The 72089-nt window shown below is 41.7% G+C and overlaps 1 long non-coding RNA gene across 1 annotated transcript; it reads right to left on the reverse strand.

Annotated features, from left to right (window-relative positions):
* Positions 1-23584: 23584 nt before the first annotated feature.
* On the reverse strand, positions 23585-49099 carry LOC109285539 (uncharacterized). The gene is made up of 3 exons (XR_002093289.2): positions 48850-49099; positions 26405-26483; positions 23585-26304 (listed from the first exon to the last, which is right to left on the reverse strand). It is a non-coding gene; the product is annotated as an uncharacterized LOC109285539 (long non-coding RNA).
* Positions 49100-72089: the final 22990 nt, after the last annotated feature.

Consider the following 72089-nt stretch of genomic DNA (forward strand, 5'->3'; position numbering starts at 1 on the left):
CTCTTTCCTGCTGGAAGAATGCTACTGGATGGTGCTTGAAATAATCTTGTTGTATGTGTCATTTACAATATGGTGTTTTGTTGAATGAACATAATATGTATCTGTCTCCGTGGTCTGCATTTCTGCATCTTCTACCTAATGCACAGGGAAATCCTAACCTATGTACATGAACTCGAATGCATGTGTGTGTGTGTGTGTGTGTGTGTGTGTGTGTGTGTGTGTACACATCTATATACTTGTATAGCCCTGGGCTGGCTGTGTATATGTATATAGATGTATATAGGTCAGTACTCCTAGATATATGTATATGTATAGGAATATGTATATGTACAAGCTTTATATACTGGAGAGTGGAAAGCCTTTAATCTAATCTGAGGCATGGGGATTTCATAAATACTGGGGGAAAACAGGGCTGAATAACTATTTTATTGTGACATGGTGATTACTTGTGAAGTCTTATACACATGGAGCCCTCATGTAATATCTTGTGCTGTGTAGCCCACTCAGTCATTGGGTGGTTTCACAGTTCATGATGGTGCAGCATTTATAGTCTGCTTACTTGTCAGACAGGCTGGAACCCCAGTCCCTCTCCCAGCACCACCTGGTGAGATGTGGTTCTGTTCTACCACCAGTGCTGGTCTGTGGCTGAAAGGCAAAAATTGATGCTACACCTGAGTGTTTCCATCAAAGATTATTGGGGATAATAAAGGAAAACAAATGGTTATTAGAAAATAAAAAAATGGAATATTTGGTCCTGTACAAATCTTAGTTGTGCAATAAATGATATTTTGGAATGTGTAATCAGAAGTCTTGGGGTGGTGATATCTTTTATTAGACCAACTAGATAACTTCAAAAACAATCTTTATTTGCAAGTTTTTGAGCACATGAACCCTTCTTCAGGCATAGGAGAGTGCAAGGATTGTAAAATTTCTCCCAGGTGGAAATGAAAATTCATATTTCACAGAAATGCTGAAAGGTGGTATAAAATCTCCTGGTTGTAAATGAAAATGTCATAATTTTACAAGAAAGAAGAAAAATTCAGCAGCTTGAGACCAAGCCAAATTTGCATACTCACAGAGCAGTTTCAATGCAAGAGAAATTCCTTGCCCAGGAAAGCCTTCCATTACCCACCCTCCTGTGAGGTATACCTTAAAATACCTTAAAATACCTTAACAAGAAAGAAGCATAATTCAACATCTTGCTTGCCATCAGACAACTCTGATGTAATTAGGCTGCTCCAACTTTTTTCTGAGCCCATTTTACATAAAATGAACTTCTCCAACCAGGAGATCTTACACCACCTTTCAGCTCTCCTGTGAAATATGAATTTTCATTTCCACCTGGGGGAAATGTTTACAATCTTTGTACTCTCTTATGCCTGAGGAAGGGTGCATGTGCCTGAAAGCTTGCAAATAAAGATTTTTTTTTGCAACTATCTAGTTGGTCTTATAAAAGATATCACCTCCCCAAAATTCTGATTACCTTTGCCTGCAGACCAACATGGCTACAACCTGTATCCCTGACATTTTGGAACGATGAGTTCATCTACAACTAAGATCCTTACCTTGCTAAGATACTTATAACTTACTGCCTGCTGAGGCACTGATTCAGTATTTGATCATGCATTACAATATATATGGACACTCCTTTGATATCTTCAGGATCTGCTTCTTTATATATCACTTTGTTAGCAAGTATAAGTGCAGCAATGGCTGCTCCATGGATATATCATAGCTGATCAGGGATTGTGTGTGTCTGCTTCTCCATCTGTAGCACGTGAAAAGGACACTGTATTGGAAGTAGAGAGCATTTATATAGAAACCCTTTTACATGTGGTCCTGGTGCAGCACCAGGCTCTTTAATTAGCGAGCTGTGCTAACTAAAAGTATCCGTGTATCACATGTATCAGCATTGCTGTATGTCTCTGCACTGAAAAAATGGCAGTGTAGTGCTTTGAACTAATGCTCATTGGATGTGCTTTATTTCAAAGCTTATTGTTGCCTTTTTGTCAGTGTAGAGATGCACGGTGATGCTGGTACACGTGACACATGAGGCTGTCAGAGAGCATCACCTGCTGTGCTCCAGCAGACTTGATTAATTGAGTCTGCTCCCTGCATGTGTGTAGGAACCCTTAAAAAGAGATGCCCCTAACCAAGGGTGGGTACAGGGGGGGGTGCAGTTGAGCTCATTGTACATATGCAACAAACCAAAGGGGAGTGTAGCTGCATGTCCCTCATCCAACTTGTGGATCTATTTGTACCCCTTACTCCAATCCTGGTTGAGTAGGAGAGTTTACCATGGTTCAGCTTTAAGGGCTCCTTGATTAGAGAAGGTCTTGATATGGAAGCAGCGATAAGGTTCTAGATGTTTCTAAAATTGCAAACCTATCTTGTGGTTTTTGTCCTACTTCCCCTTTGGCCTTAAAAATAGTTATATTGGGGAACTTGAGGGAGATAGTGAAGTGTCCTGTGGCTACAGATTTGGTTGTTAAGCCCAGCTGGTTTTGTAATGCACATGTTGGTCTGAACAAAATATTCTTTGCATTGTAGCTAGCCTATCTATTTGGGGAAGTTTATTTCTAACAGTTGGGAGTAATTTTTACCAAATACTGTAGAGGAGTTAGACATTTACCTATACACCCAAGCTCATATACAGGGCATTAGTAACCAAATGTATCTCATCCGCCTTCACTGGCATCTTCCAGTTGCCAGGTGTGTATCAATCAAGTTTAGATTATGCTTTGTATGGGATGGTTTTGATAGGGATGATCAGGCAGGGGGCTGGACTAGATGGAGATCCCTCTGGAGGCCCCTTCCAGACCTATTTATCTATGACCCTATGACTATGACTTTTGTTCTTTGGAAGCTTACCACTATGCACTGAATTCTTTCTGCACATGTCACCCTTGGGCCCTCAGTTGCTAACTGTAAACTGGTAAAAGCCTTTATAATCTTTGCACACTGACTATTGTATTGGAAGCCAAATTCTCTCTTTGTCCAGTTATGGAAACTCAATTGGATTCAAGAGAATTTGGACCTGTGTGCTCTTTTAATCCATTTCTCTAACTTTATGCCTTCTTGTGTTGTCCTGTCAAACTCTTCCATGCTTTGCAGATTCTAGTACTGTGTGTATTGCTGCTAAGAGAGATAAACAATACAAATATTATTTTAAATTATTTTCTGAAAAAAGATAAGCAATAATCTTATTTTGCTGAGGATATCAGGAACTTCATTCTATTCACAGCACACTCAGATCTGAAAATTAAACAGATGTCAAATTAAATTACAGAAAAATTAACGCAGATTCTAATTTGAAAATTAGAATGCCACTTTCAATAAAAGATTAAACCCTGAGGGAGCTGAAAAAGTTTCTTATAATCTGAGTTTTGAGTAAGATAATAAGTACCAAGCACAACGGTCTCTTTTGTAATCCTGAACTACAGCTGCAAAAAAAACAAAAACAAAAATAAACTCCATGACTTTAAAGACTTCCATCTCTTCCTTCTCCCCCACTTTATTTTTCAGTCATAGATTGTAAAAAATGAAGAAAATTCAAGAATTGGAAAGGAGAATGGCCAGATGAAAAAACAAGAAACATAACTTCAACAGATGGATTCACATAGTTTATACTTTACTTCTCTCACTTAAAAAATGAATGGAATGTTCCCTTTGCAGAAAGATCTATACTGTATTTAGGTCAGATTAAGTGATAACAACTGTGTTCTGTACGCTTTGTACAAGTTTTGCAGAAGAATGTTAATATCCATTATTGGCAATGTGATGATGATGGACAGGACTGAATCTTAAGCAGAAAAATAAACAGTTCAGGACAAAAACATTATAAAGAAGTTCTGTATATTTATTACATATTTATTCATATACAACCTTAGGCCTCTGGGCATCTATCAGGTGAATGAAAATGCAGAGATGACAAGTTGTCCCTTCACTAAAGAATCTTGAGGATCCATGTAATGTTCCATCCCTGAGTCATGGGGGTAAGGGGAAGAAGGAAATTCATGGAAGGAGCCAGCCATACGGTCAAATAAACTAAAACCTGAGAAATCACGTATGAGAGCACTATTAACCAGAGGAACAGCACGGACTAAAGGACTGATAATGTTATATCAGAGTGTTGGCTCTTGGACATACTCCTTCCTGTGCTGATTGGCTACTTGCTCTATTTTCTTTGGTCCCCTCCTTGACTGTGTGTACACTCCTGCCTCACTCCATAACACTCCATACTCAGACCCTCTTTCTTTCCCTTTTCTACTTTTTCCTGGACACTTTCTCCCTAGTTTTTCTTCCTGAAATGGCCCCTCATTACTTGCATTTTGATGAACAACAGCCTTGATAAAGCAGGAGAACAACAGAAATGCCAGAAGGCAGGACAGCTAGATATGATACTCATTCTTTAAAAATCTATGTTGCTTTAAACTAATATCTTGTATTGCATTAAATAATAGATATTTAGGCAAAAATGCCCAAACATAGATGCTTAAGTAGGCACCTGGAGACACATTTAGGCCTGAATGAAAGCAATAGGAAAGGTAGATGTTTAGCCCCTTTGATAATCAAAATTTAGTTGCTTAAAGAGACATTTAGATGTCTACTCCTAAACATTCATAACTTCAAAGTTTTGGCTGTTATTTTTAGGTATTTTCTGTAAGTTTACAAATAAGTTTAGTAAAGAACATTTCAAAATTACAGATATCCTGGAAGCTACCACCCTTGAAATCCTCATCCTTTTAAGTTGTTCTTTTACAATCAACAGATCATAGCTGTTGATTTCTAGGAAATCAGTATTGTATGCCTTAATATGCAGCTCTTCTGTGATGTGTAGAAGAAATCACCTGCATCAGTGAATCTCGGGGTATCTTGCTGCATGGACTTCCAGTTACTATGGGTAAGAGGCTTTTGTTTTGCTATGCACAGCCTCCAGTCCCTTGAAAGGAATACTTGGAGTGATCTTTCCCAGAGACTTTTGTTTCACTCTTTGGCCGTTTTTTTAGGAGAATTTAATGTGGCTATAAGCATAGATCCAGGATCAGCAACCTTTTAGAATGGTGGGCTCATGCTTGTGACCTCCTTGCCATTATGGGCTGCCTATCCCTCTGCAGCACCTCAGCACTCCCTGCTCTGTGCCAAAGACTGGTTTCCTGTGCTTCTTTAATGCATTGCTGAGCATTACCAAAAGTCATGGCTAGTGTCAATGGAGAGTGGTTAATTCTGCAGCAAGGGTGATCAGAGCTGTAGGGGTGAAGCAGAAGAGAGGTCAGCCTTCAGCACAGAGCAGAGAGTGCTGGGCTGGCAGTAGACAACTTGTGAATATGGCTCCTTTAAAGAGCTGGTGCTCACACTGCTACATGTTGCCAATTCCCCTCCTCCTGGGCTGAATCAGAGTTTGCCAATTCTTGCTATATAGGGTCCAGTCCTACAGTCATTAGTCATGCAGTAATGCCCTTTTATAAGCACTATGGCTAAACAGCAGAACTACATATAGCAATAAAGACAAAATATAATATTTTTCTGGGTGGTTACAGGAGTGGGTTTCCTCCACACACATTGGTGTTGTGGTTAGATACCAAAACTATGTTCATAGTAATAATATGAATATTAGGGATATCCATATAGTCTTACTTTCAAAGAAAAACGATTGTTATAGCAAAGCAATTTTGGAGGTTTAAAACGGTGGTGTACCTGCTTAACAATCCTTATGTGATTCTTCATATTGACAGGGGTTATTAATTTGAATTGTAAGAAGGTGATGATGGCAATGTCTCCATGGAGGAAATTCTGCAGGGGAAAGTATAGGGAGTGGAGAATATTTGCCCATCTCTTAAATATGAACATATAAGAGAAATGAGGAAAAAGACATTTTTTTAATAATATAGCTTGTAAAAAAACAGTATGTAAGACATTATATGTAGAAAAAATCTATATATAGTATCAAAGGGGGATCCCCATTCAGCATCAACGAAACATTGTGACTATGAATCCCTATAGAAAACTAAAGCTCCCCATGCAAAAACAGACACAAACTTCTAGACCAAACCTGTTTTCAAGCATGTACCATCCAATGACCTCCCAATAAAAGATGATGGAGTAAAATAGAAATCTGCATTCAGCTACACAACTGAATATTGTATGTTAGTTTATTAATATATACTATTAAACATGATCCAAATAATTTAAGATATTCCCAAGTGTAATTGTTATTTTGAATGCTGTTTTTATTTTACTGCATGAGTTTATAGTAGGGTGTAGGGGTGCACTGATAGAGATTTTTTGGGCTGATACCGATGGTTGATTTTTAATGAGCCATATCGGCCAATACCAATCTGATTCAGATATACAGACCTGCAGCATCCAGCTGGTAAGTCAGTTGTGAGGGAAAGGGCAAGAGGGGAGGGAAGGGACATGAGGGCAGATTGAGGCCCCTGAAGTAAGGGGGGGGGTGGGCCTGGCAATGGGGCTGGGGCATGGGCACAGGCAGGGGCAGGTGCTGCCCAGCTGGGGCGGGATGGAGCCGTGGCTCCTCCGGAGTGGAGGGGAGGGACAAGAAGGGAGGGTTGACTCCCACTGCTATGCACATCCTGCGAGTCATGGGAAGCATGTGCTCCAGATCTGCATGTGGGGCAGGGCAGGCTGCTGTTTGCAGGCTGGGGCCAGGGGCAGTGCTGGGGTCTTCATGGTTGGGGGGCTGGGCCAGGCTATGTTTGGGGCTTACAGCAGCAGCACTGGAAATGGGGGCTACAGTGAATTTTGAGGTGACTGCAGCCCCCCCAATTCCTCCTCCCAGCACTGCCACCACTCACCCCAAGCACCGCCCAGCCCAGTCCTCCTCCAGGAAAAGCCTGGTGCAGAACTGGCCCCAGCCCACAGCAGCAGCCTGACCCACCCTGAAAAGAGCTGGGGGCCCACTCCCACATGCCATCCTGGGGGTGTGCAGTGGTGAGAGTTGCCCTCTCCCTTTCCCACACCCCCCAGACAAGCCACAGCTCTGTCCCACACCCTGCCCCACCCTGGCAGGGTAGCATTGGCCCCTGCCCTAGCCCCAGGCCCAGCCCCACTTCTACTCCCTCCCTCACCATGGGGGCCTCAATCTGCCCCCCCCTTCACAGCCCTTTCCTGCCCCCTCGCCCCTTCCACCACAGCCCACTTACCAGCCGGACCTGACTGTTCTCCATGCTGCCAGGTTGCGCTCCTGGCCAACTGAATGCTGTGCTGTGGCTGTGCACATGCACGCAGCATTTATCAGCCACATTATCAGCTGCATCAGACAAAAAAAGCCAATTCCCGATCCTCTCAATTTTCCTCATATATTAGATTGGCACTGATGGGACCAATGTATCAGTGCACCTCTATTAAGGTACACAGTTTAAGATGATTTATACAAAACTGGATTAGATAAATTATGAAAGAATATTTTGATGGGAACAATCCAAGAGACATAAAGCAGAAGGTGTATAGGGTGCTGTGGATGGACTAGATGAGCTAACAGCTGTGTGAGTTAATTATATAGGATTTGGCTTATATGGTATACTTGGACCCAACCCTGACAACTTGTTTGAAATTGAGAATGCCATCTCTTGACAATTTTCTTTGCAAATGGAACTCTCCACCTATTTTGCCTTACAATACTTTCCAGTGGTCCTTCTGTCAGCACCACATCTGGAAATTTCCATTATTCAGTGTCTTGATCCCTGTAACTATTTTGAGAGCCTCCCAAAACATCATTAGAGGTGCAGATTGGTTGCCACCACAACTTTTAAGTACTACTTGGCTGGAAGGACCATTCTCACCAACTCCAGGAAGTTCTTTGTGAGAAGGAAAGACAAGGGCCTGCAATCTTACCCAGCATCTAGGAACTGATCCCAAATCCATTGCAGTCATCAGAAAGATTCATTTTGACTTGAATAAGCTTAGATTAGTCATTTGGAGAACAAGAAAGACCTGTTCCTGCTTCAGTATAAGCCCAAAGATAGGGATAAATCAGGAGATAGCAATTCGCAAACCTTGTAGCTGTAGCCGGAATGCATTGGGCTTCCCTAGCATTTGCCCTCCCCTGGGTATAATCTGACCCTACAATCCCAAATTTACTACAGAATTTAAGGACATTCCCTAGCTATCAAGCTAATATTTATAGGGAACTTTTTCACTTAGCATCATGAAAAGATCTGGAAAAATTCCCTTTAATTATAAGATAAGTTAATGGAAGTTACAGTCCATTATGTAAATCTATTTATGCAGACCAATGATTCTCAACCAGGATGATGCTAGATCTTCAAAGGGTGCCAATAGGTGTGAGAGATAAGCTGAGAAATTAGGCAGATAAGCACAGGCTCAGGCTTGTCTTTGCCTGGATGGTTCCCTACCTCCATTACCCTGTCTCTTTGCAAGGAGGTAAGCACTGTAACATAAAAATTCATTTTTGAAATTTGGTGCCACTTAAGTCACAAAAGTTATGGAGGGGTGCCACAAGTCCAGAAAGGTTGAGAGCCACTGATGTAGACTAACATTTATCTCTGAGATGGAATTGTTCTCATCTGGATGATGATGGCAATGATGATAATGATGGTGATAAAGAATCCACAACTTAAATGACCTACACCTGTAAATTACAATGAAAGGGTACATTTCAATCAATGACCAAAGTGAGATTAGGATGTCCTGCTCCCACTAGTATGCTCAGTCTGTTACATAGATCATTTGGAAACACTACATCCTCATTATAGCCAGAATCCTGGAAGCTGTTAAGCATATGCATATTGTAGATATTGAGTATAGTCTGATTGACTTCAGTGGACAGCCAACTTGCTTAATGTTATGTGTATGTTTAAGGGATTACTTAGGCAAGACCTATTTTTGTTTTTAAAAGTGTAACTGCTTTTTCCTAAAATGGCATTTTAGGTTGTTATTAATTGTAAATAATTTCTAGCCCCTGGAAGTTTGATTATAAATTAAAATACTCAAAGATGCAAAGCTATATTTTTTCTCAAAGATATAAAATTACACAGAACAAGTTAAATGACAATAAAGCACTTAACTGCCTTAAAAGTCTGCATATATTTCTCTTTTCCTGTGCTATCTCATATTGAGAACTTCTAAGAAAACACATAGAAAAGTCCTTTAGAATTTGATAGAAAATGATAATGCTGATTCCTCAATGTGATGTAAATGGGGCTATACTACTTCTGGTGGCTGAAGTTATGTGAACAGGGCAGACAATATGTCTGGGTGCGCCACTCCCTGGAATGGTAAGTTTCCATTTTAGACATGTCTAAGGTCCTTCTTAATATGGTGATCCCAAGGTTGATCCTACAAGGTGACAAGTTTCTTAAAATCCCATAAAACCCCATAGAAGTTTAGAATACTTGGCACCTTGCACAATCAGGCCCACAAGAATCTTAATATTTCTATAAGGCATTGACCGATTACATAAACAGAGAGAACAATTTTGCAAGAATACAAATAAATTGTAAAATGCCAAATCTAGCCCTGCCATGAGGTTTAGTAAAAGCAGAAAATAATTCATCCCAAATGGAAGTGAGAGAGGCACTGCGGGATAAGTCAGATTATAAAAACACAATTCGAGACTTCAGTCAGGAATCCAAGAACAGAGGGTTAGCCACTCTCCTTGGCTTTTAAAAGAAAAAGCTCAAAGCACATAAATATGCAGGTCAGAGGAAATGATTACCATAAATGAAACTGGGCAAAGGTCCTGCATTTTGGAACACAGCGCAGTAAAGGTCTGAGCTCTGCTAAGCTACATAATTTTCTCCATATTGTTAAGTAAACACAAATTATAACTCCTTCAATTAGCACACTGGAAGAAAATACATTATATTTCTGGCACGTACAGTCCAATTTGTACCATTTCCTGCTTTTTTATTGGAGGGAGGAATGGGAAAGGAGGTGGCATAATCTTGTAAAAGGTTGGTAGATCTTAATATGCAACATCTGTGTAAAACCATTTAGCAGCAGAGAGCTGATTTTGAAAAAGTCTGACATCCTGAATAAGTTTGTGAGCCTGCTGTGTGACAGAGACTCACTGTTTTGTGACATCCCTTCTTCTCAGCCCCGTGTTGCAGCTGCAGTCCTCTCTGATCCCCTGCCACATCACAGCTTTAAGTGGCTGCTTTCCACACCAATGACATTAACACCTCACTGGCTGCACATCTATCCCAAACCTTGTTATTACAGTACCTGGCTTCAGTTCTTAATTTTTCCTACTTGGCTATTCTCCAGGAGCTTTAGCTGCTTTTCCTGGTTGGTATAGCTCTTCAAGAGATTGTCCTCACTAAGCAGTATTTCCAAACTAAATTTTCTTTGACTTGTACTTTTACTGCCTCCTGCTTTACCTTTGGACTAACTACACACAAGATGTTTTTCCTGAAAGAAAGAGCTATTTATTATAGACAGCAAAAAGTATGACATCAACAAGATTCTACAGACATTCTACCAAGGTCTACTGAAGTTACTTTAAAAGTGTGCCCGCCTCTGCTCGACTAGGTGCTCTCGAGCTGCCTTCGTTCGGGTGGCTGTTCTAGCTTGCCCCGAGCCTACGCGAGGGCCCCGGAAGGTACTTTGGATGGTGTCGGGAGGCCCCCTAACCTCGCCTGCCACGACTTCGGATGCAACCTTAGTGGTGGGGGTCTCCGTTAACACCGCCTCCAGGGTCGTCACGCCTTCGGCGGGCACTCACGGGGCTCCAACCTCCCCTACACCCCGGCCAATTGCCACCTACTGCTGTGGGTCTCCCTGTGGCTTTCCTTTGGTGATCCTGCCATGTTTTCGTTCCTGTGCCTCCCGGTGGTCCCCACTCCGGAGACCCAAGCTTCCCAGACTGGAATCCACCTTGAGGGTCTCACACCCCCTGATTCCCTGCTGCCCCTAGCCTACGCTGACCCGAGACCACCGCAACACAAAATGAGAGAGCCTAAAGGAAAGCGAACAACAAAACAGAAAGTCAAGCCCTTCCATCACACCTGGCCTGGGATCTGACCCAGGTGCCTAAGCCCCAATAGACGGGCTGCCCTGCCTCAAAGTCTGTCGGGTGGCTTAAGGCCACCGACTCCCCTGGGTGTCTACCCTCCAGGACCATGGCTCCCGCTCTCTGGGAGTCTCGTATCCGGCGTTCACTCCCTCGCCGGTTCCGCTGTCGGTTTCCTCACCGGCTATGCTGCCCGCTCCCTTACCAGAACCATAGCCGATTCCTTCTTTAGTCTTGCTGCCGACGTCATCTCCACCTTCTCCGTCGGCTCCCTTAAGAACGCAGCTCTCGCTGCTGTAGCTGCCGCTGCTGCTGCCGCTGCCGCTGCCGTTCTCCCCACCGCTGCTGATGCCGCTGCCGCTGCCACGGCTTCCCCCGTCGGGCTGGGTACACAGGCCCCGCAGGCGCGGGTCCTGCTCTCGGGGCTCCCTGTGGGCTTTCCCCACTTCTGGCCCTGCTCTGCTCCTGGGGCCGCCTTTTATTCCTGCTGGGTGGTGTCTCCTGCTGACGTCACCCGGCCCCAGCTGGATATAAGCGTGGCTTACAAATCGCGCCGGCGGTTTTCCCGCGCGCATGTCCCTGCTCCCTCTGGCTTCTGTGTGGGGTAAGTAAGTGCTTACTTCCCCCCTGGTTTTGCCCTGGGGTTTCCTTCTAACCCCGGCGTCCCTGGGACAAAAAGTTTACAGGATTTCATAGAGAAGAATAGAATTCCCACTTTTTCTAATCAGCCTAAAATCTTCCTACAGTGCCATGTGATTTGCCTCTATTGCTTCCAGTTCAGGAGGTTGTGTGTGAAGAGCTGTGCCATGCACTTTGTGGCATGGGAAGTTTGTGATGTAGATTGTCTCTGTTTGCATTTCGAATCATCATAGCACTGTATCTGGTGACAGGATAAGAACTGCACTAGCCATCAGAGCATGCCAAATATGCCCACAATGCTTGACACATGAAAAGATATAAAGTATTGAAAAGCATTTAATTAAAGAAGGGTGCTTTCCTGGGCCTTTCTTAGCTGTGCCAAGGCTCCACATAAGAAGTCTGAGAGAAGGGCCAGCTGAGATTGGGGACTTTGTAGCCCAGGGGTTCGGCCCTGTGGGTAGAAGACCAAAGGGCATGAGTGAATGACTGCTGGCATCCACTCTTTGCTGAGCAGCTCAGCCATCTTCCTTTATTTATTGGGGGGGGGGAGGGAGAGAGAGGAGTGAGGGGCAGCTGGGCCCCTGCAGGCTAAACCTCCTAAGATGTTGACAGCTCAGGGTCTTTGCCCTGGGGCTGGGAAGGGAAATGTCATGAAGTCAAAGTTGCCCACTTAGTAGGGGAGAGCAGTTCATTCTGTTCTTTGGCCTCCCTGCCTCCAGGACTGCCAACTGGTTTTTCATCCCCTGACCTGAGCATAGATCAGGTGGACTCCCAAGCCCAGCTGATCCATGCCACGGCTGCATGGTGCAAATGTGAAGGGCTTGGTCCTAAACCCTGTTCAAGGTTATGTTATATAAACTATTATATAAATCAGGGCTGTCCAACTTATAAGCAACCAGGAGCCAAATGTCCCATGGGCCACACCACAGGGCACTTCAGCTACATACCCTGAGAGCCACACTAGCAGAGGCCCTGGGGTGCACACATTTTGGCTGTCCCTGCCCCCCCCCAAAAGCTGTACCACATACCCATAGGGGTACCACTGCATCTCTACACTGCATGCCCACATGGTCCCAGGCTCAGTTTCAGTTCCTTGTGCCACACTGCTCCATATGGCACTGTCCCACTCCCTGGAGTAGGTTTGGAAAGTGGAAGCCAGAGGAGGAAGGGGGATCCCAAGAACTCTGACTGCTATTACAGCCGGAGCGGTGGGGGGGGGGGAGGGGGGAGTGGCAACTGGGCAGGAACCTGAGGGCCACAACTTAACCCCTTGTGGGTTACCAGTTGGACAGTTATGATGGAAAGAAGCAACATTTGTCTCTGCCTTCCTCCCTCCCCATGCACCCTCCGTCCATTTTTATAAAAAAGGCTATATTAGGCACTTAGAAGGGGTATTTCTCAGGGTCTTGGGGAGGTGCCTAAGTCTGGGAGAGAGACAGGATTTCAGACATATTCCTTCCTGCAGCATTTTCTATTGCCTCAGTTTAGGTATCCACCTGCTCAGTGTGCTGGTTATTGTGAATTGGAGCTTAGAGTAACCTCATTGGAAACCTTCTGTGTCTGGACTGTGCCATTGGGCATGGTGTATTTGGGCCCCTCAGTGTTTGACCTGTCACCACAGTAGTATCAACAAGCTCTCCATGTCACTACACCAGTCCCTCTGTGGAACTTGTCTCTAAGTACTTTAGCAAATGTCACTGTCCTAGCTTAATTAGATGCAGATACTGCACCAACATATTTACTTTTCTAAAAATAACTCCTGTCACATGAGTGGTTTAGGTTATATTTAAGGTTTGTGGAAACTGATTTTGCATATGTAAGTTGAAATATCTTATAGAAAAGAAGATAATATCATTCATCATCTGTCTGATGGTGTTCAAAGGATTTAAATTAAAGGTTGCATTTCCTAGTATACATATTTGGTCATTCTTATTTGATGTATTAATCTTTTCAGTTTTAGAAAAGGAAACTTATTTTATTAATTATATTATGGATTAAGTGACCTACATTGAAAAAGTTAAAAAAAATGATATTATGAGAATGAAAATTGTGAAAAGTAAATTTTATGAAAAAGTTATATTTTAAAGCATACATAAACTAGTTTCCCAAGGATTGTTTTAAATTGCAGGATATTTTTAATCTGAACAAGCTTAAATGAAGCACCAACTTTATTTTTAACGTATGTTTCACCATGCGGATTTCTTCAAACATTTTTTTAGGACAGTATTTGAACATAATGCCAGTATATATTGGATAGGTAGTAGCCAGTTATTCAATCACCTATAATCCTTGAAAATGTATCCAAAGGAACATCAATGAACATCGTGTGATAGCAGAATGCTGGAATGCTGTATTTGAATATTGGTCCATATATAAAAAATACTGAAGCATGGAAAAGGAGCTACAAAAATAATTCAAGTTGTGGAAAATACTGCCTTATACCAGGAGAGACATAAAACACTCAATATATGTAGTTTATCCAAGAAAAAGGTTAAGAGATTGATCACTGTCTATAAGGATTAATATTAGGGAAGAAATTACTGGTGGTAAATTTATCTTTAACAGTAAAAGGCATAGCAAGATGCTAAAGTTGAAGCTGGATAAATTCAGATAAGAAATAAAATACCAGGCTTTTAACATTGGGGATAATGGAACTATGGACTATGGAATCACATCACCAAAACATAATGACAAACAGAGCTGCTTATCATGATTCAAGTACCAGAAATTTCTTCATCTATGCTGTTTGAGGCTTTTACTTTGTAGTACAGGCATGTATACAAATTACATAATAGTAAGATTATTAAAGATAATAGGAAAAAACTGAAGAGAAGAAGCTTTTAAATTAAGAGATTGGAAGTTGGCTGCATTTAACAACAGCTGCAAAATGTACTATCATTACAGTCACCTAAAGTATGCACACATTACTGTTGCGGAACTAGGAAAGTAGTACTGTGTTGCCTAGGAAAGCAGAGTTCAATATGTCACATCCCACTTATTCACCACAATTGTTAATCATCAGATACTCCTTTATTCCACTATACAGTAGGTGCATATACATGTGCAATTAATGTGCCTGAATTTTCTACCCAGAAAATTCAGCAGCATTAAACTGTAGCCCGGCATGCAGCTGAACGTGTGCCCACCAGGAACAAATTTTCTCCTGACAGGAGCAGTTCAGTCCAGGGGTGCTCCTGAGCTGCTGTGCAGTAGCCAGGGGGAGCTGTAAGCTCCCCCCAGGTGCCAGCTAGGGGCTGACAGGGGGCTATGGGGGCTGGTCCCAATCTCTGCAGGCTGAGGGAGAGTTGTCCCAGCTCTGCTGGATGCTGCCTCCCAGCCACGTAGAGATCAGGACCTGTCATGATTTCCACATGGCTGAGAAGCAGTGTCCCACTTAGCCGGGACACCTCGCCCCACCCCCTGTGGCTCCCTGCTGCCTAGACTGATTGGGTGCAATTTGTTCCCAGCCAGCATCTACATGTACACCTTGGTGCATTAGTTGAATGTACTGATTTCTAGTACCTGTATCTAGTACTTGTATTTATGCTTCCTCAGCCTGATGAAGGGTGTTTGTTTCTGAAAGCTTGCAAAGAAGAATTTTTCCAATTATTTTAGTTGGTCTAATAAAAAATATCGGATTTAACCGAAGAATCTTGTTTGTCTATGTCCTTAGACTAACACGGCTAGAACCCATACCCTTTCCCAAAATGTGATATACTTGAACCAATGTACCAAGTGCCCTCATGGCAATTATGTGGGTGAAAGTAAATAGCAACTACAAAACATAATGAACTCTCAAAAATCTATAAAGGACAGAGACACACACACCCCATTAGGAGCACATTTCTTACAGAATTACTCTCTGTCTGACACCACTGTCCTCAAAATCAAGGGAACCTAACACCTATCTAAACACTTTTCAAAAGTGACTTGGGAATAAAAATTCATAAATTGGTTGGATGCTGAGCACCAAGGATTAAATATTGATATTGGTTTTATGGTACATTATATTTCACCTGACTCCCGAATTCTATCCACACATGAAAGGTGAGAACGATACTCCTATCTTTCGACAGGCCCTGATCTCCTAGTAATTAGTTTCTTTTCTTCTGCTACTTGAATGTCTTCCACCCCTGGGAATTTCTCTCACCCACTTCCACTGCTCTTCTTTACTATGCTGTGCCTAGCTCCTTGTGATTAGACCTGAGGAAGAATGTCTTGCATTCAAAAGCTTGTCAAACTCATTCCCAACTATATAGTTGGCCCAGTAAAAGATACAACCATGAGTAATCCTTGCTTCTCACATAATTTCTGGACCATTGCAGTTACATCACTCTTACATTACCCTTTACTTATCATTTATCAAGCTTCTCTCTAGTGAGTTTCTTGACCATGAGATATACTAGCTGGCTGGCATGCTCGGCTTAAACTTATTCCTGTAAGTTGGATATACCCCTAAGGAACCCTTAGCAAAGGAAAATATTGATTCTGAAGGTTTTTCCTACCTTTTTGCTGCCAGAAGATTGTAAGTGGGCTCCATACACTTTTTCCTGTATTTCCAACACTGGAGTTCAGAGCTAGTTACATGCTTGTTCACCTTGAGCCAATAAAAACAACTAAATCTGGGATATATTAAAATCTAAAGGCACAGGAACTACAACAATTATTCATGACACTGAAATACAGCAGGTTGAGCCTGTTGGCTTTGATCTTCAAGGCTGTTCTGTAAAATGTTATGTTTATCATACAGCGTATTATATTACTTACTACAATGATGCTAATTTGTCAAACAAAATGAGAAACTATCAATTGCCTGGGTAGGGGCTTTATGCTGCTTTTACCGCCTCAGGTATGAACCAACTGAGCCAGCATTTCCTTTATATTCGTGTAGTTTTTGTTAGAAAATTTATTGCTCTTCAAGCACTGGGGTTTTTGGAAATAACTATCCTATTTTACTTTCCATCTAAATCCAAAAAGGTTTTCTAATTTGATCTAGTATCTTTAATCTGATCTAAGGACTCTTATTTTGTTTTATTTTTCCCTGTTCTCCTTTAGGATAAAGCAAGAAAGTGACAGTACATGATCAGGATATAGGATGCAGATAGGAAACAGTAAATTATCTAAATAGTCCATTGTCTTTTCATCTTCCTTCACATCTGCTTTTGACATGAAACAAACCACTGGCATAGGTGCCATTTTTTATTTTCCCTGGAGGTGGGGAAGGGGCACTAAGATGGTGGTCATGTGGAAAGTTTTATGCATTTCATCTTCCTGAGGAGGACCATGGCCCTTGGTTCTCTAGACCCCATGTACTCAGCACCTCTGCCACTGAGCATTCAACATTCAGATAAAAAATAGGAGTCGGTTCAGTAGTCACAGAGACAAAATTTGTAGGTACTGAAACCTCCTATTTGTATAAGTCATTCTCACTCCTTGAGATCAATAGATCTGCTTGCAGGACTAAATATTTAATAATATCTCTTTTTTTAGAATCTGATTTGCTATAATTTAGGACTTAAAAATAATGATTTGGGAAGCTCTCTTTCTATTAAGAAAGATAAAATCCCTAATGATGCTTCTGGGACCTGCAAAGCTCCTAGAGAAAGACAGAGAATATAGCTACAAGGCAACATGCAGTGATATGTAGAGATAACCATGAACTGGTGTATCGATACAACACTAGCTTGTTTCCCGGATAAGTTTAACTGTCAGCCCAGTACTCCACATTGATGTAGCTCTCTTGCTTCCAGTAGCACAGCTAATTTGATTGGATATAGCTAAGATAGATTTACGCAGGGCTGAATGGTTTTGCGTATAAACACCTATAGCTCCCCTGACCTTGTATGACATCTAGGATGACATTCTATTCTTTCCTCATCATCTGTTCCCAGCGGAATTATGGTCCTGGATGTGTAGATCTGCACACGTGGATGAATATGCTTGACTGTCAGCATGGAGACTGAACACATGTCCACAGTTCATATGCATGCCTCCTGTGGGTCCATAGTGTCTTTAGACACTTGAAAATAGAGTCAGCTCAAATAAGTTACTACTTAGCCTCAGGAATGAGAAAGCAGTGGGTGGGTTTCCATCTCTCTTTTGCCCCCGTAGCTCAGAGGGAGACTATTGCCCAGGACCACCTGAAATGGAGGAAGTATCTGATGCAAGGATCTCAGTACTTTGAAACCTTACAGTGACAATAGCAGATGGAAAAGCAGGAGAAGGAGAAAAGTATGTTGAGGCCCAAATCAATAATCTGGAGCCACCCACCCTACATGAGCCCAAGTTGCAACATAGTCTGTTGATCCTGGATCAATGTCATCAGCCTTTGGAGCTACAGATAAAGCAACCATGGAAGACAATCATCCTCATCTGTGAGAGATTGCTAATGACAATAGTACTATACTAGTAATTGAGACAGACCCAGGTTTGAACTTCTTGTGGCCTAGAATCTATATCCCCTGGCTTCCAAGGTGAGTACCTTAGCCACTCAGTTACTTGAGGGGAAACAGTAGAAAGACTCCCACATGCATCTTTCAGAATCCAGTCTGGGTGTGTTTGTAGTCATCCACATGTTTAGGTCTATGTGTCCAGAATAGAATTCATCTGGATGCATAAGTACAAAAAATATCCTGTAGGTGACCAGGTAAACATATAATGTTGCAGATAGACAACCAGGAAAGTAATGGAATGCCACCCCTTGCATTTTATGAACATGGTCAGAATAGCATCTTCAGACTGAGAATAATCATATGTGTTGTACTGCCTCAGGTAGACAGTTCCAGCAAATAGTGACTAGGACAGGGTGAGAAGAGAAGAGGCACAGACACAAACCAACCTACCACAAGACCCATCTTATCTCTGGTGTAATTTTGTTGGAGTACATTAAATTACACCAGAAATGTCATTGACCCCTGCCCTTAATATCTGGCAGGGGTCAGGGAGTGCACAAAATTATGAAAAGGAAAGAAGAATCAGTCTATATGTAAGACAGGATTTTTGCTCCAATATGAAAACACTGTAAAATGTAATAACTAAGGCAAAAGAACCTACAATAATGAAATAATTTGAATGCTTGTAAAAGGGCATTAGAGGCCAATTGCTGTACAGAGAGATATGAAATAAGCCTTCACAGTCAAACAAGCTTTTTATATAGCAGAGACACAGATTCATTTTCCAATTTTCACTATTCTGGTCTAGGAGTTGTGGCCACTTTTTTGTTTTCCTTCTTAATGGTTGCGTCTACATGAGACACTATGTCGCCATAGCAATGTGTTATGGCAACGTAGCATTGGTTGGCACAAACCATGACGCCGCAGCTATGTCACTGTAGGGACGTGCTCCCTTACTGTAGTGTGTTGCTATGGTGACATAGCAGCCAAAAATAACCGCATGCTGTCAGCATCGTGCAGTAACAGCTGTTATTGTGCCTTCATTTAGCACTTCCTAAAGGAAATGCTAAATAAAGGCGCAGTAACAATGGCACTGTAGGTGCATGCGCAGACTCGCCCAATGTTTCCAATGTTGAGTAGTCCAGAGTACTGGACTTGTACAATTAGTTTTAAATAAATGTATTTTTTCCTTACTAAGGTTACAAACAAAAGTGCTATCAATGTTCACATCTTCATTTGAATTTTGCTTTACAGGAGCCACTGAGTAGAAGAAACATCATTATCTGAAGGTCAAACTCTCCACTCCCTATTGACAAAATAAAAGTAACTAGGTCTTTGGGCAATGTACTGGAAAACTAAACAAAAAATGTTGTAGAACACAGGCCAAATTTCTTATAGGATGCACTGGAATGAAACTAAGCACCAAGGACATTGATGAAAAATCAGACAGTTGAAGTATTTCAGCCTCTTGGATAGTATATTTCCAAAGTAGCAGGCTGATATTCTTTTTTGCTAGTTGTGGTCTTTATGCAACAGGAATTCCTCAATGCCTTCCTTCAGTTTTAGCCAAATTTACCATTAGAGTAGGCAACTGCTCTGAATAAGGCTGCTGCAGATCTTTAGTTGTGATAAAGGAGTTTTCAGAGATTTCTTGAGATTGTACAGCTCATAATTGACAGTTTAATGTGTATGCATACATATGAAGTATAAAGTGCAAAGAAACACAGTCTTAAAGGTTATTGTTACTTCTTTTTTCTGTAACCTACTTGCTTAGCTATTTACTTTTCAAAACCTCTTATAGTATCAGCACTTACTAAGAAATGCATTTCTTGTCTCTTAGGAAGATCAAATGTATTAAATTAAAAAGTATTCTATGAGCAAAATAATTTCTAGCACAAAAATATTATTCTTTATTTAGATAAGAATGTTTTCCATTCTTATCTTCATAATTTCTTAGCTTAAAAATGATAAATTATCTAACATTGCCAAACTGTATAAAGCTGTTTCCGGCTATCTACCATTTCAGTTTAATTGTTTTTTAGTAATTTTTGAGGAATGTAAGTCATTTACATTACTTCTTATACAGTCCAGGAAAAATATTTTGAGTTCATTTTGCCAACACAAAGATTCTGTTATCTAATGTTTCCCCCCGTTTCTAAAAATATTTTCTGTCTACTAAAAATATCTGCTCAGCTCATCAGTGAACTACATTTTATTTTAAAGTGTCTAATAAAAGCTGTTAAAATTAGTAAACACTAACTCAATAAAATACAAATAGGACTTTTAGGGCAGCAATTCATATAAAAGTTTTAAATTCCACTTGATTAGCAAAATGATACTTATTAAAGGTTATGTGTATTTTGTTTCTTCTTTTTTGTTTTGTTTCTCCCCTCTTCTCTGAACCATCTGATAAAATGTTAAAATGTTTCGTTTTATTTTGTTTTGTTTTACCCCTTCTCTCAAGGATTTAAATGTTATTTAGAATATCAGTATAACAAGGTGTGTGTAAAAAGAAACTGCATTCAATGTCATATTTAATTCAACATTATTTTAGTAAGTGAAGAGACAACTATACCATTGTAACTGTTTAAAGCAACCTTATTATGTTCTTTTCTTTCTTTTCCACCCCCCAAGGTTTTACTCTTTTAATTTATTTCAGCTATCTAAGTTTTGTTTTAACTTCAAACCAGCTGAAGATGACACACTTTCTTTCTATATAGCTGGGCCTTGGTGTTCAGTAACCCAGACAGTATAGTGACGTCACCCTTGTGTAAGGTTGATGTCGGGGGGGGGGGGAGGGGGATATGTAGCATAACCCCCAGTTTTTCTTTTTTTAAATTTTGAAATACATTTCCTCCCCTTCCCCAACCATATCTGACTTTCTGTCTGCTATCTCTATCACTTATAAGTGATTACAAGTAGTACTAAGTAAGCTAAGTTCTTGTATGCTATTATTGTAGTAAGCCCCCTTTTATATTGTAAATAGTGTTCTATTATGTTTGTATTGATTTTTACTGTTTTATATTGTAATACATTATGTTCCTATTATGTTTGTATTCATTGTTTACTGTTTTATATTGAATTTATACGATTTAGGCCTATGTCTGTAAAGTAATGTCAAGTAATGTCAAGTTTTCATTTTGTATGTCAAGCTTCCATCTTGTGTCCCCTGCCCTATACAATATGTTGCAACTGTGAATCATACCTACCCCTCTTATGTAAATTGGTTTCTGAATGAATGGGGATGGATGAGGGTGCTTGAGAGACAATGGCAGTAGGTCTAAAAATAGCTCCTTCTGAATGACCGAACCATCAACTCGACGACCCAACCATCACCCTGCATTGACCCTCCCCGGCTCAAGATCTGGAAGACAAAGACTGCTGCAGAAACCAGCCAACCCATCATGACAGACACCTGAAACTGCATGTCCTAGCCTGGAGTGCACATGCTCAGTACACCAAGGGCTAACTCTTGCCTGGGCATGCCCCTGCCACTAGGGTCATAGAAGGTCTGCTCCTATAAAAGGGGGCAGTGAAGACAGACCCAGTAGGATGCCCTCTCCATCTGGACCAGCACTATGCCACACCACCTATCCACCCAGAGGCCCTGCTGGCGACCCCCTCTGGACAACACCTTGCTGGAGAAGACCCCGACTGGCCATTGAGGATCAACTCACAGCCCAGGATAGGTAGCTATCACCCACCTTCCTTCCCCAAGTAAAGGACCTGGACTCTGTCCCTACACACCTTAACTCAATCCCTCCACGAAGCCTTTTTCTCTCCTGCTATCGTGTGGATGTGTATGTGAGCACTTGTGTGTGTGTAGGAACCAATAACTCCGAGACCTTTACAGTATACTGTTTGTTTAATAAAACTGTTAATTTAGAACCCAAGTTGGGTTTTGTCTTACTGACCTCCCAGCCCTACTCCAATCTCTGTTTCTGCCCCTCTTTTCTTCCTCCCGTGTCTGTCTGTCTAGCTCTCTCTGTCATCTCAGCTGCCTCTCTATGCCTCCCAGCTCTCCACTCACCAAACCCTGGACTTGCCTCCCAAGTAACCTCGGGGCACAGTGACCTTAAGTAACCCCAGCTCCCCTTCCTGTCTGCTGGTTCTAATTCTGGCCCTGGCAAGTTTCACTCGCTCATTTTTTCCTCTCATCTTAATCCCCATCCATCTTCCTCCTTCCCTTCCTTATGAATGAAATGAACACTAAAAGATTTAATTATTGTATAGTTCTGTAGTCTGGTGTAGGTGCAACAGGAATTCACTACAAAACTGGGAAAGCAAATACTGGTCAGATGCTAAATCTACATAATTATGTCTGAAAATCCTCCAGTAGGGAACATAAAATAAATACTGGTGATCTACAGTATTTTATTAAGAAACTTCATATAGGGCGCACCTACATGTGATCCTTTAATGCACATTAGCCTAAGTTGATGCACATTAAGGGTGCACGTGAACACGTACACACCCTTAATGCACATTAAAAATGGTGAATTTAGGCTATTTACACCTAAGTTTGATACCTGCAAATGCAGGTATCAGATTTAGGTAAGAACAATTAAAGAGCATTAACACATGTGTAGATGTGTTAAAGCACATGAACGCTATGTGTGTGGACTGACTTGGGACTAACTTTAGCCCTAAGTCAGTCCACACACAGTGTTAATGTGTTTTAATGCTTGCACATGTAGATGCCTTCCTAAACCCACTTAATGTGCATTAAGATAACGCGCATTAAATTTAGGCATGCTTAAATGCACGTGTAGACATGCTCATACAGTCCTATTCTATGAATTTACAGCAATTAAAATGTAATGTCTAATCCTGCAGCTCATTTAGTACCAATAGGCTGTGACTAGTAGATTTGATAATCGTTTTGTGGTTCAGTCTCATACACCTAACCTCATGCAGACCTCTTGGTCTTGATTGAGCACTTCAATATTTACTTACTGACCCAGTACAACTGGAAAAGTTTACAGATTCATGGGGCTTTAAAGATGTCAGCAAATGGACATTTAAAAAGTTTGGTTGATCTGTGTTTTGCAGAACCCATAAATGATTTCCTTGTACAAATACCAAAAACAAAAAAAGGTATGTGGGTGTGTGTATTGACTAACACAAATAATCCAAATTATTAAGTATCCAAATTAGGTAACAAATCATAACAAAAAGCTTGGCTTCCACTCCTCTTCCACTTTCTCACAGGTATTCATGAAAGCCTCACCTCTTGAACACTGTCTTAAATTCATGACTACCATAAATGCAAGCAGAAGGGTAAGTGATAGTATATGTGTAGATGTGTGTAGGGATCAGCCAGCAACAAAACTGCTATCCAATGAGTGTTATCTTACGAGCGTGTGGTCAGAAAAAGGAGGTGTGATTCCACAGATTCCTGATTCAGTTGCTTTCCTAGAGGTCCCACTTAGCAGATTTCTTACCATGAAACATGAAAACTAAAACTGCTCATTATCTTTCCACCAGTACTTTGCCCAGTGCACACAGGCAAAAGAAAGAATCCATTCAAAACAATGCTTACTCTCCACTGTGATGAATCTCTGCTGGTGTGCAATGGGACTGGAGTGCATGGGGAGTAGTGGAGTTTTCCGTTTATCCCTGTCCAGGCTGGCTTTTCCAAATTTAGTCCTGTAGGTGTATTTAATTAGATAGCTAATGAATTTAATAAAGTTTATGTCAAACCAATCTTACAAAGAAAAATAAACATTAGATGGTTGGCTTTGAATTATTACCTGATCTTTTAAGGGATTAAAACGTAATCCTCCAAACTTTTTGCATCTTCACATTTTAATATATTTCTTAGGATTTGTCAGCATGTATTTGGAGTTACTCCTTTCTGCTTTTGTGGAAGTTAACTTTCTGCATCAAACATATAGCAACCCCTTTTCTCTATCTATCTTGGAGGATCTGGACCTAAAGCTCTTTGATGTATGAGCTGCTGTGACTATCTTAGTTATACAGTCAAATTTAGGTACACATTTCCATAATATGAGCAATAAACAATAGGCACAAGCCTAGTGATCAGGACAGGGTTTCCAGGTTGACTTTGTTACATTTTTCATCATTACATATATTTCTAACTGTAACAGTCTTTATTGAATAATAGTTATCACTTTTTAGGGTTAAGTACTGAAAATACCTTGAATTAAAAAGAGATGCTTTTAACAATCGTATGTACTTTTAAAGAGGTAATAGTACACTCATACGTACAGCAGAGGTATTAGTACACTCAAAGATCTTCCTGACTAGCATGGTTAAGGCACTATTGTTACTTGCCCACAAGTCATTTGCCTTTGAAACTCTATTCAGAAAGACCAGGCACCTGCTTATAGTTGGTAAACTTTTAGCTGAAGTCCAGAGCTAAAGTTGGAACCTATGCTTCTAGATCCACAGGAACTGTAGCAGCCTTAGGAGAGGACCGCTCAGGGCCCCACACTGGCTATTAGCTTATGTCCTGTGAATTTGTGTTGTAGATGAGCCAAAATAGAAGATGCAATGAACCTAGAATATAGTGCAATGTTAAAAAACTCTGTTTTTTCAACTTATTAAAAATGTTGTTCTTTCTTCAACTTATGCCTCTAAGGGGCTCCAAATGACTCTCTTGCCTGGGGCCCCAACAACCCTAAGGCCACCACTGATAGGAAGACACATTAAGTGATCTACTATTGTTTCCCTCATAGTATAGTACCAAACTCTCAAATTTAGTTTTGCTGAGGACATTTTTAAAGGCCCAATATGATGCCCAATATATCTTTAAATTCAATCTCATCATAAGGTGTCTGTCCATGTAATTTCCTCATATTCAGCCAAAAGTATAATACATTCCATTTTGCACAAATGCTCAAAGATTTAGGAACTAAAAGAAAGGGGGTTTCTGCATAGAAGTATACTTTACTTATATTTTTAGTAGAATATCATAGAACATGTAATGGTGGCTATTAAATATGAATCCTTAGAGATGACCCTAAATTAGAACTATTCATTCTACCAAGTCAAATGTCAGGGGTAAATTACAATGGGATTCTGATGTTAAAGTTTTTCCATTTGGGATTTAGAGGAAAAAAGAGTCCACAAAGTTTTGCACGGATAAAATTACTGCCACTTTTGCCCAGCCTAAGAAATCAAAAATTTGTTTAAAAAAATTTAAAACATGGGGTAATGTTTCATTTTACCAGGTAAAAGAAAATTGTTGTTACTCATGAAGCATTGCAATGCTCAAGACTTAGACAGCCCAGGCCAAGAGGGCCCAGGAGCACAGTATGAATCAACAAGTCTGGTCATGTAGGATCCTCGTAGAATGAATGGAGAGAATTTCCAGGCTTCAAAGGGTGATGCAGGGCCCCCAGAGTTTCATTAGGAAGATGCCTACCTTTAGCCAGAAGGGAATGCTAGGCACACGGTTGTATCTGAGCCTTATCTTTTCTTCAGTTTTGAGGGGCTCTATCCAAAGCTACACAACATAATAGCCATCTCTGATAGTGGCCAAATGGGAGTTCACACTCAGAAGAGCATTCAGCTAAGTGTAACATGCATAGCAACTTTTACCACTGAGCACAGCCAGTGGTGGTATTCTGCATAAAGCCTGGTGGTTAGGCCCGGAAAAGGGATATTGGATATTAGACTCACCCCAGCTTGAAAAAATGCAAACTCACATCTCCTAGTTCTGAAGTGAGTACCCTAACCACTAGACTATAGAAAAGTTAAAACAGGGGTTCTCTCCTGCCTCCTGTTGAAGCTGGTTCATTGGGTAGCCAAGTGTGCTTACACCTCCTTTGCTTATGTTTTGGACTTATGGAGCAGGGTTCATCTGAATTGCCTTTTGTGACTGGGTGCCTAAAATCCTGTCTAAGCCTGCTTTTCAACTTCGAGAATTATTTGGATGTGGCCCTAAGTGTAAACAAACCATGTAACCAAACTGTGATAGGGAAGATCTCAGGAGACCCAGGGAAAGTATAATCCCTGGTTATTGATGCCCTGGTAGAACTGCAGCCATCCCTGCAGCTACTGTGAATCATGTCTGTGTTTGTGTGCTTATGTCAGAGAGGATTGCTGACCTTCAAGGCCAGCTTACTCTCGCTTCTAACTCTGCTCCTCCTGGCACAATAGAAGAGGTGTAAACACTTCTGGGTACAGCTCCATGGTGAAATGAGAGGCTTTGAGAGCTGATCATCCATGTGGTGTCTCCATGCTGACTCCAGTGGAATAACATCATTTCAGTTGCATTCAGAGCTTTCAGTAGTTAATCAAAGCAGTACTTTTCTGAAAACAAGAAAGTAAACAAAAAAGGCATAAAGAGCTCATAGAAACGTGGAAAAATGTAGCATTCTAAAAACTGTTGCTCATAGTGAATAAAATATACCTTTCCTGTGCATCTGACAGACCACAACCTCTCCTTTGGGAAGCCTTGCTACTGGAAAATAAATTCTTCAGAAAAAATGCTGGAAGAAAAGCAAGGACATTTTTAAGTTTCTAATTGTATGTCAAACTCTATGATATCTTAATAAGTATAATATAATGTCAAATAGGTAGATGTCTTTTAGCAGTAATAAGTACCTCCAACCACACATATCTTGCAGTTTCTGCATTTATCTGATAGATTCTAGTCAAATTCATCAAAATGTTAGAACTGTACCCATATTAATTGTCACCTGGAGAATACAAATCATTACAAGAAAGAAGATAAATATCAAGAAAAAGTACATCACATTTTGAGCATCCTGTAACCATGATTAATTAGCACCATGGACTATAAAGAACAGACCCTGCAAAGTAATATGCATTATTTGTTTGTTTTTGATACAGTTAAAAGCAATGGCTTTTTTAATGTTTGGAAACCTAGCACATCAGGGCTCTATGATAAATAAATAATAATCTACCAGGCACTAGCACTAATGATTTCACAGTCTAAGGACAAACGCATAAACAGAAAGAGTTATGGGGAAAGAGATCCACACACAAGGACATGTTTCATCCAATTAACTAGTTTTTCTGTAGGCAGAATCTTCTCTTTAAGAGGGAAAATATTCCAAATATTTTCACCCTTTGGGTTGAAAAGTTCTGAGCCTGGTCTTTTTTACAAAGCTACTTATTTTTAGAAAGATTGAGCTAAAATGTTTCAGCAATGTTTAAAAAATAGTAGAATTACCACTGTTAATTAATAAATAAATGTTGATGCTTTTTGAACAGTTCTAGCTATCATTTCATTTGGGAGGGAGATAGTCTTTATAGAAGTGATTTTGGATCTTCAGTGAAAAATGAGTCTGTTTAAATTAGGAATCTTTAAAAAAGCAGCATTTTAAATCAATATTCTGTCAGTGTTCAAAAGGAACTTTGGCTGGCTGTTCACTGGATTCATGTACAGCTAAATGTGTGGCTTGGCAAAAGATGCTGTGGACATTCATGTTAAATGGTGTGGCCTCTGCTTTGGAGCTTATCTGAATCCCTCTTTGGCTTGGGCCTCAAATCACAATTTTATTTGTTGACTTTCATTCAGAGGCAGCTAAAATGCTGGTCCAAGATTGTACCAGTCTTGCAAGAGCTAATGTGAGTTCTGCTCTTTAGGGTCTAAGTGTTGCAAGAAAAGCCTGTCAAAATCCAGTGTCATTGAATCTGAATCCCAGGTCTGATTCAGTCGTAAGTCCAAACACAGTATGTATTGAATTCTAACATCCTTTGTTCTTATGGAACAAGGGTCTGGCATACTAATAAGGATCCATGATTTAGTGTTCTGAGTCTTCTAGTTAAAATAGCACAATAGAATTAAAAATGTCAAGATCAGTGAAAAATTCATAAAAAACTTATTGTTATTATTCCTTCAGTCAGATTTCACCATTCATGGTGTATTATGAGTATTTATGTTGTTTCTAGCCTAGTTACTTGTATTGATAAATTCCAGGGGGGAAATTTTAGCTGAAGTCCAACAGCTAAATCAATGTAAATCACTGAAATTGTAATTACTATATCAACACAAAAACATTTGTTGGATGATAGTAGGTGTTAATGAACATCCAGGCAATTTCTTGGTGTCTTTTTGAGAATTTGGGAACTAGCACTCCAGTGTACATGTAAGATAAAAGAAAGAAATCTCTGCTAATGCACAGAGTCAATATGCAGCATATGCTGACAACAATCAGGTGTACAAATCAACTTAACAACTGTGGCAGGTAGACCCTTATTTCCCTACTACAAATTATACAAAACTACATCTTGAAATTGTTAGACACCAACTCCAAGTGATGCCCAGTGACTAGGGAGACAACGGATTGATGCTATCATGCATCACCTGCACACATTGGTCGTCAACAGCTTTATTCAAAATGGGCCAGCTTCGGGCCAGCTCCAGCAAATGGGGGGGCTGCCCCAAACATTAATTTTTTTCCATATTTATACACCTTGGTTTAGACTCATTAACGTGTACTCCACCCTTAGTCCCTCCTTTGTTCCACTGTTAGTCCTTCCCATTTTAAGCTCCACCTCTGTTTACTGTTTGTTTCATTAGCATAGAATTACCTAAGTATTTCACTTTTTTAAATGTCTTTTTGCTATGAGTGCATGTCTAAGACCTTGATCCCACTTCTTTCGGTTACTTGGGCAGGTTTCGACCAAAGCCTGGGAGCTTCTGGAGGCTTCTTTACTAATCACCATTTACCTTTCCACATGTTTATCTTGGATTCTGTTACCAGTTACATGCTGTCTTTCACATTCCTGTCTGCTTTTTAGTCCCATGTTGTACCAACTTCACATTCCTAAGACTTCACCTCATTCACAGCGCACAGACTTACAAAGACTCACTTGAAAATGGTTGACATAGTTAGGAAGGCTACTTAGCATAAGCGAATGGCTGGTTTAGCATAAGCATTCATAAGCAAAATCTGCTTTATCTTCCAATGATAGCCAGTTGTTTGCATCCTGTTTCTTTTACACAATGAGCTATATATCTTACAACACTACTATATTGTTAAGAAAATGCTTGCCTAAACATTTTGCAATGTTACTTTTAACATACCATTTTGCCTTGTGGTTAGCAGCTTTGCCAGGCCACAGGTTATAGCCTTTTATTCAGCTGCAAATCCAATGCTCCTCAAGATCCAAATACTGTCACCCTAACAGAAATAGATTCATAGATTCATAGATGTTAGGGTCGGAAGGGACCTCAATAGATCATCGAGTCCGACCCCCTGCATAAGCAGGAAAGAGTGCTGGGTCTAGATGACCCCAGCTAGATACTCATCTAACCTCCTCTTGAAGACCCCCAGGGTAGGGGAGAGCACCACCTCCCTTGGGAGCCCGTTCCAGACCTTGGCCACTCGAACTGTGAAGAAGTTCTTCCTAATGTCCAATCTAAATCTGCTCTCTGCTAGCTTGTGGCCATTGTTTCTTGTAACCCCCGGGGGCGCCTTGGTGAATAAATCCTCACCAATTCCCTTCTGTGCCCCCGTGATGAACTTAAAGGCAGCCACAAGGTCGCCTCTCAACCTTCTCTTGCGGAGGCTGAAAAGGTCCAGTTTCTCTAGTCTTTCCTCGTAGGGCTTGGTCTGCAGGCCCTTGACCATACGAGTTGCCCTTCTCTGGATCCTTTCCAGGTTATCCGCATCCTTCTTGAAGTGTGGCGCCCAGAATTGCACGCAGTACTCCAACTGCGGTCTGACCAGCGCCCGATAGAGGGGAAGTATCACCTCCCTGGCCCTATTCGTCATGCATCTGCTGATGCACGATAAAGTGCCATTGGCTTTTCTGATGGCTTCGTCACACTGCCGGCTCATGTTCATCTTGGAGTCCACTAGGACTCCAAGATCCCTTTCCACCTCTGTGCCACCCAGCAGGTCATTCCCTAGGCTGTAGGTGTGCTGGACATTTTTCCTCCCTAGGTGCAGCACTTTGCATTTCTCCTTGTTGAACTGCATCCTGTTGTTTTCTGCCCACTTGTCCAACCTATCCAGGTCTGCCTGCAGCTGTTCCCTGCCCTCCAGCGTGTCCACTTCTCCCCCTAGCTTTGTGTCATCTGCAAACTTGGACAGAGTACATTTGACTCCCTCGTCCAAGTCACTGATGAAGACATGATGAAGACATGAATGTTTGCACTTTCACAATTTCTTGATGCAGCAGCTACAGTAGTATATGCTGATAGCTCTACCTCACTGAATGATACTTTGTACTACAGATTTTGGTGAAATGGGAAGTACTGAAACAACAATGGTTCATTTTTAGTACTTACTTCCTAGAGCCTAATATCAAACCATTGTGTGATTGGTAATTTGGAATATCTTTTACCTTTCCTATTACTTTTTAACCTTTAATTAATTATCAGTGTAATGAGTCAAAGGGTTACTTAGGAAATTAGAAATGTGGTTTTATGTTTTACTTCTCAGAATGCAATAATGCCTTTTAATGATCAGAAATGGTTTGTGTCATTGTGGCACCAAGAAAGTGGGAAGAGCCAAAAATCATAGACAAATACAATTGTGTAATAACTAGAAAAATATTTGGGAACATCATAAGCATTAACTTAATGTTATCTTTCATCCAAATGTAAAATTAGTCTGATCCAAAACATATGAATGAGGAAAACAGCTACTGTTTAAAGAGTTCATTTGTACATTTTCCAGACAAGAGAAAAGCTAGCCGTAAATCACAGCTGGTCAGTTCAACGTGGCTTTCAGAATCCCATCAGAGAGAAAGTGAAATCTGGAATCTTTAAAACGTAACATTTTCCATAAACTTGAAGTTAACACAGCCAAAAGGACAGACAAGCATACACATTATATACTGGGTTCTAAATATCATTATAGTTGATTTCCATGTTTATCAAATTGCGAACTATCTATTTTCTTCTAAAATGGTGGTATTACTTCATGTGCAAAAGTGACTTGAGGAGACAGTATATGTCAATTTATGATGCAGAATATTATAATTCTGCATTATATCCAAGAAAGATGGTTATTTTGCTTACGTATATGTACAACCCCCTACCTCCTAAAACAAACCCTCAGCTGATCTATGCTCAGCAAATTGTTTTAGCTACAATGAGTTAGCATTAAGTGAAGGATTTTCACAAAAAAATATTTTTTACCTTTTTGTATAACTAGAATAAATAATTTATCCAGTGACCACAGATCATGCTGACTGCATAAGGATAACTGCTGCCTCACCTTCAAGCAATCTAGAACTTTACAATAAATGCATTGACCTAGACACTGCAATGAGTGATACAGTACACTGAGGTTGCATTCCAAAGTCAGGTGGAAAAGTACGTGCTTTCTCTCTCAAGCTTGGCCCAAGGCCCCATACTCAGTGACCAAAATATATGAAGGGCCTCTCTATGTCACCACAGGGTAGGACCCCAGGGTCAGCATTATTTGGCAGTTTTTTCCTGCAGATGCAGTCAAATCTTCCCCCCTAGCAAAAAGGGAAAGGGATAGGAGGGCCGTGTTTCCAGAGAATTTGATGATCATTTTATTGGATGACTGATTTATACATTCTTTGGTCAGCAGGGATCACAGTACTTTGACAAAGACTTTCCTGTTGTATGGGTAATTTTGTAGACTCTGATTAAGTCACCTCTCAACATTCTCTTGGATAAAATAAAATAATTGAGTTCTTTAGTCTTTCAGTGTCAGGCAGATTTTCCAGAGCTCAAAGAGGTTTTGTAACTCTTTCTGAATCCTTTCCCATTTCAGGTATTTGAGCATACATCACTAAAAACATCTCTGAATTACCATATACTATAACTGCAGATTTATCTATCCTTGAATTGTTCATGTCCCTTCCATCATTATTGTTAGGAAGTAATTCATAGCTGTTGTTTGTGTTGTATGTCTAGTTCTAAATTACAGACATGGAAATTTGTAAGTGCAATGATCTTACTTTCTGCTCTATTGCATTAATAGCAAACAGTGCCAAAATCTACTTTCTATTCCTGCAGTCTGAATCTGGAGAGCCTCTACTGAATTCAGCATTCTAATTCCTGCCAATTCTATGTTCCCTATGAATGTGATGTAATTACAAGTGCCACCTCTTAGGAGTTAGCTTCTTACTCAACAGTTCAATAATCCTGGGAATCCATGCCAGTAATGGACTTAATGCGGATTTACAGCAATTTAATTAAGAGTATTAAGCATTGGCTCAGGTGCTTTATTAGCTTCTTAACTCAATGATGTCTCCTGGACTAAACTTCAGGGGTGACTAAATGGTTTGGCAAATTAATTCAAGCTATATTTTCTAAACTAAAATGATCATCCCTACTATATAGTCCAAAGTCAAATTCAGCCACTCTACTACTAGCCTATGCTAGCTATATGCATTAGTCTAGGTATATAACAGCAATATTTAGAATTTCTAGAATTTCTATCATTTGCAGAACATTTTACAACTGAGGAACTTTCATGCTGAGTCTGACCATAGATTGTGGTATTGTCGGAGTGATGTTGTAGCTATGATGGTCCAGGAATTATGTAAAAGGCAAGGATTTTTGTGTGTGCTGGCTTTTATTGGATCAACTGTACAGTTGGGATAGATAGACAAACTTTCAAATACAAGGTATTCTTCATCAGCCTTGCTGACAATAAAGCTTGTCCAACTTTATTCCAACTGTGCAGTTGGTCTAATAGAAAATATCACCCACAGATCATCTAATTTACCTCAGACCATCTCATTAGTTCTCCCCTCTGAATTATCAGTTCTATATGATTTTTAGGAAGGTGCAGAAATCCTCATGGTCAACATTCATGCAATCACCTTTCCACAGAAAATGTTTCTACTTAACTGCCAACAGTTATCTTATCCCCTGAAACATAAGCATATTAATAATTTATAAAAACACTCTAATATAAATTTGAGTGTTTTTATACTGGTCCAGATCAGATACCTTAAGCAGCAGAGGCTCATGCTTTTAAATCAAGAGTCTTTGAGTTCAATCATTTCACAACAACAACATTGGGGTACTGCTAAAAGTGGAGGGGTTAAAAAAACACTGAAGACAAACTTCCATGGCCAAAGTAAATGCAAGCACCACATTAACACTGGGTGATTCTTTATACCTTTCTAGTGGCAACATCACAGATAAGGGTTTGAAGTCTATTGTTGCTTCTGAACCAACAAAGTTAATCCTCATCTTGAAATGTTAAAGGCTCATCAAGAGGACCTAGAGATCCTAGGTGCAAGATGACTCCACATGTAACCCTGAAAGGAGCCCTGTTATAAAAGCAATAAGTTTCATGGGTTAACTCTATAAAATATTTGTCTTATTTTTAATATACCTTCTTTAGACCACTCATTAATGTGTCCACTTTTATTGTCTCTATTTTTATGTATAAGACCTGCCATCATACTAGGTCAGATCAGTGGTCCATCTAATCTAGTGTCCTGCCTCTGACCCTGGGAAGTGATAGATGCTTTAGAGACAGAGCATCTGAACAAGGCACATCTAGAGCAATCTATCCCCAGTCATACCTTTCTGGATTAAGCATCATTGTTAACAGGTACATCCCTGACCTATTTAATAGTTTTCTATGAAGCAGTCCTTTTTGAATGTGTCTAATCTGTTTTTGAACCTGTTTACGCTATTTGACTATCAAGCAGACTTTTTCTTATAAGCTTCACAAGTTAACTACACATTGTAAAATAGTACTTCTTTCAGTCACTTGTAAACCCTTCTCCTCTTACTGCATTTACTCATATCTAAGATGCCCCCCTTCTCCAATAGATTCTATGAATGGAAAATTTATAGACTTGTTACAATTTCCCATGTATAGAATCTAATTATTGGAAGGTCATCTTTAATTCATCCTCCCCATGGCTGCAGGTGGGCAGGCAGTGCACAGCAGGTGATGTGGGGAGGTCAAGCAGCTTGTCCCCTGCCTGCCTGCCCGCCCCATGCCTGCTTGCCCCCTGCCTGCCCCCCCGCAATCTTTGCTCCCCACCTCCCCAGCCCCTGCTATCCCTTCACTTCCCTTCCCTTCCCCTCCTCAGCCCCTGCTTCCCCCTTACACTCCCCAGCCTCTGTTCTCTCCTCCCACTCTACCCCAGTCTCTGCTCTCTCTGCACTGCATTGTCTGTCCCTGTTCCAGCCTGAGGCAGTGAGTGCGGCACTAGTCCAGCCCCTGTAGCAGCTGTACAGACTATGAACCGCTGCTATGGGGCCAGGCTAGGCCATGCCTAGTGCTCCAGGCTGCAGCTTGAATGTAACTTGCCAGAATGGAGCAACAGTTAGAGAGGCAGGGAGAGGACAGTCAGCGAAGCGGAGGCTGTATGTATGGTGGGGAGTGGGGGGAAATGGGAAGAAGGGGCTGCAGCAGATAGATGGCATGCTGAAGAGGCAGTGGGGGGACAGGCAGCAGTTGCAGCTTCAGCCCCAAGCCTGCCTTACTCACCATTCTTGTACTTGATTCAAAGATGCGGGGCTTTTCTGCCCATGTCAAAAGGGGGGAGAAACACATCTTATAATCTAGTAAATATGGTAATTTCAGTGGGCATTTCTGAGTTCTTGTATTCTGGAATTTGGTAAATAACAGCTCTATATTCACTTTATTGATGCTTGTCATGATTTTATAGGCCTCTATCGTATCTCTCCTTAGCCTTCTCTTTTTCAAACTAAAGGGTCCTAGCCTTTTTAGTCAATCCTAGTATGACAGCTGCTCCATATCCCTTTATTGCCCTTTTCTGTATCTTTTCTAATTCTGTTACATCCTTTTAGAGATGTAGAGACCAGAACTGCATGCAGTATTCAGGATGTGGGTACACCACAGATTTATACAGTGGCAAAACAAAACAATGCCCTTCATAATGATGCCCAGCATTTTTATTGGGTTTTTTGTCACCACTGTTCATTAAGCTGATATTTTTAGAGTACTATCTACACTGACCCTGAGTCTCTTTCACAAGTAAGAACGGATACTTCAGAGCCAGCATTGTGTATGAGATTACTTTTCCAGGTATGCATTACTTTATATTTATCAACATTAAATTTTATATGCCACTTTTGCACCCACTCAGTTTTGTGAGTTCTTTCTTCAAGTCCTCACCATCAGCTTGGGAATTTGACTTCATGGAATAATTTAATGTCATCTGTGAACTTTGCGATTTCATTATGTACTTCCTTTTCAAGGTCATTTATAACAATGTTGACCAAAACTAGTCCCAGCTCAGATCTTCAGGGGACCCCACTATTGTCCTTCCTCCATCCTGAAAAATGACCTTTTAAGCCCTATTCTTTGTTTCCTGTCTTTTAACCAACTTTTGTTTCATGAAAAGACCTTCCTTCTGATCCTGTGGAAAATGTTTTTTTTAGGAGACTTTGGTAAGGGACTCTGTATTTCAAATGTATTATGCTAACTGAATGTGACTGCTCATTTTATTCTGTATTATAGATTATACCAATTTTCAATGGGTAGAAGTGAGACTCATTCATCTGTAGTTTCTGAAACAGGACATACCCTAGAGTGGCCGTGACACCCCCTGGGGTCCACCTTAGTCTTGTCTGGCTCTCATTCTGACCTCTCATGGTCTCAGCCTAGTACCTCACCAGCCATGCCTTCATGGTATTAGTAAAGAGGGGAGGCTGCCCTTAGAGGGGGGTGAGCCCTGGGTGCTCTTCCTAGTCCTCTGCAGGCTTGACTTGGGGCTCAGACCCTGACATACACAGTCTCTCTCTCCACGGTTGACTCCCACCTCAGCTGACAATTGGCCGCTGGTGCCCCGCCAGAGTCAGGAGGCACCAGTCACCCATGCTCTGAGTGCTCCGATTGAAGCACAATCCTAAATCTGGGCCTCATGCCAGACCCCTGCCACACTGAGGCCTGCACCTTTCCACCTTGGAGCCCTGCCACTTGTCTGAATGGTTTTGGGGCCCGTAGCAGCTTCCATGTGTCATGGTGAAAAAAAATAGTTTGTTTCATGCCCCTGTTAGGGTGGCCATTTGTCCAGTTTTATAGAGAACAGTCCAGTTTTCTGGTCCTCTGTCCTCTGCCAATATGAAAATGGACACCATTATGTCCTCTTTTTTTCACTGCTCAGCATGTCCCCCCCCCGCCACTGATACCGCTGCAGCTGCCTGCAGGAGCTCCCTGCCCTGGCTGCCCCCACCACAGACACCACTGCAGCAGCTCTCCATTCATCCCACTTCTGCTGCCAAAAGAGCCACTGCTGCCTGCTGTGCCTGCCCAGGCCTCAGGAGGCATGTGACATTCTTGATGGCAGGGACAGTTGCACTAAACACAACTGTCCTCTATTCTTAAGGTACCTCAATGGCCACCCTAGCCCCTGTATCAGGGGGAGGGGGAGTGCTCTGGGCCCACACCCAGGCTTGAACTTACAAAGGTTGGGCTCTGTACCTAGAAGGCAAAGCCTGAAGCCAGACAGCAAGAACAGCCACAGAAACTTTCCACAGTCCCTGCCTACACAGAGACCACTCACATGCAGACATTTGCCCAACACCACCCCACGCACACACAAAAAAATAATTCAAACCCTTAAGGAGCAGCCCTGTGCCCTGAAAGAAGAGGCCAGAGGCAGCCACAAACATCCCCATTTTCCCAGCCCGCATCATGCACTGGCCTAGATACCCAACAAAAACCTCCAGGGATGCTGGCTTCCTCATGCTCAAGCCTCAACTGTCTTGGCTGCCCCAAAATTCAAAAAGAATAAAAAAGCCATTTTGGCCCCACCATCTTCCCCTTTGACAGTCCAAGTACTCTGATTGAAGCATGGGCCTAAATCTGGGCCTTGGCATGCCACGTCAAGGCCTGCACTTTTCTACTGTGGAGCCCTGCCACTTGACTGATTGGTTCTGGGGCCCATGGCAGCTTCCACATGTTTTGGTGGGAATAAAAATATTCTTGTTTGCCTGTGCCAAAGGGGCACCAGGCCCACATGGAGGCTTGAACTTATAACCCTCTGATTTTAAGTTTGGGCCCAGGAGGCAAACCCCAAAACCAGAGAGCCTGAGCAGCTACTGAAAGCTTCCTTGGTCCCTGCCTATACCAGGACCATACTCACCTGCAGACATTTGCCCAACACCACCCAAGAAAAAAAAATTCAAACCCTTGATGGATGGCCCTGTGCCATGCAAAAAGAGGCCAGAGGCAGCTACAAATATCAACCCTGGCCCTGGCCCTGGTTCCGGCCAGCACACACAGCTTCCTAGTGGGGCTGCTTTCCATCCACTTGGCCACCCACAGGTGGCTGCTCATCACACTGGGTGAGCGGAAGGCATGGGTGGAAGGTGGCTTGGAGCTGAAGCCCCATGTGGTGGTGCAGGAGCCAATTGCAGATTCCACCCCCACCCCCGAAATGGAACAGCAGGGGTAGGAGGAGGAAGAAGAACTACTAGAGGTGGGGAGAGCTGAGCAGTACCTGAATGGCTGCAGAAGTAGCAACAGTAACCCTGCTGGAAAGCTAAGCATGCTGTCTGGGGCCAAGGCCAGGTATGGCCAGAAGTGTGGTGCAGGCTGCCCTAAGTGGGAGTGGGCAGGGCCTGAATCCATGTGGACCACTACAGGGGCAGTTGTGGGCTGGATACAATCAATTGGAGGGCTGGATCTAGCCTGCAGCCCATATTTTTCCTACCGCTGCTTTAAGGATGTTGAACGTAGCAATTTCATGTTCCAAGAAAGGTCTCTGTCATCACTGGTAATCTATTCTTTCCTTACTTATGTTACCTTTAATATAATTTTTTTTATTTGCATTGTTTCATTCACTATTTATGCACAGTTACCTTTGGGTAGATTTGCAGGAGTTATGGTAAATTGGACAAACAGAAGTTTTTCCAGAAGGGAAATAATGAGTATTTATAAGAACAACTAGACAGATAAAAGGTAATTATCTGACTTGGTATTTGGCCAGAAGACTGGTGTAAATATTTCTACTTCAGCCTCACTTCTTGGAAAATTCCAAGTTCTTTAAATGGTCAGGATTGCAACCTCAGTCACGTTTTTCTCTTGAAAGGTGGATTCATCAAGATTATAAGGCTGGGACAAGGCTTCAATAGTGGCTGAGAAGGTAATAGTATCATGTACTACAGACAAAATTCACAGGAAAGGATTTAAGTCCAAAAATTGTGATCCACAAATCCCTGAGTAGCTGCTGTCTAAACTCACTAGGGGTCTCTGTTTTGATCTGAAAGTTTCTTCCACCCCTACAGCCATGTCCATGCCTCACAGATGTCACCCTGTCACAATTTGCCTTTCTGAAGTTATGCATATTCCTAGGACTCCCTCGGCCTGGAGAGATGGGTACCTAATGCAGCACAAACCACACTAGATATGGCAGCTTCCATTCAATAACACTAGAGAAGGAGGTTAAATAGTGCAGTCTAACTTTTATATACTAGCCTAGTGGTTAGAACATTCACTCAGGAAGTAGGTGAGTTGCTTCTAGGTCTCCCACTTCTGTTATTGAAGCTGAGCCACTGAAAAGCCAAAATTGAAAGATTGAGATGGCAGGAGAGAAAGCAAGAGTGCTTCTGCAGGGAGAGGGAGCTGGAGAAAGAAGCCTGGGCTCCAGACCTTTCTTTAAGGAATGTTTATGCATTTGACATTAAAGAATCCCTATATAAAAAATAGAGACCATTGTGAAGGCAGAGACATGAACCTAGGACTTCCCCTTCAAGCGGAATTCCAGTTACTAGGATACATATTCACGCTCTTTCTTGCTTGGTCTCTTGCTGGTCCCATGATTCTTGTATTTTTGGTGTTCTGTTTCCTGCTACAAGACATATGGTTAGCTGTGCTAGTCTGAAGTCAGGCAGTAGGTAGGAAAGTGTGGTACCTTAGGCCACTTCCACAGAAGCAGGGGTGTACCTTTGCAGCAGAACAAATAGTGGCACAAATTTGTGCCCCTACTTTATGCTGCAGTGCATGCCACTGCTCATGCGGTTTGCAGCAGGACTCATTGTCCTGCTGCTGTATGTGCTACAGGAAGGGCTGGCTGGGGCACCCTACAGGGGGGCAAACACAGGGCTGCTTGCCCCCCCCCCCCCCAGCTGGAAAGTGGCTGGCTGGGGCACAGGGTGCCTCACTGCAGGGGCTCCACCTCCACATCTCATGGAGACAGGGCTGCCTGCTTCCCCATCTCTGCATTTGTTTCAGCATATGGTACTCTGGTATGATTTGTGCTGGGTTTTTTTATTTTATTTTATTTTATTTTATTCAGGGTGTACAGGCTATGGAATAAGCTCCCTCCCAAAGTGGTGCAAACATCTATCCTGGAAATCTTCAAGAGGAGACTAGACAGTCACCTTGCTGGGGTCATCTGACCCCCAGTTATCTTTCCTGCTTGATGCAGGGGGCTGGACCGGATGATCTTCTGAGGTCCCTTCCGGCTTTACAATCTATGAATCTATTTGCTACTGGGAAATCCCATGTGGCTTGTGGTGCTGCAAAGAGGTTTGTGGCTCCACAAACTGCACATGCCTGCACTTCTGCATCTGGTCTTGAGGCTAACTGGTCCAAAGAGGCATGAGCTTTTGCAGGTGACAGCCAACTTCATCAGATGCTGTGCTAGTTTCAACAGGAAGGGTAGTGTGTATGAGGCTCTCTCCTGGAGCTTTGGGCATGCTTTTTGGAGGTGGGAGCTGCAGATTTGAATCCCTTCAAAGCTGTGGGAAGCTGGGCAATTATATAAAAGGTGGGCAGCATTTCCTTCCCTTTAAAAGGAAAATAGTGATCTCAGCTCAGTTCGTTAAAAAAGGAAATGATAAGTACCCACCCAAAGCAGAGGACTTCAGACTCTGGATCCTGAGTGGACAGAAAAATCTCCCTTTTGGCTTTGACATAGGCACCAAAGCTCTGGAGAGGAAGCAGAGGAACACCTCTGTGATTATTATTTCCTTTTGTATAGGTCTTATCATCTTCCTGCTCAGTGTGCAGGAGTTTTAGATTGCTCTTCTGCCTTATGCTCTGGATGGGGAGCCTCTGTCCATGAGTCTTCATTTTGGATTCCAGTCTGGGGGCCAGAACCTTTAAATTTAGTTGCTGCAGAAACTAGATTTTCACTGAAGATCTCCTATCCTACTGAAGAGACATTACTTGGGTTAGCTGGTGAAATCACAGTCCGAAGTGATTTCAGCCTAGATATTTGTCTATCTCCTGTCAGGAGATAAACAGTTGAAAGAGCTATTGAACATATGGATGTCAAGACAGTGTAGCTTTAGTAGTGCAACTGAGCTTACAATATGGCTTATAGTATAGTTGAAGAAAGGTTACAGTTAATGTTAGACTTAAGTATCAGTATAATGCCACTTTTTGAAAGGGACTCAGTGTCTGTTCTATTTATTGTAAGTGACTAGGCCAAAAAATAACTGCTTGCAGTAATGGAAATGGCTGTCTGTGGCTTTAGTTGAAAACAGAGATTTTTGTATGTGCACAGGATATGGTTATTACTGAAGAAATAGAATTTGTTTGTAAACAGGAATAGGACTTTATTATTGAGGGCTTTCCTCTTCTTTTTACTTCAAAATTTGCAGAGATAACCACAATACATTGCAAAAAATTGGTTAACCTAAAAAACAAGAATTAAGAAGCTTGTGACTTGGGCAAAAAAATAATTTTGACTCTGGATGAAGCATAATTAAAACTGGAATGGTCTTGCTACACTTGGACTGCTACAGAATCCTGAAGATGAGACTGTTCCACCATAACGGTTTGTATCAGTATCTGTTGATAGTAGGATTGGCGTGTTCTTGTAGCTATGATGGTCCAAGAAATGTACAAGGGGCAAGGTACTTTGTGATACTTTTATTGGACGAACTGTATAGCTGAGAGAGATTTTTCATGAACTCTTGGAGTGAACAAGGGAGCTTTGTGCCTGAAAACTTGTCAAACATCTATCCCAACTTTATGCTTGGTCCAATAAAAGGTATCACAACCTCATCCACCTTGCATTTTGGTTGATAGCAATCATTGATGCTGTCCTTATCAAACATTAAGGCAAAGTATTCATCCAATTTTGAAGTCACATCTAAACTACTTCTAAATTCTACCCCACCTTCTTTGGAAACAGCCCTATTTCTTTTTCTGATCTGTACTTATTTGAACTTTCTTATGCATCCTGACCTATGTTATTTGGCCTATGATATTTATATATGTCTGATCTATTTATTTATGGGCCAGATTTTTTTATACCCTGTGATTGGAAAATAGCAATTATAGTCCCTATATTTCAGAAATAGTGAAAAAAACTATCCAGAAAACAACAGGTATCAGTGGTATGAAAGACTTTAGACCAATAATTAAAAACACTGAGAAATAAAAAAAAAAAATGGAATGAAAAGCAACAAAGGTTTATCAAAGTTAGATTGTACCCATCTAACCTGATACCTTTCTTTGACAAGATAACTGATTGTCTACATAAATTAAATATAGTAGATCTTATCTATCTGCAATCATTTAATATAGTGCCACACTAAATCAGGGCTCTCCAACTGGCGGCCGACATGCTACATGCAGTTTATGCAGGGATAGCATGTGGCCCACAAGAGGCTAGCCAACAACCTGTGAGCCCCTGCAGCCACTTCTCCCACTGCCACATAATGGGGAAGAGCTTGAAAAGGGAAGGGCCGCAGGCATTGTGCAGGGAAGTGGGAGACTGTATGCCACCTGTGCAGATCACACAATAGTAGGCTGAAACCGGGAACCCCAACCCTGTTAGCTGCAATCTGAGGGGGGACAGGACTTGTGTAGCCCACAAGGGCCAGTGGTGACAGCAACCAGCCCCAAGAAGGAAACAAATCCTGAGTCTGGGGCCTGTTAGGACTCTGGGAGGGTGCAGGGCAGCAATAAGTCAAAGTTCATTAGGCCAAGTAGAGGCTGCTAAGCTGCATCAGTGTGTGTAGCTAGAGAGCCAGTTGACAGGAAAGGGTGGAGCTCTGGGGCACATAGAACCAGGGCCTGGGAGCTAGCAGGACACTCTGACCCTGCAGGCAGCAGGGAGTGAATCTCCTGAAGGAGAGGGCTTCAGGGGACAGACTAGCTGATGCCTAAGCAGTCCTCTAGGGCTGCAAGGGGAAAGCCAAGGGGAGCTTAGGGAGTGTGTACTTAGATTCTATACATGGAAAATCATAACAAACTCATGCAGTTCATGAGGGGGACAGCATGTGGCTCACAAAAGGCTAGCCAACAGCCTGTGGGCCCCCAAGTTAAATGGGTAAGAAACCCTCATATTAGAACTGAGTAAATACAATAAGTAGAGAGGTAGATCCAGTTGTATCCTACCAAATTTTAGTTACCCTGTATTTTACTTCCTCAGATGGGTGTTTATTTGGCTACAATGGGGCAAATTAATTTGTAATGTAGCTCTGTAAAAGTCAGCGGTATTAAACCAGGTCTGAAGTTAGCTGATAAATGTTGGGCAGTAATAAATAATTTAAGAATTATTTCCAAAGATAGGCAGTTAGTATGATTTTAGTCTCTAGTTTTCAAAATGTATTTCTCAGTGAACAAAAGAGTATTTAACATTCAAGGTTTCCCAGAAATTACAATCGGAAAATTATTAAATCAATTCACTATTCAAAGATATTCAAGTGAAGCAACTCTTTTAAAACACAAATGTTGAATATTTTCAATAACTGAGCATATAAAACCTTTATACATATTTTAACTGGAGGAATATGGTAAGTTTATTAAATGAAAACTCATATCACATCAACTGGATTGTCTTTATTTTGCCTGCAATGTTGACCTGAATATGACCTATTAAGAGAATCTTCTAAAAGATTTTTGTTCTCAATATAAAGGATTTTCTTTAATCTTTCTACAGGATGATGGGTTTGTTTCTACTTGGGCACATCTGTAAGAAATCACCCACACAACAGTAAAATGAAAAAAAAATCCAGGAGTTATTAACAATGCAGAAAATTGAACTGAAACAAAAGAGATGGTTTGCTTATCATCTTTTGGTTTGCACTTCTCAGAAGATAAACAAGATAGATAGCTTTTATATTAAAAACTAGAAAGGAGACTAGCTTCCATCTGTTGAAAACAAGTCCCTCTGTGACTTCTCTGAACAGGCTGATAGACTCTCTTGCTGCATGAGCATTGCTGTCTAGAGTTCTTCCTCCCTGATATTCTAGGACCTGATTCTCAAGACTCTGTGTTGGGGTTATCTTGCAAGTCCTTATGTACCTTCCCTGATCCAGGGTTCCTACCTTTCCTCCATTTTTCAAGCTATTTTTTTTTCCAATTTTACACATGATTAAATTTGTTGACTTCCTTATTTACTGTATTTACATGAATCCAAGACAAGGCTTTTCCCCACAGTCACCATGGTAGAAAAAAAAGCCTTGTCTTAGATCTGAGTGCCAGCTATGGGGCAGGTGATGGTTCTGCTCCAGCTTTAGCTCCAGGTTAATTGGTCCCTGATTTGATTTGGATTTGGAGATTTGGCCACTGAATCAGGCCGAATCCCTTCCGAATTGAATCAACACCCGAAGCTTTGCACAGTTCTATATATTATATGCAGTTATGTAAATATTCATCCACATCCCCCACAAGTCAGTGTGTAATTTTTTTAAAATGGTAAAAATGCTAGTGACATTGAAAATATCCTTTAGCCCCCCTCCCTTCCCCTCATGGTGATGGGTGGAACACTGTGGGACATTGAAGGACTCAGGAACCCTCTGTAGAACGTCCATATATAATAAGTGCTTCATTTTGAAGTGCTTTTAAAAGGGTCACTTTTGGAGCACTGGAGCCTTTTTTTTTCAGTATTTCAAAGGTCACATGTCTTGTCCCCACCCTGGCTCCAAGATTGGAGCCAGCCCCAGCAGCAGGAAGCTGCCCAGGGCAGGGGACACCTGGGAAGCAGGCCGCTGCCCGGGGGAGGGGAGAGAGCCCACCCTCTGCTGCCTGGGCTGACCAGGAGAAATATATTCCCGGTCAGCTATGTAACCATGCATTGCTGTGCAGTAGCTATTGTGCAGTAAATCTACTACCTCTATTTACAGTTGGTAGAAGACTGCGCAGTAGACAAATCTACTGTGCAGTAGTCCATGCGCACGATTACATAGTAACACTTTGCTGCGTAGTAGATCAGTCTACTGTGCAGCAAAGCATCTCATGTAGACACGCCTAGGGAGATGCAGACTCAAACCTCCTCTACTTGTGGTTGGGGAAGGTATAAATCCTGGACAAGTGTCCTATCTGCTCAACTATAATGGCTAAAATATGGGAGGGCTTTCCTCCCCCCTGTTTAGTATCTAACAGGTGTTAATCAGTGGTTTTTGTCCAGCTATGTTTTCCTGTCTTTAAGAGGGTGTGCATGTGTAGTCACACAGCCCGTGCATGAACAGATCGAGCATACTCAGTCTGTGTTCTTATACTTATGCATTCATATTGTAGGGGGGGCAGAATCATTAGCAGCACTAAAAAAACCCCATTTAGGCAGCTACAGAACTGCCAGACACACAAAGCACAGCAGAATTCCACCCAAAGCTTTCCCAAAGTTTAACAAGAAATGGATTTTTACAAGGGTGAGAAAGTACTGAAAATGATAGATTAAAAATTAATTTTATTTAATGGGCTGAGGCCTTCCCAATTCCCCTGCCAAATATCACTTCAGTATACTAATTCCAGATGCCATCTTCTATGTCCCATAAAAAATTGCAAAAAATAAAAGGGTATATTAACTTCAGTCTACTTATTTCTACTTAAATCTGTGGGAAATAGTTACTAAGGAGTTTATTTGAAATTAATGTGGACAGTCATTCACCATTCACAAAAACTCATTCCTTTTCAAAAGTTGGAGATGGAAAAATCCTGTAAAAAACCCAGATAATAAAACAATTTTTAAATTTCTTATAAATTCCTTTTCTCCTAAAAGGAAAAAATGGAAATGGTATATTGTTGAAATACAAAATCTCATAAAATAGCAGGCCAAAATTTCATCTGGAGCAAATACACCCAGATTAATTTAAGCAATACCTATTTATGTCAGCTCTGAATCAATCTCTTTCACAAAGTTTTCATTTTTAAAATATAAAACTTTTTTCCTTCTGAGAAACCTCATTCTCTTTAGAAAAGTAATCTCAAAAACAGTGCCACCCAAAATTTTGTTTTTCCCCAAATGTACATGTACCATAGTATTTACAGTGCTTTGAAAAAATTGAAAATATTCTTATAATCACAATCAGCAACATAATGCTCTTTTCTTTTTTGGGAATAAAAGCAACATAAATTATTTCAGAATATATGTTTTTGGTTAGAATAACAGGACTTGACCATTGATGTTTAAATATTTTGCAAAATAAAAGTATGCAATGGTTTGTATGACAGTATATAAAAATGCTTGTATAACCCTACTTACAGATTGATAATCTCAATTTTAATTTTAATATATTATAATTGGTTTCACCAGTGCCTCTGAAGATATACTGTAACTTTTTTCCCAGAAATAATGTATATTGTCCTGGGACCTTGTTACAGAACAGCTGTGGATGTCTACAGTTCAGCAGTCACAGACCCTGGGTTGGAAAAGACCATTAGTTAGTCATCTAGTTAATCCTCTTGCATCATGGCAGAAGTGATTTCATTATCCCTTAGCCATCTCTAATAGATAGGTGTCATATTTAGTCTCATATATCTCCACTGACGGCAATTCTGAAACCTCCCCTGGCTCCATTTCTTAACCTCTTACAAAGTATTCCCTTATGCATAACCTGTATTTTCCCTGCTATAACTTAAGCCAACGAGTTCTTGTTCTTTCCATTTAAGGGACAAAATACTGCCTCTTTCCTAGCTACAGTTTTCTTACTTTCAAGTTTGGTTACAGTCTCCTCACTGCTGAGGCATGGCATATGAAAATATACTTCCTTTAATCAGAGGGGACAGCGTGACATAAGTACATATGGAAGGCGTATTAGTAAGTCTGGCTGAATATACAACAACAAATAGATGTGGTCAAGAGCAAATCCAGCAGCAGTCATTTCCATTCCTTTCTAGACCCACTGAAGGTTATCTTAACTAGTCAAATTGCTACAATCCATGAATGGGTTTGGAGACAGAAAAGTAAGTATACTTTATGACAAGCTGGTCTAAATTATATGGAATAAATCCCAAGGACAATTTCTATACTTTGCTAAAGCATCCCTCCTTTAAACTGTTTTTAAAACAGTTTTGGGGGCTTTTTTAATTCCAGTGGAAATTTTATTTTAGAACTCATGCCAATAGGTAGCACTCATCTTTACCTTAACAGAATAACAAGAGATTCACCCATGAATTGGATTTATAACTTTAGAACTCATTGGGAATTATATGATGGATACTTGTGAGAATATACAAGTGGGCTAAAACCCAAAAAGGTTGGATTCAATGGATTTTCACCAAAACAACCCTATCTCTTTTTCTTCCAGCATGCCTGGCAGGCTTCTAAGGATCCCAAGTTTCCAGGGTCCGTGTTTCCAGGTTGCAGCTCTGCTCTCCAAACTCTGCTAGCAGCATTGACACTAGGGCTTTAAGGATATGTTTCTGTAGGGACCTCCACTTACGGTGACCTCCACTCTGACTGCCCTGAATTCCTACTGCAGTTTCCAGACTCTGCCACGAAGCACTTGCTTGAGCTGGAGTATTCAGGGCTTCTAAGCATCCCAGTCTTTTGTGGGGAGCCTGCCAGTCCTAAAAACTCTAAGCTGTGGCCTGAGAAGGGCTCTTGGGGTTTCCAGGCTTCTTACTATGAGATGGGATCCCACAAGCCCTGGAGACTTTTAAAGCTTCAGCTTCACAGAAGGCTTTCAAGGGCATATAGGTTCTATTCCCCCTTAGCAGGTGACTCTTTTGACTTCTCTAATTTCAGGCAGGGTATAGGGTTACTTTGACTTTGGGATACTCCCTTGACTCTCTAGCTGCCATCCAAAGTCTCAAGGATCTTGAAGGGTTCTCTGGGAGGCCCCCAATTTTGCAGAGCCAACCAGGGAAGTTCCCTGGTAATGAGGACAGCCATTTTGTTCAGAAAGAAATCTAATGGAAATGTTGTGCCTGTTTCTGAAATTAGATTTTTTCAGAATCTCTTGTATGAGACATTTTAGATTTTTATTTACATTTATATTAGACAATTTTGTTGAAATATTGGATATTCTAGCAGAATGGAAATTCAATTTTTCAGTCCTTTGGATACTGCCGTAGCCCTCTTAGCATGGGAGATAGAAATGACATGTCTTCTTGAGTAGAGGGAGAAATTGTGTTTTACTTTTTAGCCCTGCTGATACTGATCAAAGAAAAGGAAATTTGATTTTGCATGTGGTTTATGTACTCACGTATGCATATGCAAAGAGTCTGGAAGATCGTACCAAATCAGGTGTCTGGGATCAGTAGTATAACTAAGGTGATGTGCCCTGGGCACCAACTTAGGGTGCAGAAAAATAACAGCTGCTGTTACAGCCACACAGGCTGTACCAGGAACTGGAAGTTGTTGCTGATGTAGTGCATCACTACAGTTCAGGCAGCCAGCTGTCCTGTTTTCTTCTATTGAGGATTCACCCTTTCAGCTCATATCTGTCAAAATATGGAATCTAAAAAGCCTTGATCAAGTTGGAGGAGAATTTCCATGGATCAAGAACTGCTTCCCTATGCAGTATTAGAAAATGAGAAGAACACAAAAGATAGTTAAAACCATCATTGATTGACTTCCCTTTGTGTTGCAGGTTCTTTGTTTAGAGAAAATTTAAGTTCAGCAGACACTCACAACAAGAGAGTCGATATTTCTTAACCACATTGCATTCACTTTGCACAGAAGTGATGACAAATTGTATGGAAACTGACAATTCATCTGAGTAGTGATTTACTGGATCTATTATTTTTCTAAGGTATTTGCTTGAAGGAATCAAATAGGAGCACAATTCTGTTAACTGTTGGGAAGTCTGTTTCATTTAATCCCAATGGCTAAAATGTCCCAATGTTAAAATGTTGATGCATAAGTGAAATGTCTATTCTGTACGAAATTCCAATACTTAAAGAAAAAATGTTCCCAATCAGAATGAAAATTTAATTTCCTTTCAATTAAGTTGAAAAGATTCAGCAGGATTTAAATGATTTGTTTAGATTTTTTAACATGAAATTTTGTCAAAGCTGACATTTTCCCATGGGGTATTTTGCTTTTCAAGGGTTGAAATTTTCCACTGGAAAAATGTTCAACTATATCTACTTATATGAAGAGCTGCAGTTTCTAAGGAATTTGCCTGACAATGGGCGTTACTACCCAAGACTTTAACTGTGCAGTAGCCTAATAATACTGCTCAGTAGCACATCACAGCACAAACAGTGCTGATGTGTTACTGCACAGTATTATTAGGCTGCTGTGCTCTGGCATCACTAAAAAGGTGTTTGCTGGCACTACAATGCAGTAATTCTGGTTACTGCACATTTATTTAGTACTTGATTATACAAGTACTAAATTAAATGTGCAGCAACCACTGCACATTAATGAACATGTAGATGTGCCTGTTGTATAACTCTGATAATAATATGCTCAACTTTGCCTAAACCAAAACATGGATTTCCTTTTCTGAGGCAGAAGTGTAATAAACTCCAGATCAGAGGCAGTATTGTTTAAGTAGTTGCATTCTCTGCTATCTGAAGTTTCTGATTGGATTCAAAGATCATATTTAAAGATTATCTATAAAGTGTTTATGAGACTAATCTATTGTGCAGGTAAAGATGCATGAGAACTGCAATAAGTTTAAATCTGAGAGGAAAGATGTTAATTTTTTGATAGAGGCAGATGGAAATGCCTGGTAATTAGGAATTACAGACTGTAAACAATTCCTCAATTTTAAGAAAAGGTAAAAATGAAGACAATATTTTCAGAGGAGTTAACAATACTTACTTTTTGCAGGTTTGGGTCCCCATTTGAGATACCTTGCAAGGTAATTTTTTGATGATGGAAATTTATGAAAAAAAGATGTTAAAAAAATAACCGCTCGCTTTTACAAAATCTTAGCTAATGCAGTTATGTAGATTAATAAAAATCTGTTCCCCATACTGTTCAATTAAATAATAATATGAAAGATCAATTGAGCAGGATGTCTTTCATGTGTAATAAGGAATAAAGAAACAAAAACTGCTGTCAGAGTCAAATTGCTCTGTTTTATTTTTGGAAGAGGCTGTCTGAAATGAGGTCTTTCTTTACCAGCCTTTGCTCAGCTTGCTCATGTTGCACATTTTAGAGCAGTGTAAATTTACAAATCGTAAGCTAGACAAAATGGATGGTGTGGCCAGGTGTGCACCTGTGATGACAACATCTGCTGAATGGTGAAAAATGTAATGAATAGTGAGTAACAATTACAGAAGTGGAGACTGAAGAAAGCAAAACAATTATTTACAATGTTACAAAAGAATAACTTACAAGAGACATTTAAATTCTGTGCAAGTAGCTAAACTCAAACAAGACTATATTTCAACATCTGCAAGACAATAAACTGATTTCAAGCAGCTGGGTTTAATTTAAAAATATTAGACAATATACAGTATATGTTCAATCCCACAATGAAAAAATCCTCAGATGGAAGATCATAAAATAAAATCCAATAAAGAAAATTAAACCAACAATGTATGCATACTTTTTATACTTTTTCATTAGAATCTAGTTCTGAAATTAAAACAGAAAAAGATTTTTATTCAGACACATATGCTTTACATGCATTTAGGACTCCAGAAGTTTTGAGTCACAAATATGTATCTAACAAATTTTTTAACTTCAACCTACAGAAATGTCAAAAACACAAAAAAATATTCTGTTGAGATGTTCACATTTAATTCAGCTATGCTTCAGCAAATCATAAGCATTTCCTTTTTCAGTAACATTTTCTTTTTTTCCTTTCTATACTATTCAGTGTAGAATTTCTAACTGTTGTTCTTTCTACTGTAATGATGTGCATCTTTTAGTTAATTTTCTCTTTCTGTTAAATCATTCAACTTTTAGTGTTCCTGTAGAAATATGTGTGTTCAAATCTTCTGCTTGCAGTTTGTGGAAATGTGTAATAAAGTAATTCTATCCTTCCAAACAGATCATGTTTTCCCCATATGTGCCCTTGCATCCTGCTACTTTTAGACCTTTGTAAAGCTGTAACTTTGTTCAAAGTTTTTTTTTTTTTTCCAGTCTGGCTTTATTTTTAGGTATAAAAATGATTTAGAGACATGCTTTGGCTATTTTTGACATATGTATATGCATCTTCTGCTGATCATCTTTGGGTCAGTCACAGTGCCTTGGCTGCCTGTTCTGCTGCCCAAACAACATCCAACATATATTATTAGATACTAGCTCTTGGGAATGTTTATGACAGAATTCTTAGCAGGCCCCCTTCCCCCTCCACTCCCCCAATTGCTCCTGAAGGCTCTACAATACTGTACAACAATGAATGCAAGTTCTATGCCCTTGCTCAAGTATCAGTGAAGGCATTTTCTGAGAGCAAGGTTTAACTATTAGCTGTCAGCTTGCATACTGAAGCTGGGTCTACACTACTAACAGTTGCTGGCTTAAGTACCTCAGCTGGTGGGGAAGGGGGGGTATGATTTTGAAAATACCTCCTCTGGCAAAAACCCTGGTACAGAACAGCCAACAGAAGATGTTTTCTATTTTCTAGTTCACACCCCTCAGTGAAACAGTGTAACTATGCTGTTTTATTGAGGGAAAAGTCACTTTTGTCAGCACAAGTATGTCTTCACCAAAGGGCTCTGTTGATATAACTATGCTGGCACAGCTACAGCAGCAGTATCTCTGGGTGAAGTTCCACGTTATATTTAGATTACATGGCATGTCCAGATGAGCGTGCATGTACCTCTTGTAGCGTCTCAAATCCCTTTGAGATGCTGCAAGACACATGTGCGAGACCAAAAAACCTTCCCCGCACTTCGGGGGCAAAATTTGGTATCTGGATATCCAGGTACCAAAATAAAACCTGGATGAAAAAAGCCGGACAGGGCACAGTCCTGGATTGTGCCCTGAGGCAACTGGAGGCTTGGGTCCCCCACAGAGTCGCTCTGGTAGCCAGCCAGAGCATCTCTATGGCTGGCCCTTACCCTGGTGCTGAAGCATGCTGCCTGCCTGTACGGGGCAAGCAGCGTGCAGGCTGCAGGGACCTGGACCCAGGCTCTGTGTCAGGTAAGTAGGGGGGTGGGGGGGCTAGAGGATGGGGGGAGGGGACCATGGGAGGGGCTTCATGCAGCCCTAGACCCTAATCACTCCTCCAATAGCCTTCCTACCTGACCCCTGGCTCACTCCTCTGATAGCCCCCCCCACCTGGTCTTAGTCCCAGCTCACTCCCTCAGACCCCCCGATCATTCCCCCACCTGGTCCCAGCCCACGATTGCTGCCCCACCTGGCCCCAGCATCCCCGCACTCACTGGCTGTAGCAGTGGCCATTGGGGTCGCTGGGGCCTCATGGCACAACCTTTCTTCATGGCGTGGGGTGCAAGTGCAGACTGACTCTGCAGGGTACTACTTGGCACTGTGCACTGTCAGGCAGCTCAGGGTCACTGAGGCTGTCACCTGGAGCCCAGTGCCACTCAGCCCAAGGGGCCCTGAGCTGCCAGACAGCCCTCGATGCCTCATGGTGCCCTGCAGAGCTGGGCTATACCTGCACAATGTGGCAGTGGCAGCATGGGTGACAGGCAGCTGGGGCCAATCCCTGCTGCCCTCCACTGCCCTGTGCCATGTGGGGTGGGGGGGGCTCTACCATGAAGTCCCAGTGGCCCTGACGGCTGCTGCTACAGCTGGTAAGTGTGGAGATACACCCACAGTTCCCCCACAATCCTCCCACAAACCCCACACCCCCAAGCCACCCCCACAAACCCGTCACCCACATACCTGTTCCTGTGGCTCAGGAGTGAGGGGACTGGGGTGGGGGCCAGGCTGTGGGTTGAGAGTGAAGGGCAAGGGCAGAGGCAGAGCACTGGCATATCAGTGCTGCTCAGCACTGCACATCCTGGTGAGTGAAGCAGGTAGAAACAACTCTGATTTTTTTATGACAAAAAAGCCAAAAGTCAATTCCAAACTGTATAGATATTTAGAATTTATTTTATTATAATGATAGAGGCATTGGTAGGCTTCCAAATTGCTTGAAAATTGTAAATATACCAATAAAATGTTGCCCAACTGATTCGATCTCTCTCTTTCTCTCTCTCTCTCTCTAGAATGTCAAGTGGTCTTTTGTTTTATTTGTGGAAGAACATGGATTTGGGGGTATTTTAAAGAACGACTTTGTGATTTTTTTATCAGGGATTTTGCAGTTTTTAAATAGGGAACACCAGAATTCCTGCTAGGGAGGCAGGTGGCAGGACCCAAGCAGAGGAGCCTGCTCAGAGCTGGCACCTGGGACCTAGCTGCAGGTGGCTAACCTCCTGGCCATTTGGGGCCAGGAGGACCTGCTTTGACAGTTCAAAGCAGGCCACCACACTGCAAACAGCTTCCAGGCGATAGCTGCCCAGATGGCCAGGCAGTGAGACACATGGCAGTAGTGCCACACAAGGGCCAACTGTGCAACCACAGCCCACTGGCAGCTGGCCCAGAGGTGCAGATGCCTATAATGTCCATTAAGTCCCCATCCAGGTCTGGCAGGTGTACAGCCTTGGAGCCACGTGTTATCACAGGTGGCAGCAGGTCATAGCCAAGCACCCATGGGGAACGGCGGATAACAAAATATGTTGGATAACTGAGCAGCCCCAACAGACATCTTCGTCTGTTCAGGCCACCTCCTGTCCTGCCACATCTGGAGTGTCGCCTCCCCTCCCACCGCATTGCCACCCCTACTGCCGCATTGCCACTCCTGGACCCGCACAGCCTGTTATGCCCTGGGCCGTGGGGGCTTGGCAGTGCAGGCTGCTTTCCACTGGGCCATGGGGGCTCCGCAAAACCAGAAGTGCTACTTCTGGTGGGCACTTCCGATTTCACTTAGCCCTTACAAGTCAGCTTGCCAGTTAACAGAGCATGCTGGCTTGTAAGGTGCCAGTTAACACAGCTTTTGCTGTATTTGCTGTATTGCTGTGTTGGTTTGAGACAAAACATTTTTGGATTTAAATTTCATTGCTATAGAAAAATTTCTACACCTCCCTGCCTCCTTGCCATCTGACGCCACCAGGGAAAGAATCCTGCCTTATCTGCACATCAAAGAGCAACTCAAAAAGACACTCTCATGGACCCAGAGGGACAGCCTTCTGTCTTCAGCTCCCTCTGTGCAAAAATGAAGTTAATTTCTACCTATGGAGGTTTTTTACCATCTTTAATTTTCCCTAAGCCTGAGGATGAGCATATGTGCCTGAAAGCATGCAGAAAAAGATAACTTTTTTGTGATTTCTTAGCTGGTCTAATAAAAGGTATCATCTCTGAACCAAGGGTTCTAGAGTTTTGCATTTCTTTAATGTTTATTCTTATCATTTCCATACTCCTGTGAGGTAAAGTAAAAAATATTGTGCCTGCACTAGAGAAGAGGAAACATCTGCCTACAAAAAAATTAAATGACTTGCTAAGGCTCACACACAAGAAGTTTTATTAGAGCTTGAAATTAAAAAGAGCCTCACGGATCTTGGTTCTTTCCCTAATCACAGTAACATCCTTTCTTTCAGGGAAAAAGCCTGAAAATGTAAATCAACAAACAAGCCTTTAAAGACAACCTAAACTTTTTACATACTCTGTTTTCTGCTGGCAGGTCAATGAAACAAGGCTGAAATTAAAAAATGGGTGCATATTGTATTTACTACAATCTATTCCCCACCTCCTCTGCCCCACCACCAATGCACATGGGGGAAAACACTCTTGCCTTGGGTTTGAGTACAAGGGAAAGGTAGGCAGCTTCTGCAGCTCTGACTGACTGACTTGGCTGCCCCTCCATCACGTGCACCCCTGCAGCTTCTACATCCCAACCTGCTTCCCTCTCTGCTTGCCCTTCATCCCCTTCCATGGCTGCCTACCCTCCACAGCTCCAACTCAGGCTCTGGCCCTGCCTTGGACTGGGGCATAGAGCATGTGGTTGTTCTGGCTGCTGTAATCTGTGTTCCTTGGCCAGGCTGAGACCAGAGCAATCACATGACATGCCCCAGTCCACAGTGGAGCTTAAGCCCAAGCCTGAGCCACAGCCACAGGGGATAACTGGCAGAAGCAGGGTGAGAGGTAGCAGAGATGGATCAGAAGTGGTAGGGATGGAACAGAGGCAATGAAGAGGGGTAGGCAGCAGGGAAGACTAGGTAGAAGTATAGGCACAGGGCAGTCATGGGCAGGATGGAGGAGAGGAAAGTGGGTGGGCAGGCAGGAGTGAGCAAATGATGGGGGGAGCAGGTACTGGTGGGCAGGCATTGAGGGGGGTAGGGGCAGGGGCTAGGGTGCACAGGCACCAATGTGGGGCAGACAGTAGGGGGGGAAATGGTTGGGGAGGACAGGCAGCAAGGGGCCAGGTTCAGGCCATTTGAGTATCTGCCTTGCTACTGCTGCTTGCCCCACTGCAGCGGGTTTGGAGGTGGTAAATTTCATACAATCTCCCAGTAATTACATTCTATACATGGAAAATTATAACAAATTTTCAAGGTATGGAATCTAGTTATTGTGTGTGTGTGTGGGGTCATCTTAATTTCAAAATCATCTTGTATTCGGGTAAATACCCCACATTACAATTTCTCTAAAGTAAAATATTACTGAACAGAAACTTAGAAAGGACCTGGACTTCTCTTCTTGCAAATTACCTGCAAAGTTCATTCAAAATGACAATTCATTAACACAAACCAGTTGCTTGGCAATAAAGTGAAAGCAGGGATTGGAATATATACATGCAAATCAGGAATTGGAAAAAAATGTTCTTATGAGAGCCTAGAAAAAATAATGTTTTAAGACCTGAACAGTACTTTCCCCTGAGTAATTTCTGGTCTGTTAGTGAAGAAAGTGTCTCATAACTTTTCAAGCATAAGATATTATTAATTAGTTGTGATGTAAAATCCCAGCAATTTTGGCTAGAAACAATTGTTCTGAGCTTATTCATAGGCAAAGAGAACTATAATAGGTTACAGACAGTATCTGAACTTGTGATGAGACTGAGATGTCTGAAAAATATTTGGCTTATAAAGAGGCACCTAGAAAAGTTCTATAATTCCATCTATTTAGCACTTCCAAAACCTGGCCTCTTTAATCAGAAAAATTGAAGATACTGAAAATATGGCAACTTAATTAAAGGATATTAAAGAATCATGCGCATTTCATTGGAGAAAATCTGAAATTACATGAATCACTGAAAAATTATAATATTTTGGTGACTGTACCTCCACAAACAGCATGCCACATTGTATCAAACTAACATCTTGATTTCTCTTGGACTAGGCCCCCTCTCACTTTGAGAATATTTTAAAATTCTTGACCTGTTTTGTAAGATTTTTTACTATGATCTTTGATAGCTCTGTGCTATGTTCTGACTACTTATAAAAGATTTAACAGTTTTTGCCATTCTTAAAATCAAGTATCTAGCTTCTCAACTGGGGTAAACAATGGGTTGCTTTGGTATCCAAGGGATACTGGTGCAGTAGAGGTCAGAATAGAAAAATTAATATGCTAATTCAGTCTAACAGCATAACCAGATAAAAAGAAAAGAAAGGAGGGTGCTATGTAAAACCTACAACCTAGGTTAAGAGCTCCAACTAATTTTGTTCATCAAAGTACTAGAAATTAATGGTGCAGAGAAAAAATAGTAATGATTGACAGCTATATCCCTTAAAGCCACTCAATAATGCGGCTCCCACATTAATTTCTAGCAGTAAATTCTCTGAAATTCTCTGAGAGAGAGCAGACCTCTGTGGGACATTGTCTGTGTCCTGACAGAAGTATATAGGAGTTCTTGTTAGATTGCAAGGAGGCTGATGTTTCTGATAGGTATCCAAAGCCAGTTTTCTTTTGCAAGAAATTCTATGAAATTCTTCCTGCTAGAAAAATAGTCCAGGAACTGGACCATACATGCATTCAAGTCCTCTGGCTGGAGAACTACACAGACAAGAAGTCCCTTGGCCACCCCTGCCCTTAAAGAGCTCATTAATTGACATCCCACCCCCTCCTTTGCCTGGGATGGGGGTGGGCTGTAAATAGGCAGTTTTATAGCCAAAGGTGCAGGGAAATGGGGCTAACAGGGCCAGCCAACAATTTTTTGGGGCCTCCTGCAAAATATAGTTTTGGGGACCCCAACGCAAATAAGCCAGCATCGTGGGGGGAGGGGGTTGGCAAGCAGCCAAAGAAGCTGGCAGCGGTGGCATCAGCAGTGGAGGGGGGTGAGTGGCTGGATGTAAAGCCAGCAGTGTTGGTGGCGGGGGTGGTAAGGGTGCCAAGCAGCTGGATGCAGGGGCCCTGTAGACAAGGGGCCCCCTGCAGCCACAGGTTTTCCAGGATAGGACAGGCCAGCTCTGGGGGCTAGGGAGAGCCTCCCTGATTTTGGTTCCTGGCCACCTGGCTCTTACACCACCTCATGTGCAGCCCGGCTGGGTGGCAGAAGCAACGCTATGACGCTGGAGGTACAAGGAAGCAGGATGGGCCTAGTTTCCACATCCCCAAGTCTTGTTCCCACCCATATTGTCTTTTACATCACTGCCTGTGCCACCCAGCAGCACTTTGCCAGCTTAAACAGGAAGAAGGGGAGGCATTCTCTCTGGCAGCAAGCCTCTTGGGGCTCTGGGATGGTTCCCACTACAGATGAATGGCCTTCCCTATGCCAATCAGCTAATTGGCAAGGGGAAAATTTCCCAAGGCAGAGTTCTCATAAGTCTACTTGACAGTCTTCTTCTGGACAGTCCTTTCCTTTGGAGGGAGGGAGGGAGAGAAAAGGACTGGCTGTCTCTGTGGATACTGTTGGATACTGGCTGTCTCTGTGTCCTGAGAGAAGTTTCCAGGTGTTCATGTTAGATAGGGAGGAAGGTGATATTCCTGTTAGGTATCCACAGCCAGTTTTACTTTTGCAAGAAATTCTTTTTTTGTTCTGGGAGAAAGGCTTTTCCCTTGGCACAAATGGACTGGCACAAATGTAACACTTTCCTGTGGCATTAATAACATAAGCTTATTTTTGTGGTTTAGAGGTCTCTATAATTAAAAATAAGGAAATGAATGATTGCTAACTTTGATTATTTTATCATTAGTGAAAAGGAAAAATGAAAAATAAAAGGAAGAAAAATATAAACAATAAACTATGGCTAATTCAGTTACAATGTCTTCTGTAGATGTTTCTGGCTTGAAGATTCTCTTTTAAATAAACTGAAACCAAAGAACGTTATTTCCAAAGATTGCAGTGAATTATGGCTCAGTGAACCATAGAAAATTAAAATAGTTTATAGATGGGTCAGACAGTTTTGTTCAAGTGTTCGTGATTATTGTTTCTTTTATTGTGGCTATCCTAAACAGAATGAATGGACAAAAGGCAGTGATCTTTACTAAATGTTATATAACCAAAGAAAGTTTAAAGTAATTTTTAGGAAACCTTTCACAGAAGATTTCTGAGGCAAGTAAACTAAAGAAAATTAAGAATCTCAAGTCATATTGAATCTCACTATTTCTTTTTGTTTACCAACATCATCTTATTTTTCATTATCAAGACAATAAAATGGTAATGATACCTCCTTTGGCTCATGAATACATAATCAGCTATATGTATATACAGCAGAATTGTACTTGCTTTTGCTTTTGTGAAGGAAATTCTTTAAAGTCAGAATCTTAGCTTTCTTTTATTTTGTAAATTTAGACAGAAAAATAGCAACTGGAAATAAGGTTATAGAGGCTGAAAAATGTAAGGATAGATAGAAATTAAAATAAACGATCAGTTTTTAATTACACAAAAAATCCCTAATAAAGGAAGCTAAAGATATCAGGTAAAAATCCAAGGCTAAGGACAAGTCAAAAGATTTTATATTAGTATTAATATATATTATAAGTAAACAAAAGTCCCAACAATGATATAAATACACTTCTAAATGAAGATGGTAAAATATTAATATAAATGTGTTCATTAAATATTTCTGTTCTGTTTTAGAAAAGAAGTTGGACACTGTATTAATATCACATGCTAATAATATAAAGTCCTTTCCAGTTCATTGGGATCATACAATCAAAGGTTTGGAAGTGACCTCAATAGATATCTAGTCCAACACCCTGCAGAGAGGCAGGATGTTTTATTCCTAAACCATTCCAGTCATACACTTACCCAGTATCTTCTTGAAAATCTCCAAGGAAGGAGATTCCAAAGCTACCATAGACAGCTAGTGCCATTGTACTATTGTTCTTACAGTTAGGTTTATTTTTCGCTGAGATTTAATCTAAATCTGCTGTGCTGCAGTTGAAACCCATTGTTTTCCCTTCTTTTTGTGGCAACCTTTCAAATATTTGAAAATTATCAAATCCTCCTCTACTCTCTTTGTCCAAACTAAACATACTCTTTCCTATCAACCTTTCTCATACAATTTACATTCCAATTCCTTTATCATTCTTGTGTTTACCTTTAGAACCTCTAAATTTTCTTGACACGGTTCGTAAAATATGGTACCTAGGGCTGGACATCATTTCCATTGCCCATAGCATACAATAATTCTGCTAAATGCAACCTAAAATTGCATTTTCTTAATTTGCAACAGCATCACATTTTTAATTATGTGGAATTATGACCTGTTATAAGGTTTGTATCTTTGGAAGTGCCACTGCTTAACCAGTTAATATCATTAGAAACTAAAGAGAATGTTAAATATCTACTAAGGGTTAGCACTTGAATCAGCAGGCTGCCCAGACAACTTTCAGCTAAGAGTCATAAAAAAGCTAGTTGAGATGATGTCAGGCCCACTGATATTAAATATTAATAACTATTGGGAAAATTCCAAAAGGCTAAAATATTGACAAAGGGAAAATTGTTTTATTATCACCTGTATGAGACTTCTAGCATATGAGGCCCTCATTGAAGCTTTACGTGGTACCAAAACATTTTGTTCTGCGAATTATGAATATCTTCTTTAAGGAGTAGCACATTATGCTCTTTGTGTGTGTGTTAAAAGGATAGTAGTATGAAGAGTCTATTTCGTCTTAATTTAAAACACCTTTTATTTTTTTCTGATGTTTAGGCACTCTTATGTACCTGAATGGTAGGGTAAGATGACTGACATTTTTGACCACATTCATGGTTGACAAAGGTAAGGTAAGTAAATCTTATATTTAAGTTTCAGAAAAGAAGGGATATGTTCATTAAAATTATTTGTTTGTATGGAATACAGCAAGCAAATGACAGAATAAGCTATAAACAACCTATAGACAACCTATAAACAACAGTACTGAGGGAGGAGGCTACAGCAACAGTTTTAGATTTGATATCCATTGCAAAGCATCAGTAGCTTGGTGCAGCCTTCAGTGCAACCATTAAAATGATAAATAGGACACTCCTTCATGAAGTGAACTATAGTTTGGATTTCACCAGACTCACACTTAGGGTATTTAACAAAATTCCATTTATGTAGTGGGTAGTTACATCTACCTTGTCCAATACAGGTTTCCCTCACTTTATGCAGGTTCTGTATGTGTGAATTCACTCTTACGCAGTGACCCTTTTTATACCAAAATTTGGTTATATGTGAGGCAAATTCACTCTTATTCAATTGGTATGATGCAAGCCTGCAGTGCTGCTTTGTGCGGTGCGTTGTGGGAGTGACACACCAAAATATAGTCTCCTGTGTGGATCTGTGCTCCTCACTCATTGTCTGCAATATGAGTTTCTGTAGATGCCATCCCCATTATGGTTTCTAAACATGCCACTAGCTTATCTCCAACTGTCTGCTGTTGTTGAGTACCAAAATTGTCTTGTAAAAGTGATAGAAATGGGTCAGTACAGTTGAGGTCTTGGAATGAATCCCTATTTGTTACATTGTAAAGTGGGTTCCCTTTATGTGAATTTGAGTTAGTGCTATTTTCCAGGAACGCATGTACCGCATAGTGACGGAAACCTGTATGAGCACTATTCAACATTGTCCAACATTGCTCTTGTAAAGCTAAGCCAAGGGGTTTAGATTTGGTGTCTGTAATAAGAAATTTATTAATGATGTCAATTGTGTTCCATTACTGGATACATTTTTCCTTGATGTGTAAGCTTTTCATCATTCAGCTCTTTTCCCATACTCCAAGATGGTCTTCTTGATTTAAGCCTTGGCCTAAGGGTGGTCATTAAGTTCCACAAAAATTGTTAGTGAATTGAATGTAAGCAGTTTTTTGCAGATTCTTAAAGTAGCCTGTTTACAACAAAAATATAAAGAGCACTCGTTCAAAGAATTTGAAAGTCATGCCCAGAAGAGAAACAGGCCTGAAACTCTTCACATCACCTGGGGGTTTCCATGGTTTGAAAACTACAATAATGTTTGCCTCTTTTCAAATTTTAGGGATGTGACCTGAGTCTGTGTTGCTCATGAAGAGTTTTGCCTGCAACCCCCTTCCACACAGGCTGAATTCTAGAAGAAATGCTGGCAGAATATTATCTTTACCTGTTGCCCTATGTCTTTTAATAGGTGTTAGAGCAATATTGATCCCCCTGGTCTCCAGGGAAGAGGGATAGGAGATATAACAGGCAGCCAGGGGACAGCAGTGGATCTGTAAGTACCTGTTATGAGTCTCATTGTTTTATTCAATTGAAAGTCAGTTAGGCTGGTATGAGCACTCCTGCACCACACTGTGGCACAATACTCAGCTGCTGAATAAACGAGGGCCAGTACCAATGTTCTAAGAACTTCAGCATAACTTTCCCAACTAACTCATACCAGCCAGTTTTGAGATGATGTTATTACATATGGCAAGTATGTTCTCAATGGCCACATCTACACGAGTGGCAGACTGCACAGTTGTTAATAGTTGCTTAACCAAGTGCTAAATGACTGCTCAGTAACTGGAGTTATTGCACAATCCCATTGCTGCATGTTTATTTTTTGATGCTACTGTGCCATAGTAATGAGTTATGGCGCAGTAGCTTGTTACTACTGTGCAGTAGCATCACTGTCATGGTTTGTGCCCAGAGATGGTACGGTGATGTAGCAATGAGCTACAGTGCAGTAGTTTGTTGCTGCTGCGCCATCGCATCTCATGCAGACACACCATTTATTTGTAGATGATGTCTATAAGTGAGACTGGTTGAGGTGGACTCCTAAATATTTGATGTTGGGTTCACAGTTGACCAGTTTCCACAAAATCTCATTCTTAGTCGGGCATTCACCTGGGGGTTAAGGAGAGAAAAAAGGGAATAAACTGTTTTGTCAGGGTTAGGCTTCAAACATCATTAATTAAAATTGTTTTCTAATTTTGCTAAATAATTATTGAGTATAGTTTCAATAATGCTAAAATCAGAGTTCTGTGCTAGGATGATATTGTTAGTGTAAATAAATTTTCTTGATTTTGTATAGACAATATAATTTGTGTACCAATTGAAAAGGTTGGTGCCAGAACAAAGCCCTGTGATAAACCACTGTTCATGGATCTACACCTGCTTAGATTACCATCAGAGCAAACACTGGGCTTCTGGTTAGACAAGATATTAAACGGTATTGTAATAATCTTTTTGCACCTGATAGTCTTTATCAATTTAACCATCAGGCACCTTGTCCATACTGTACCATAAGCCAAAGTGAAATCAGTAAAGCTTGCTCTGGTTTTCTGTTTCCTTTGGAATCCCACTTCAGTATAGGAGGTGAAGGCACGAACTTGATTACAGCAACTCCTCCCTTGTCTAAAGCCCACCTGGTCTTCAGGAAGCCTGGGCTCCAGGATAGGACTAATTCTTGATAACAGTACTGAAACTCTTTACATCATCCAGGGGTTTCCCCAGTTTCAGAACAATCGTTTTTGCCTCTTTCCAAATTTTAGGGATGTGACCTGAATCTATGATGTTTGTGAAGAGTTTTTTCAGCCACACCCTTCAATGCAGGCTGAATTGTAGAAGAAATTCTGCCAGAGTATCCTCTTTACATGCTGCCCTGTGTCTTTTAGTATATGTTAGAGTGATGTCTGTCTCCCTGATCTCCACAGGTTTAAAAAGGTCTCCATTGTTTGAACAGTTTGACTCATTAACTCGTTAACACCTACAAAACCACAGACTGAGAGGAAATAATCAATACAGACAATCAGCTGCCCCAAGACAGAGACATTCAGTTGCACAAGCACCCATGTCACAAGTTTTGCCTGTCAGCAGCAGGTGCAGGGCCCCAGAAGCCAGACTTCTCCAGTACCTATCTCTTTAGCAGCTAGCAAGCTTCATGGCTGCAGCAGGGGCTACCATCCCTGCAGCTTTCACTCTGCTGTGCCTTAACACACACAGTGTCACCCATGTCATGAGTTTTGCTTGTCTGCAGCTTGAGGTGCAGCTCCCCCCAAACACCTGCACTTATCTTCTTGAAACTTGGCAGGCTTTGCGGCCTGAGAAGGGGCCACTATCCCTGCAGTTTTCAGCCTGCTGCACCTTAACACACAGAGAATCATCTATGTCACAAGTTTTGCCTGACAACAGCTTGAGGTGCAGTTCTCCCCAAACCCCTGTACCTATCATCTTGAACTTGGCAGGCTTTGTGGCCTGAGCAGGGGCCACCACCCCTGCAGTTTTCACCCCCCTGTGGTGTAGCACATACACATGACATGAGTTTTGCTTTCAAAAATTTGGGGTGCAGTTCTCCCTGAACCTCTTTACTGATCTTCTTGAAGCTTGGCAGGCTTCATGCTCTCAGAAGAGGCTACCACTCCTGCAAGTTTCATACAAATCAGACAAACACCAACAAAGTTGTAGATATTTGATTGATTCCCCATTATACCCTATGGCCAGATCTCTGAGGCGGGTCTGAAGCTTTTCCAAAGTGCTTTGGAAGCTTTGAACCACTTCAGAAAGCCTAAAGAAGCTAGCACTTTGACCTGGACATGCTGCTTCAGATGCCAAAGTGTCCGAAGCTTCTCCAGATCTGAAGCACGGTCTGAAGCCTCGCACAGCCCTAGATGTAGACAACCTCGAGAGGGCTCAGAGGAGGGCCACTCGTAGTCAGAGGCCTGCAGGCAAGGCCCTATGAGGAAAGACTGAGGGACCTAGATCTCTTCAGCCTTTTCAAGTGAAGGCTGAGAGGTGATCTTGTGGCTGCCAATAAATTCATTGGAGGAGGGGGTGGGCAGCAGGGAATGCTCTATTTACTAAGGCACCTCCTGGAGTAACTAGGAACAATGGCCACAAAGTGATGGAGAGCAGATTTAGACTGGACAAAAGAAAGAACTCCTTCACAGTAAGGGTTGCCAGAATCTGGAATGGGTTTCCAAGGGAGGTGATGCTTTCCCCTACCCTGGGGGTATTCAAGAGGAGACTGGATGATCACCTAGCTGGGGTCATCTGACCCCAGCGCTCTTTCCTGCTCAGGGCAGGGGGTCAGACTTGATGACCTACTGAGGTCCCTTCTGACCCTAGCATCTATGAATCTATGAATCTATGCCAGATCAAATGCATGTATAGACATGGCAAATCAGTACCATTTTAGTTAAAACCAATCTATACATGCATTTGATCTGGCCTAAGTTTACTCTGGTGTAAACTACTTTGGAGTAAGTGTTTTCAGAAAGGTGTCAACATGTGGGGATTAGAGAGCATATTTGATGCTCTTTGCTCCATTTCCTATAGCCCTGCAATGAACCCCTGCTGCCACTGGGGGAACTCTAGACTCCTCCTGCATGCTAGCCTAGGGACTGGCTGGGAGTACCAAACCAGGAGACAGCTGTCTTCTGCCCATGGCGGTGGCTGCCTGCTGCTGGGGCAGGGATAATGTCCTCCTGCTCTGGCAGCAGGGAGCTCCTCACTCTGGCTCCCTGATCAGGGGCAGGGGACTTGGAAAGAGGGGCAGGGGAATGGCAGGTCCCAGCCCCCAACCCAGATCTATTGGTAGGGCAGCTAGCAGCTAGTTTGCTGCTAGCTGCCCCACTGGAAGATTGGGGAAGGGGACTAGGACTTACCCTACCCCTGAAGCACTTCCCAAGCCATGTGCCTTGATCACCTGATTGGCGAACAGGGCTGAGACCTGTCCCTGACCAGGACAGTTTCCAGCCTTCACCCTGCATGCTGGACAGAGGCTGGGCAGCTTGTTCCCCATTCATCTCTGCACGCCCAGAGCTGAGAGTACAACAGGCTGAAAGGCTTGTTCCCTCCCCAGTTTCATGAATGCAGATCTGAGCAGGGAACAAATTCCCCAGTCTGTACCCCGTCCAGTTCCATGTTTGTGGAGATGCGTGGGGAACAGGCTTGCCTCCCCCTGCCAGCAAGGAGCTCCCAGAAGCAGCTCTGTGACCATGGGGCCAGTGATGGGAGATCCTTATCTCCCATCATGGGCTCCATAATGCAGGGCTGGTGCTGGAAGATAAGGGTCTCCCAGCACAAGCCCCATGGTCATGGAGTTGTCGCTGGGAGATAAGGGTTTCTCAGCACCAGTTCTGTGGTTGCCAAGCTAGTGCTAGGAAATAAGGGTCTCCCCCCTTATTTCCTAAGATAATTTTTTAAGTTACTCTCCTAATAAGAGTAACTCCCCCCACTCCCTAATCATTATAGCAGAGTTGGGGGCTAGGAGAGAAGGATCTCCCAGCTCCTATTCCCCAGTCATGATCTTGGAGCAAGGGGCTTGGAGCTCCCTGCTGCCGGGGCAGGAGGACATAGTCCTTTCCTGGGCTCTGGTGGTGGAGCCTGCCCCAGCAGCAGTCAGCTTCCAGGGGCAGGGAGCTATCTCCCGCCTCCTGGTGGATGGATGATCAGGAGCAGATTTTGCTTCTGTTCAGGCATCTACATGAATGCTACTGTGCAATTACTAATTTCAAGTAAATTCGCAACTTGCACTTGCAGGTAGTAAATTTATTTGGGATTAGGGATGTTTTCTGCATAGTAAGCATGTGCACACGTAGATGCACAGGCTTACAGTAAACTATGCTAATGTACAGTTCAGCATCTTGTGTAGATGCACCCACTATAAATTAATTTGAATGGATTAGATAATTGATTATGAATATCAATTCATAATCATTGTGCAAATAATAGCAATTTGTTAACATAGAGTTTCTTTTTTAGGTAAATTGAAAACATACAATAGAAATGCTATAGGCTGGGCAATCTCTGTCAGTCAGTTATTGGATACAGCAATATTATGAGAGCTATTTTTACTACTTGTGTTAGAGCCAATAATTACAATAATTAGCCACAGGTCACTTCTTCTGCTATGTTTTAATGCAGAGGCGACAAAGGTATTAAAAGAAAACTATGAAATCCCCCAAGTTGTCATTAATATTCATTATCGCTCAAAATGTCAGTCTACAGAATTCTCTCAGTTGAAGCCATGATAAGGGCATACACCCAAAGTGTCAGATCAGGACCTTTGGTTTAAATTAGAACCTGAGTCTGCAAGACATTATTTCTGTGAATAGCTCTGATTTCAAATGTGATTATTTAGATGACAGAATAGTTAGGGTGTGTGGGATTAGACCAGTACCAAAAATTAGGCCTAATGCCCACTGGCAAGCAGTGGATTTATGTGGCTATTACCTTTGAGAATATGGGCTTTAATTAATATGTAAGGCTTCAACCTTGCAAAGATCACACTAAAAAGAAAGATGCTATGGCAAACTTCCATTGTTAGCAATGCATTTATATTCAAGACTATCTTCACAAGAAACAACGCTGGCCAGAGATTGATGATTTTGTGTTATGACAACTTTCAAAGTTTCAGATTTTGTTATTCTTCTACATGGGAACAAAACCAAAACCTTGTGAATGCTTTTTGGGAAAGAGAATTGTGTCAAAACATCTGTTTTGTGGTCAAAAAAGTCGAGTTCTCAATTCCGATCTCTCTCACTGGAAGGAATCCAACAATCTACCCTGGATGCCAGAAACCAGCCTGTTGTAAATTTTATTGAAATCAGCATGTCTGTGCAAAACATTTGGCATGATGGTACAGTTTATTTGACAAAATGTAACAAAAATGTTGGGAAGGTTCTGACCAGCTTTAGTTAGAAAATTTAAGAAGTAATTTTTCCTATAAGCATTAATGGGAGGAAAATCTACAGAATCAGAGTGTGAGGAGCTAGGCCCACAGGCCTCAACGTTTTATTCTCAGAAACAAGGTTAGGTTGAATTTCATAATTGCTTGTAAACTAGTTACCATGGTAGGAAAGTTTTAATGAATTATAATTCCACTTTCAAGGTTTATAAATTGTATGCACCAATGCATTGCAATCCATATTTATTGTTCTGAATTGGCAATAAAACTGAAAAGGACAATTGTAGTCAGGTGGAGCAGTTAACAGTGTACAAAAAGAGTAAGCATGGAAAATGTCATTTTTAGCATTAGAATACAGCAGCACAGAGTAACTCTTTCATGTAATTTTATAGGGAAATGTAAAATTAGATTTACAGTTTGGTTGGTAGGGTAGCACCTTCTCAGATTTTATTGATGTCTAGCATCATTCTCAGGTTCTCATATACTGTATATTTTAGTGACTGCTATATTATCTTGAATAACAACCTAAACTAATCTTTGGAGAAGCCTGATGTAGCATTTACAGTCTATAACCAACACATGTTCCCACTAGATTTTCTGTTTTTCTGTATTGAAATTACCTCCTGTTGAATATTGTGCTTTGGCATATGCCAGGTCAGACCTACTGTTCATTTAATGCAAGATAATATAAGCACACTTAATTTTAAAAGAATGTACCAAAAGTGTGTATGGGCAAATATATAAAGTTTAATACATTATTTATTAAAATATTAATACTACATATTACAGCATTTACTGGGGGTTCATGTGTGATTAAATTTCCTATGTTTAAAAGAATGATAATTAATTAATAATATAGTGCTTAATGGCCTATTTCACAATGTATGAATTAGCTAACATTTGTGCAATGTTTGAAAGACATGCTAAATATTGTTTATTTTTGATATATCATGTACTTCTTCCTGATAATTTTAATATAGAATCATAGAAAATTAGGGTTGGAAGGGACCTAGGGAAGTCATCTAGTTCAACCCCCTGCTCAAACCAGGACCATCCCTAACTAGATCATCCCAGCCAAAGCTTTGTCTAGCCGGGTCTTAAAAATTTCCAAGGATGGAGATTCCACCACCTCTCTGGGTAACCTGGTCCAGTGTTTTACTACCCTCCTAATATTTAACCTAAACTTCCCTTGCTGCAACTTGAGACCATTGCTCCTTGTTGAGTCCAGCTTCATCCTCTTTTGAACCCCGCTTCAGGTAGTTGAAGGCTGATATTAAATCCCCCCTCAGTCTCCTATTCTCTAGACTAAATAAGCCCCGGTCTCTCAGTTTGTTCTCATAAGTCATTTTCCTCAACCCCCACAACTATTTTTGTTGCCCTCTGCTATACTCTTTTCAATTTGTCCACATGCATTCTGTAGTGGGTGCCCAAAACTGGACGCAGTACTCCAGATGTGGCCTCACTAGTGCTGAATAGAGGGGAATAATCATTTCTCTTGATGGGCTGGCAGCACTCTTATTGATGCAGCCCAGTATGCCATTAGCCTTCTTTGCAACAAGGGCACACTGCTGGCTTGTATTCAGCTTATTGTACACTGTAACTCTCAGGTCCTTTTCTGCAGATCTGCTGCCCAGCCAGTCAGCCCCCAGCCTGTACTGGTGCATGGGATTATTCTATCCTAGGTGCAGAACTTTACATTTGTCCTTCTTGCAGCTCATGAGATTTCTTTTGGCTCAATCCTCCAATTTGTCTAGGTCACTCTGGATCCTAGTCTGACCCTCCAGCACTACTCTCCCCTCCCCCGGCCAGCTTGATGTCATCTGCACACTTGGTGAGGGTGCACTCTGTGTCATCCTCCAGGTCATTGATGATGGCCCCAGGACTGAACCCTTGGGGCACTCCACTGGCTACCAGCAGCCAACTAGACATGGAGCTATTGTTTACTACTCTCTGAGCTCTATGCTCCAGTCAGTTTTCTATCCACTTTACAGTCCATTCATCCAGTCTGTACTTTCTTAGTTTACCTGCAAGAATGTTGTGGGAGACTGTATCAAAAGTCTTGCTAAAATCAAGGTATATCACATCCACTGGTCTCCCCACATCCAGATCCAGCCACCTCATCATAGAAGGCAATCAGGTTGGCTGGGCGTGACCTGCTTTTGGTGAATCCATGCTGACTGTTCCTAATCATCTTCTTTGCCTCCATTGTTTAGCATATTACATCGAGCAATAACTTTCCTACTACTTCACTCCTACTTCTAATATCTGTGTGATAGTGGCCACATGTATACAAGATGTTCACTACAGTTACCTAATTAGGTGTACAGTAAACATATCGGCATCTATAAATGTAGATCATAGGAAACTAATTGACCTTGCTATAGGTCTATTAGGCCACAGGAAATTAATTAACCTCCCCACAGGTTAGTATTTGTATGCACAAATTCTTTAGCGCACAGCACCTTAAGTGTAGACACTGATGGGGTTGGTTGAGGCATGATGGTGCTTCAGTCTGGGGGTTGCCTGCCAGTTAGCTCCACACTGAAACACCCTTGTGTCCCAGCCAGCGCCTCTGCAGCATGTTGATCCAGGTCAGAGCAGTGCCTGGCTGGCAATACCTGGCTGCTCTGACCCAGCTCAATTGCATCACATTAATTTTACATGTAGATGTGTCCAGGGTGAGGTAGAACTGCACAAGAACTGAGGACAGGACATATATGTTTGTGACATTTGAGGATGGAATAAAAGACTATCCACCTCAATAAACCTGACCTTTCTTTAGAGAACTATGAATGTTATATTCATAACAATCTGAATAATGATAAGGAAATCCATTTTGCTCAAGAAGAGGAGAATTCTCCCAAAAATGAACTTCTTGCTTCATAAAAAGATTCATGTTAAACCTTACAAAGCAAGTTAAAAAATGGAAAAAAAAAATCAGCAGATGTTCTAGCTTTATTATTAAGAACCTTAGATGACAGAAGTTGCTCCCCTAATCATTATGAGAGCCTTTCTTAAAGTGCACATTTGTGATTTGTTGCTGTATTTCTTGGAGTTCGATAATATGGTCCCACAATGTACACACATGACCATTAATGTGCTGCCACTGTACAGAACTTTTACCCTATTGTAGAAATGTTTTTTTGTTCTATGGATACATACTAAAACCAAATGTACACTCCTTTGCCTGTTAGGTTACAGAGAGATATATTGCTTTCTGCTGGCATTAACTAAGGTACTGTATTCTTCCTCTCCTATTCCATGCCTTACAGTCCTTCCTAGCTGTCAGAAGTTAAGTCTATAAATCCTCTCCCACACCTGCCTTTCACCTTCTCCCAGCAGTCCAAGAGCTTTTGTATTGCTCAGTCAATCTTTTTGCTGATGCATGTACTTGGACAGGTGGATGGAACAAGAATTATCAGGTGACCCTGGTAAATTAAGTTCAGCTGCTTCCAAAGTTCATGGAGCCCTGGGGTACTGGCATTAGCTAATCATAATTTATTCAGAATGAATATCTATCCTTGTGTGAACTTGCTGAAAATGAAAAGAAAACTTGGGATTTTGTGAACCAGTGAGGTGTTTCAGAAGAGACATCAGCAATAAACCACAAGAAAAAAATCTTCAATAATACAAATAAGATCCCAGTTTTCTTAGGAAAAAAAAATATTTAGGGCTCACTTGAATCTAAGCAGTAGATAGAGTACGATCTCCCCATCAAGTTTTTCCTCCTATTTCTCCAGAAACCTTTCTTATAATCTTTCCCCTGAGACACTTGTGTGAGAGATGTGAGCAGTGAAAGAGGAGCTAGCCTCTGGCATATGCTGGAGGCCTTTCAGGTTGCTGCAGCCTATCATACTCACTTTAGGAACAGATGTTGGTAATCCCTTCTAGTACAGTTAGCAGAATCATGTGTTAGCGGTGAAAGGGTGGGGGTTGCAGCTGACTTTAATACCAAAATAGTAGCTACCTAGGCAATTCTCTTCATTTTATAAGGAGGAACTAACACAGTGGTTCAATGGTCTGCCTAATGCCTGCTGCTTGGGTTATTTGTGGAGGAAAGACTACTACATGGCTGAGATACCTTTAACAGTGGTCATAATAATTCCTGTGAGCTGTTAGCAGCTGGATATATGCCAACGACTTCACCACGGCCCTTAAAATTGGTATAACCTTCCTTTGCCCCCTTCACAAGCGCAATGAGTGTGATTCATTTAGGCATAAAAGATAATTGACCTCTAGTAGTCTACTGAGTTCAAACTTAAGGCAACTATAATTGCTTATCTTGACTGAGCGGGTTTGTAATTTTGCTTATTGAAGTTTATCACAAGCTACCTTTTATGTTGCTGGATGGTAACAAGCTATATTTTACTGTCATAAGCACCTTTTCTTTTCTTTTTTGGTCCTGGGTGTACCTGTAACCTGCATCAGACTGGAAGGCTTGTGGCAATGTGGGGCAGCTACTGGTGGTGCAGTAACTTTTGTAAAATACCATAATATTGCAGCCTCTAGAGTAAGGTGAATTTAGGGCACCTCAAAACCCTAGTCCCCACTTCCTTGTGGGTATTCCTTGGTTGAGGAAAGGCCAAGGAGACAGAAATATACCCTCGTTGAGGTGTTAGGCAGTCAGCTTTAATCTGTTGCTCTGTGGGAGAAGCTACAACAGGGGCGGGCAATTATTTCAGCTGAAGGACAGCTTACTGAGTTTTGGCAAGCTGTAGAGGGCTGAATGGGTAGCCCCGCCCCTTCACAGGTGCCCTGCCCCCTGGTCCCCATCTTGGGACTGGAAGTCCCATCCCCTAACCCCTGGAAGTACACCGTTCACCAAGGAGGTTTGCAATCTTAGAACCAGAAAGATACCAAATTATATTCTAAAAAGCAAACATCTACTACAATATTCATTAATTTGATTAAAAAAAATATTTTTGTCCTCATTTACATGTGTTTGTGTAGTGTACAGACAGGTGATTGTATAATAGCTTTAAATGAAGTCTTAACCTTGTATATTGTGGGGGGCTGTGGGAGGTATGGGTGGGTGGGTACAGGTTTGTGGGGGGCTGTGGATGTGTAGGTATGTGGGGTGTGGGGGAGGGTGTATGTGGGAGGTTGTGGGGGTGGATAGGTGTGGGGGTGTGGGTGTATGTAGGGTAAGGGAGCATGTGCGTGGATATATGGGTTGTGGGTGTGTATGGGGTTTATGGGGGGATGTAAGAGTGTGGGGGAGGGTGACTGGGGAGGGTTGTGGCATTTGTGAAAGGGGAGGGTGGCTGGAGTGTGTGAGGGGGTGTGTATGGGGTGCGGGTGTATGACAGTGTGAGGGGATGTGTGGGTACATGTGTAAGGTGGGGTGTGCATGTGGGACTCACCCTACAAACACTCAATCACTCTCTCTCTCTCTCTCTCCCTCCCTCATTGCCTATAGCCTCCACCATGGCAGGTGGAGCCCCTGTCAGTGCTCCTCCAAGTATGGGCACCATGGTCCTGCCACTCCTGTCCACAGGGCACTGGCACAGGCCCCGTACTCCTGCTTGCTGCCACTTCCCCCTCCCATCTGCCAGCGCTGCCCTTCTCCTGCCACTTCCTTACCTTCCTGTCTGCTGCTGCTGCTTCCCTGTGTCCCCCTCCTTCCACCTGCCCACCGCTCTGGCACTACACAGTTCCTAGCTGCATGGTTGGGACTGTAGGATGCAGCAGGAGTTAGCCCAGCCTAGCTAGAACTGCATGGAACCAGCTGAGAATCACAGGAGACAGGCTGGTGTCTACTTAGTCCTGCAGTCCTGGTAATGCATCCAGGAACCATGTAGTGCCAGAGCAGCTGGCAGGTGGGCAGGGGGGTGAAGAGAAGTGGTGACAGTGGACAGAAAAGTGGGGAAACAGTGGTGGCAAGCAGGGGGGGAGGGTGGAAATGAACGTGTGAGTGGGCATGAACGAAGTGACATCTGGGTGGCAGCTTGGGGCTTATGATGGTGCCCTGGGGCCAGGGCCAGTGGGAGCCCAGAGCTCCAGCAGAAGCACGGGGCCTGGGTTAGCAGGGGCTCTATGAAGCTGGGCCATGCTAGGCAGAGGCTTCTGGTTAGGGGCTGGGGGTGGGGATGGGGAAGGGCCGGT

Source organism: Alligator mississippiensis, chromosome 1, assembly GCF_030867095.1.
Source record: "Alligator mississippiensis isolate rAllMis1 chromosome 1, rAllMis1, whole genome shotgun sequence".
NCBI lineage: Eukaryota > Metazoa > Chordata > Crocodylia > Alligatoridae > Alligator > Alligator mississippiensis.